The sequence below is a fragment of the Meriones unguiculatus genome, chromosome 4 (genome assembly GCF_030254825.1).
Source record: "Meriones unguiculatus strain TT.TT164.6M chromosome 4, Bangor_MerUng_6.1, whole genome shotgun sequence".
NCBI classification, from domain to species: Eukaryota; Metazoa; Chordata; class Mammalia; order Rodentia; family Muridae; genus Meriones; species Meriones unguiculatus.
The window spans coordinates 112,165,828-112,236,007 of record NC_083352.1 but is presented as its reverse complement, the minus strand read 5'-3'; the positions used below and the strand labels follow the sequence as shown (position 1 = coordinate 112,236,007).

Genomic DNA, 70,180 nt, shown 5'->3' with positions numbered 1-70,180 from the left:
CAACCTCCGGCCTCCACACACACACACATGAGTATATCTGCACACGCCACACACCCCCAACACACACACACACATACACACACACACGCACAAGATTGTCACTGAAGTCACTAAAAAGGAAACCCAGCACCCTCCCTCTATAAATAGTGGGAAGACTACAGAAATAAATCCCCAGTGCAATACTTATCCGCCCAATACTGCTACTGATGGAGACTCTGAGCCCAGCCATGACTCAGGCTCTCACTAAGCAGCCCAGTGGCCTTGGACTCCACAGCCCTGCCCCCACCCCCCCCACCCCTACCCCCACATCAGCCTCCCAGCTGCTGGAGGGACAGGCGTACACCCTATGGCCACCGCCATCATTCTCATAAGGGACTTGGCCCACGCTGGAGAGGCTCACACAGGCTAGCTCCATGCCTGAGGCTCCCTCGTCCTTTCACCTTGACCTCTCAAGCCCCAAACCTTCCCGACACCCAAGTGCAGGAGGGCCTGTAATCGGCCCAAGACTCTCTTGCCCTGCAAGCCACAGTAATCATGTCATCTCCCCACCCCAGCGAGCCACCCAGAAAACTATGAGGCCCTCACAGGTTGAGAACCCAGTGATCTCATTTGTAGGAAACAGAGCAGTGGCCATGCCAGAAATGACGATCGGTGCTTACTGGTACTCACAGCCTGCCAGGCCCCGGGCAAACGCCTAGGGTCACTGCACCCTCCACACCCTCTGTGTGATGGATGTTGCTTACCCTTTGGCAAATGTGAAGACAGAGGAGCCAAGTGGTAAGGCCCCCACCTAGGCCACAGCCGGAGATGGTCGAGGCAGGTCTGAGCAGGCAGCCTGAGCTGTGGGCAGCTGGAGTGCCATTGCGCTCTGTCCAGCCCCACCTTCCGCAGCTTGCCTTGTCCCAAGCAGACTAGCCTCTCTCCCACTACCTGGGCACTGGTCCTCTGATCTGAGGACATTCCCTTCCTCAGAACCCTTGAGCCTGAGGGTTCCAAGAGGGAGGGAGAGTGGGTCTGACTTAGATTAGGGTGGTGACATAATCAGTTTTTCCAGACTTAGTTCCTCACCACACATTTCCTTTCCACCCTCCATCTATCCAGTCACCCACCCATCCCGCTATCCATCCATCTATGCACCCTGTCTTATTAGGGTTTCTATGGCTATGAAGAGACACCATGACCATGGCAGCTCTTACAAAGGACAACATTTAATTGGGGCTGGCTTATAGGTCAGTGCTTTAGTCCACTATCATCATGGTGGGAAGCACGGCATCATGCACACAGGTGTGGTGCTGGAGACAGAGCTGGGAGTTCTACATCTTGATCCACAGGCAGCAGGAGTGAATGTGACACTAGGGCTAGCTCGAGCCTCTGGGACCTCCAAGCCCACCTCCACTCCCACCCTCACCATGTTCCATTTTGGAACAGTAGTGTGTGTCTCCTGCCACTGTATTTTAGAAGTATGCGATCTGCTTTTTTATTTTATAGTGGAGTACAATTAAGAGTCTGCAGAAATCTCAGAAGAGACTTTGGACTCTTAAACAGAGTCGAGACTATTACAGACTACAGTCTCTTTTGAAGTTGGACTAAGCGCCTTTTGCATCATGTTACGGCTACAGCCTATGGGGTTAGGGAGTGGAATGTGGTGGTATGATCAGGAATGGTCCCCATAGACTCGTGTGTTTGAATTCTTGGTCCATAGGGAGAGGCACTATTAGGAGGTGTGGCCTCATTGGAGTAGGTGTGGCCTTGCTGGAGGAAGTGTGTCACTGTGGGGGCGGGCTTTGAGGTCTCCTACACTCAGGCTATGCCCAGAGTGGCACACCATCTCCTTCTGCTGTTTGTGGACCAAGATGTAGAACTCTCAGCTCCTCCAGCCCCACGTCTGTGGGCACGCTGCCATGTTTCCCACCATGGCGATAATGGACCGAACCTCTGAAACTGTGAGCCAGCCCCAAATACATGTTTTTCTTCATAAGAGTTGCCATGGTCATGGTGTCTCTTCACAGCAATATCACCCAAACTGCAATACCTATTCTCTATAGATCCATCATTCCCTACTTTTACCTTGTCATCATTTATTCATTTATATTCCCACCCGTCCACCATTCATTCATGAATCTCACCTTCTATATCCATCTGCTCGTCCACTCATCCATTCCTCACACACATCCTTCTGTCCACCTATCCCTCTATCAGGTCATTTGCCCACATTCAGCCAATAGACATTTATTGCAAGCCTTGCCCATGTCCAGGGTGCTTAGCAGGCCTTAGGAGCAACGGGGTGGGGTGAGAGGGACAGTTAAACAGTCTTTTTGCTGTGTTTTGTTTCAAGACAGGGTTTGTCTGTATTACAGTCCTGGCTGAAATGGAACTCGTTTTGTAGACCAGGCTGGCCTAGAACTCAGTGATCTGCCTGCCTCTGCCTCTGCCTCCTCAGTACTAGAATTAAAGAACTGTGCCACCACCACCTGGCAACTAAACAGTCTTAATGACACCTAGTTTGGCTGATCATTGTCTCTGGCGTGGTTGTGCATGAGACCCCAAAGAAGTTCCTATCACCTGGGGCAACAAGGCGCTCCCCATCGGGTGACTGTTTCTGCTTGGTGGGGTTCTCATTATGAGACGCTCCAGCTGTCGGCCTCCGCATTCCTGGACTCGGACATAACCACGCATTTAAAACAAGACTGGAGACCCCACCCGTCTCTCTTGGTCTGGAGCAGGGAACAAAGCCTGGCACTTGGGTGCCTGGGAGCTGCCCAGCTTTGCCCCTTCAGCCTCGGGGATGAGGTCAGCTACAGTGTTCTCTAGATAGACACTCCACAGTGTCTCACAGCTCTTCAGCGAGGTGCCTGAGCCAAGAGACAACTGATAGGAGAGGCCCGGCTTGTTTCCTTGAGGCCCAGGTGGGCAGCTTCCGGAACCTTCGGGGCTGCTGCTTACCCACTCTGGGAAGAACTTCTGGGAAGGCAGGGCTGGCTTCGAGGTGGGAAGATTAGGACACAGGAACATCATTCCACCAGGGCTGGGTGGGCTGAGGAGGGGCTGGGCCTGAGGTGGGACTGGGCTGGGGAGGGGCTAGCATAGGGCTTAAATGCAGACCTCAACCCTGGCTGAATGGCCCTGACCACCACGTGCCCTCTCTGAGCCTCTGTTAGTCACCTGTGAAGTGACCAATCAGGCTTGTCACTTGATCTCATGTGAAATTAACATTCAAGGGAGTAAGACATAGTGGTACACACCTGTAATCCCAGTATTTGGAAAGCTGAGATAGGAGGATCATTTTGAGTTCAAAGCCAGCCTGGATAACATATAAAACCCTATCAAAAAAAGGGGAGGGGGGGAAGGCCGGGCACAGTGGCACACATCTGTGATCCCAGCACTCAGAGAGGCAGAGGCAGGTAGATCTCTATGAGTTCAAGGCCAGCCTGGTCTACAAAGGAGTCCAGGACAGCCTCTAAGGCTACACCGAGAAACCCAGAAAAACAAAACAAAACAGATGAGGAAGGGATGTGCCAGGTGTGCAGGCCTTTAATCTCCGCAGACACAGGTAAGATCTCTGGGAGTTCCGGGCCAGTCTGGTCTACACAGCAAGTTCCAGGAGAGCCAGGGCTACGTGATGAGACTCTCTCAAAAACAAAAACAAAATAATAGTAACAAGATGAGAGAGATAAAGGGAGGAAGAAAAGAGAAGCAAGACTCAGACAAGACAGCTTGTTGGGTGGGGCCTTGATGATTTGATCAAGCCCCAGAACCTGTATAACGGAAGGAGAAAACCAACTCTCGAATGCTGCGCTCTGAGTGATAGCCTCGTGTGCACCGTGGCGTGACTGTCCACACACAGAGGTTGCAGTCCAGGAAATAAAAGAGGAAGAAAGGAACCCAGAGCTGGAGGGACCTCAGAGCCTGGAGCTGAAAACTTAGCCCGCAAGGGCCCCGGGCAAGGGCCAGCAATGACCACAGAAGCTGGGTGGGGACTTGGCAAGTGGCTCCCTCTGCCAAGGCCAGATCTTCCAGTTGCTTGGGAGAAGCAGGGACCGTTGAGCTTCCAGGAGTTTTCTCAGGTTTTAAGCGTTGACAGCTAATTTAAAACATGTAGACACATCTGCGAGTGGGGCGTGGCTATCGCTGTTTGAAGCCCCTGATTAACCTAAGCAGTCAGGGCAGAGGGGAGATAGAGGCCCAGAGACGGTGAGCCACCAGCCCCGGGCCATGGGGCACAGGAAGGGAGGAGACAGGATGACTTTTCTTCTTGGGCCACAGACAGCAGCCCAGGCTTAGCTATCCTCTGACCCTCAGGAAGGCAGCTCAGCTTCACGCCCCACCCTTCACCTCCAGGCCTGGCTGCTGTTGTCCTGACCAGGGTGCTGCAGCCTCCTCTCTGCCCAGCCTTATCAGAAACAGAGGATTGTGGGTATTCACAAGACTTCTTGGAATAGGTTTAAATAAATAGAAAGTCTTTATTAGCCAGCGAGTGTTTGGCATCCCAGAGTAGGCTCGAACCTTTCTCAGGGTGAGTTATTAAGCACAAACCCATGTCCTGGGTTGACATACTTCAATTAGCAAGAACAGTTAGCCAGAAGCAGAACTACAGATGCCAAAAATCGAGGTTAGTACATTTAGAGGACTTCCCCATAGCCATGGGATTTGATGGATCAGGCCTTTGTTTTTAGTTTTGGCAGGTAGAGCTGTCTGTGCTGAGTTTTACAGCCTAAATGGTACTTCCATCATGGAGTCAGTTGTGCTAAGGTCTCAGGGCCTGCTAAGGTCCGGAGCCTTGTTACACTGAGATCAAGAGAATGTCTCCAAGAAGAAACCACCCTAGGAGGCAGAAGCCAAGAAGTGGTGGTAAAGAGGGCTTACTTCTCCCATGCCAGGGTGACCTGGAACCACTTTGGCAGGCTTGAGCAGAGCCGAAGGAGTGGGCAATCAAAGTCCTGAACCATGGGGTCAGGGAAACAATACAGTCGGTAAAATACATGCCACTCAAGCATGAGGACCTGAGTTCAAGTCCCTTCACCACACAAAAACCAGCATGTGCCTATACTCTCAGCACTGGAAGTTGGAGATAGGAGGGTCCCTGGGGCTTCCCAGCCTGACAATCTAGCCAGACAGCAAGCTGCAGGCTCACAAAGAGATTCCATCTCAGTGGGGGAGGGAGAAGGGTTGGCAAATGAAGTCTATCTGGCATCACATGCCCCTCCCTGGCTGCTCTTACACTCCCTTTGCCCTCTCTGCCCAGGCTTCAAAGCTGTCTGCACTTGGGATGCACCAGACTCCTACCTCAGGACCTTTGAACTTGCTGTTCGTCCTGGCTGGTTTACATCCCTCATTAAACACATGACTCATATTCTCACCTCTTTAAAGCCTCTGCTTTCACGTCACCTGCCAGCCAGGCCCTGTGGCACCATCATCCACCAGCGCATTCCCTTCTGTCTTAGCTAGGGTTTCTATTGCTAATGAAGAGACACCATGACCACAGCAACTCTTACAATGAAAAATATTTCACTGGGGCTGGCTTGCCGTTCAGAGGCTTAGTCCGTTATTGTCATAGTGGGAAGCATGGTGCCCGCAGGCAGACATGGTGCTGGAGAGATAGTTGAGAGTTCTACGGATGGATCAGCAGGCAGCAAGAAGAGACAATGAGACGCTGGTCTGGTTTGAGCATCTGAAACCTCAAAGCCTGCCCATGGTGACACCTTCCTCTAATAAGACCACATGAAAGTGTCATTCCCTATGAGCCTGTCATTTTTATCCAAATCAACACACCTTCCCATTGCTTGCCCTAATCCATCCACGAACCTGGTAGCAGAAAGTAAGACAGAATTATGTTCTTACAGTTCTAGAGGTCAGAAGAGCAATTTGGCTCTCCGGAGGCTAAAACCAAGCTGAGGGCAGGACAGAGTCCCCCTGGAGCCGTCTGTCTCCCTGCCTTTCCCAGCTTCTAGAAGCTGCTGAACCTTGGCCAACAGTTCCCCCTTCAGTCTTCCGAGCCACCTTGTGTCTATCCAGTCCTGTATTGTATCCTTTGAATCCTGTCTGCACCCCGTCATGACACTGGAACCCGCTGGATGGGGAGGAAAATACCACAGCCTGAGGCCAGCCGCTTATCCACCCAAATTTCACCTGTAACTTTTGTCTTCTTTTCCATAACCAGCCACAGCCACAGCCCCATGAAGACACCCTGGGGCGTGTGCCATCGTCCTGCAACCACACGGTGGGTGGGTGGCTTTGTGGCCGAGCCCACGGGTGACAAAGAATGTGGTGGCTGAGGAGGGAGAGGCAGGGAAATGACTCAGACAGACCAGGCATCTTCTTATCAGAGCGATGAAGAAACAGTGGCTCGAAGGGACCGCCACGCCAAGGGCAGGGACCAATGCTGACAGGGCTGGGAGCCTCAGGGAGGGTAAGAGGGTGGACAGCCTTGGATGGGTGGTGAGGCTTTGAGCAGGCCAGGCAGGGCAGTGGGTAGCCCCCAGCTGAGCCCCCCGGGGCAGAACAAGATTAGTTATGGCAGCCAGCATGGGGCTGCTCCCCCTGCCCTGTGTGTCTTCCCAGCTTCAGCATCACAGAAGACAGGCTCCAGCCCAGGTTTCCTCATGGCTGAAAAATGTTCTGGCTCAAAGGATTTGAACATCAGGCCTCAGAAAGGAAACAGAACGGAAGGGCTGGCTCTTCAGCCTCGGGCCAGACTCCGGCCCACAGAGTTCAGGGAACAGGAGGACTCCAAACACTTGAGCTCACTGTAGCAACCAGATAGAAACTGGGACTGGGTACCAAGGATAAAGGAGAAAACAAAATGAGATGTGAAGAAACAGGCCAGCTAGACGGCACAGCAGTGAAGAAGCTTGCTGCCAAGCCTGATGACTTGAGTTTGACTCCTGGCACTCAGGGTAGAAGGAGAGGACCCGTTCTTCAGGTTCCCCTGGATGTTCTGGTCTTGCTTATGTAGACCAGGCTGGCTGGGAACTCTCAGAGATCCACCTGCCTCTGCCTCCTGAGCACTGGGATTATTGAAATTTAAGGGGTATGCCTCCATACCAAGCTAGATTTTTCTTAAAACTAACGAAACAAAACAAAAACCCCACACTTTTTAAAAAAACATTCCTGATCCACCAACATGTGAGATGACCTTAAAAAATTCTTACATTTTATTTATTCATTTAGTGTGTGCACACATGTGCATGCCTGCAGATCACAGAATGCTTGTGGAGATCCAAAAACAAAAAAACAACCTTTGAAGAGTCCATTCTTTCTTTCTGCCATGTCAGCCCTCAGCCTTGGTGACAACTGCCTTTACCTGCTGAGCTGTCTCACCAGCCCTCTTATAACTTTAATTTGTTTTTAATTAAGAGTCTTCCAAGGGCCTGGGCATGTGGCTCACGCTAAAGTGAAGATGGGCAGATGAGCGTGCAGGACCTTGAGCTCCAACCCCAGAACAGAAGACCCCACCTCACGATCAAAAAGACACGGTGGTGGATGAGCCCTGGGAAATTTCCCTTCCACTCACTCACATGGAACCTGGGTGGGTGTCCCAGAGCCCCAAGGCATCGAGGCAGGAAAGCCTCCCAGCAGGAACTCTCCTCTGCACCCTGGCCATTTGCTCAGCCTCTGGACTCCACAATGATCCTATGTAGCTCCCCATCACTTTATCCCACAAAAATCTGTCAAGTGGGTGCAGGGGCTGTGATGGGTTGTGGGGTGTAATGGCAGCTTGCTTGTTCTGGGGGGAATGACCCCTCAGCTTCCCCATGTCTCCCTTTCCCCTCTTTAATCCCAGCACTGGGGAGGCAGAGGCAGGCAGATCTCTGAGTCTGAGGCCAGCCTGGTCTACAGAATGAGTTCTAGGGCAGCTGGGGCTACAAAGAGAGACCCTGTCTCAGAAAACAAAACAAAACAAAACCCAAAAGCCCCCTTCTCTGCTGCTGCTTTCCAACCATATAAACATTGATGCACTAGGTCAAGCCACAATTTTGGGGCGCTCTCTCTGGAACGGCTGACCCAAGTCCTCTTCGGGATGATTCTGAGTCCAGGTGGTAGGGAGTTGATTGGGTGGGTCGTCGCCTTTTGAGGCCACAGACACGGTTCGGGACCTGTATATCCATGTCCTGAACACACTCGGTGGAGGACACTTCATTCTCCTGCCACAGAAACCATCCCTCGGCTTCAGGAAATTCCAGAGCTGGCCCTGTGCCTTGTCCTACTGGCAGTGGATGGCAGACGGGCCTGTAATTTCAGCCCTTCCTCGTCCCTAAAATTACTGCCCATGGGAAATGGGGTTTCAAGCCCTGCCCAGGAAAGAGTTGGTGGGACAGGGAATGGTTTGCCATACAAAGCAAACAGAAATAGAAAAGAAAGAAAGAAAGAAAGAAAGAAAGGAAGGAAGGAAGGAAGGAAGGAAGGAAGGAAGGAAGAAAGCCTCCTCACAGACATTCAGGCTCTGGAGGCCTGGCTGAGCACCAGCTGTGGATCCTGCCCCGAGAGGTCTCTGTCTGGGCCTGTGCACGCCTTCAATCCCAGCACTTTGTGAGTTCGAGGCCATCCTGGTCATACAGAATGAATTACAGGACAGCGAAGGCTATGTAGAGAGACCCGGTCTCAAATATAGATAGATAGATAGATAGATAGATAGATGGATGGATGGATGGATGGATGGATGGATGGATGGATAGATAGATAGATAGATAGATAGATAGATAGATAGATAGATAGATGGAGAGGTCTCTGTCTTGGAAGAACAGAGGGGAAAAAAGAGATGCAGGGCGCTACCCCAGGATTCCCCATCCCACCCAGAGCCGCACAAGGATCTGGTGGACACCAGGCCTGGAGGCCACAGACAAACCAAGAAGACGTAGCCTGTGGCCACCTGAGGCCAGAGGGAGTTTCTGGGTCACAGCAGGCAGGGAGCCATCGTCTGGGTGTTGTTTTATCTGGACTCCTTGCAGCTGCTCTAAGCCTGCTTAGGACATAGCTTATCACTGGGTGGTGCCCTGGGCTCCCCTGGGCCATCCTCTGGCTGGGCTCTGTCATGGCACTGCCCAGCTGCTAGGCCTGCAGAAACGTTCTCCAATTCTCAGGGCATTCATTTTCATCCTTGCGCCTTGAAGATGGTCGTCTAGGGTCACGATTAAGCTCTGCGGCGCCCTCTCTTGGTCACAGTTGGAACATCTCTTCCTTAGAGAGCCAGGCACACTCACCTTCCCTGCCGGATGGATGCAGCACCAATGTTTAAGACAGTCGCACTCTGGGGCCTGCCTCCAGGTCCCTGCCACGCAGTGGTGGGACAATGCTGACTCTGGCTAGTGTCCAGTCGTGTTTACCACCTTTGACTAGCAGGGAGGGCCGTGGGTCATCTTTTACAGTGAAGGCTACTGGGAGCAATATTTGTGGGGAGAAGTGAGAGCTCTGTGAAAAAAGAGGTCCCTCCCCAGGCCAGGTGACCCTGGGGTGGGACAAGGAGAATGTCACTGGAGGTAGGGAGATGCTCCCTGTGGGCTGCAGATCCCTGCTGCCATGGAGGAACCCCAGGCTCCAATCGCCCCCTGCTGGCCACCATGCAGAATGCCAGTCTGTGACGGGGCCCCTCTGAGAGCTTGGCAGCACCCCTCAGCACTTAATGAGCGCCTACTGTGTTCACAGGAGGAGCAACCAGGCTGAACACAGCTCTCCCCTGCAGGGATTAGAGGCAGAGAAGGAGAAGGCATGATGATGGAAGTAAGATACTGCCCTTATTGAGCACCTACTGTTTGTCCTGACAGTCAGAACCACAGTCCCTACGCTGGGTCAACCGTGTGTGACATGTATGAAAGTGCCCTTGGAGGCAAGAAGAAGGCATTGGATTCCCTGGAACTTCTGAGCTCAGGTGGGTGCTGGGAATCAAATCCAGGTCCTCTGAAACGGCAGTAAGATCTCTTCACCACCTCTCCAGCGGCAATGGGGACTACACTTATATCGAGCTCAGAGAGGTCACCTGTAGGGGGTGGGGTGTAAGAGAGGGTTCTGCCCCCTCACACTGAGGCACGGAGACTGCACATTCATCCACCCACCTACAGGACAAACCTTTGCAGGGCTCCTGCAAGGTGGCAGGCACTGTTCTGGGTGCTGCCTGAGGAGACACCGTGGTGACACCAGGGACAGCAGTGTCCCCCGGGAAACGCTCACAAGGAGGAGATGTGTGAGGGCAGGAGACGTGAGGGAGTGTGCATTGCATGGTGATCCTGCTGCATAGCAAGGCAGAGACCAGGGTGAGGCGTGGCACACCCGGCGATCCCAGCACATGAGGCAGAGGCAGGAGAGCCAAGTGCTCAAAGCCAGCCTCGGCTACACAGGGAATTAGAGGCGTCCCAGGGTGCTGAGATGCATCTGAGACAGAACGGGGGGGGAGGCTGGGGAGATGGCTCAGGCAGCAAAGCACCTAGCACCTAAGCCCAGAGGCCTGAGCTCCATTCCCGGTGCATGTAAAAGACGGAACACCCCAAGAGGCTCCCAGGAGCGCGCTGGCCATCCAGGCTAACCTAACCCGAGCTCTAGGGCCCCGGTGAGAAGCTTTGTCTCAAAACAAGGTTAAGTTGGTGAGATAGCTCAGCACTTAAAAGTGCTCGCTGTGTTGGCCTGCCGATCAGCGTGTGACCCCAGAAGCCATGTGAAAAGGCAGGACATGTTGTTGGGTCCCAGGGCGCCTACAGTGGAGAGCTGGGAGGCAGAGACAGAAGGATAACGCAGAAGCCTGTGGGCCAGCTGGCGTGGAGCTGAAGAAGCATGCAGCAGGCCTGAGTCAACAGACCACGCTGCTAGTCTAACACCCTGCCGGGAATGGCAGAGCCCATGAACTCTCAAACGCTGACAGCTGCCTTCTGGGGCCCTTTGGGCTGCAGCAATGCCTACTGCAGCCACCAGGTGGCGCCATCCCCAAATGCAGGACTGGCCTCAGCCCAGCCTGGGCAAACTTGTCAGTGTTTGAAGGCTCAAGGAGGGGGGAAGGGTGGGCTCTGCCATTCGAGGGAGGATATTTGAGCAGCCGTGGTCTGTTCATTCAGGCCCGTGGGGTGTCTCTTTCCTCATACCGTAACTGTATCCTGACATTGCTGAGAAAAAAAAATGATGCCTCAGAAGAGCCGGGTGCCGGGGTACACAACTTTAATTGCAGAGCCCTGTAAGTTCAAGGCCATCCTGATCTACATAGCAAGTTCCAGGCCAAACAGAGCCACATGCAGAGAGCCTATTTATTGTCTTTAAATGTTCTCATAGAGGCGAGTGGCTGCCAGGTGCATGCCCCGCTTCATTTGTTCATTCATTTGTTCATTCAGCCCAAGCCTGGACTGGGGTCTGCAGGACTGAGCAGCAGGTGCATCACTGCCCCCGTGGGGTTCTCATACAGAGGACTCACCACAAGCAAGTGTCTCAGGCAGACAGAGCAGGCCCCAGATGCCCGCAGCAGCCATTCAGCAAGGCTTCACTTGAGAGTCCAATGGGCATGTGCCAGCTTCCATTTTGCCCATATCTTACCCTGCACTGGGCACACTGGGGGTTCGCTGCCCTGCCTGTAGAAGCTCCACCCCATCACCTTTCCTAGCTCTGAGCCAGATGCTCCAGCCTCCTTGCAGCCCCTGGTATGTGCTGGCACAGGGCCTGCCTCAGGACCTTCGCTCTTACTGTTCCACTAGACACTTCCCCAAAAGATCCGATTCCTATCCTGAAATGACCTCTCCCCAACACCTGACCGTTCCCCCAAGTGTGTTTCACCTGTGTGGTAATTCCTTCTCACCATCCTGCCTCTGGCACCTCCCCTACTGAGTTAGCTGCTCAGAGATCCTGGGGGAAACTGAGGACAGGTCATTCTTGGCAGAGGGAATGGCAAATGCAAGAGTCCCGCCTAGCTGGGCTGCTGTGAGGAGACTGGTTCACAGGCTACACACAACTATAGGTCGAAAGCCTTGAGTAGTCAGCAAGCCGAACAATCTGACCACAGAAGCCTGCGACAAGCAGCTGGAGAGCCCGAGGGACACCAGCCGGCAGCAGCCCCCTGCCTCAGGGGTGGCTGGTGGGTAAGAGAAAAGGTGAGGACTCTCAGAGCATCAAGGTTCCCCAGAGCTGAAGAGAGCCACCAGGGTCATGGTCGCCCGGACACCAAAGGCAGCTGGGAGGCGGTGGGAGCCACATCACGCTGGCTGAATAGTCTGAGCTACGCCATGTATTGAGCTCAGCGGCACCCCCCAACATGATGTGAGAATGGACTAGTCCTTCCTGGGGGAACGGTGCCCCGGCCTGAGGGCTCATCTGCAGAGGCCAGGTGTGGTATTCGCTGTGATGGTCGGCTCTGGCGGACTGCTGTAGCGTCACTGTGATGGCCAGCCACGGTAGCCATGTGGTGGTCAGCTGCAGTGTCAGCTGGAGTGGCCACTTAGTCAGCTGACGTGGTCACTATTGTGATCAGCTGTCGTGGTCACTATGGATGTAAAGCGGATGGTCATTGTGACGGTCAGTCACACGCTCACTGTGGTGGTCATTTGTAATGTCACTGGGGCGGTGAGCATCAGTGACTAGGGACATCCATGGCCACCACCGTGACCACTTAAAATTGACCGCCAGTGACCATTATAAATGACCACCACAGTGGACACAACTGGACACCTCAAAAAAAAAAAAAAAGAGAGAGAGAGAGAATCTGCTTTGACTCCCATAGGTCTATAGAATAAACAGCGAATGGCCTCTGGAGGACATTCAATACTTTCTGAACTGTCCCCACACCAGCTACTCACCCCCGGAAGATAAGTCATTCACACACACAGAAGGGGCCATAGGCAGTGAGATGGCCACGTGGGTGTCCGTTTGCTTTTCATTGTCTATCACTGATCAAAAGCAGACGGAAGGAAAAGGTCTATTTCACTTCGCATCTCACAGTCCGTCCTCATGTGAGGGCAGGAGCTTAAGCAGGAAGCTGGAGGCAGAAACTCAGGTAGAGGCCATGGAGCACACTGAGAACGGCTTGTTCCTAAGGCTCGCTCAGTCAGCTGGCTTCTACAGGCCAGGACTGCCTGCTCACAGTGGGCTGGGCCCTCCCACACCAACCGTTAAGCAAGAAAATGAGGCAGAGATGTGGTGGTGCACGCCTTTAATCCCAACACCCAGAAGGCAGGGGAAGGTGGATCTCTGTGAGTTCTGAGTTCAAGGCCAGCCTGGTCTACAAAGCAAGTTACAGGATGGCCAGGGCTACACAGAAAAAGCCTGTCTCAAAAAAAAAAAAAAAAAAAAAAAAAAAATCAAAAGACAAAAAGAAAATGCCACGCAGGCTAATCTGTCAGAGGCATTTTCTCAATCAAGTTTCCTCACTGGAGAGATGGCTCAGTAGTTAAGAGCACTGTCTGCTCTTCCAAAGGACCCGGGTTCAATTCCCAGTGCCCACATGGCAGCTCACAACTGTCTGTAATGCCAATTCCAAGGGATCTGACACCTTCACACTAACGCACATAAAATAAAAAAGTTTTCTCCATTCAAGTAACTATAGCTTGTGTCAGCTTGACATAAAAATTAACCGACGTAGTGGGTAAAAACACCAAGCCTGATGACGTGAAGAAGAGAACCAGCTCACATAAGGTCAGGTAGCCAGCCACTGGCCTCCCAGCATTATCATGACTTGCTTTATCTTCACCTGTCGGCATTTGACCCCTGCTCAGCCACAGTGATGACTGACTGCTGTGTGTGTGTGTGTGTGTGTTTAGGGAATACTGAAGGTGAGTGGATGAGTGAGTAGGTGAGAAATTCTTGTCTGTGAACTGAAGGACAGGCACATCTCTGATGAAGGCAGGAATGCAGGTCAGGGAGAGTGCCTGGCACTCCTGTCACATTTGTCATTGTCACTGCTCAGATGAGGGTGCAGTGGTGACAGGGAAGCCAGAAGCCCCCCTGCCCCTCCCCACACACCCCAGCCAGTGGGGTGTGTTTGCCACAGAGTGGTCTGAGTGAATCTTTTTTTTTTTTTTTTTTATGTTATGCATCAACAGCAATTTATTTATTTTTTTTAATTATTTTTTTTTTTTTATTTTATGTGCATTCAGTGTGAAGGTGTCAGATCCCTTGGAATTGGCATTACAGACAGTTGTGAACTGCCATGTGGGTGCTGGGAATTGAACCCGGGTCCTTTGGAAGAGCAGACAATACTCTTAACCACTGAGCCATCTCTCCAGCCCCCCTGAGTGAATCTTAGGGCCATACCAGGCATCAGTTTGTGGGAGGTTTGGACCTCTGTCTTGGTGCTGGGCTGTCATTCTGATCTCTACATCCTGGGCCTGCTGCAGTTGGAGAACTTTGTGAGCGGTGAGCTGTTTTTGTTCAGTTGGTTGGTTTTGTTTTGAGACAGGGTTTCTCTGTGTATCCCTAGCTGTCCTGAACTTGCTTTGTAGATTAGGTTGGCCTCGAACTCACAAAGATCTGCCTGCCTCTGCCTCCAAATACTAAGATCAAAGGCATAAGCCACCAGAGCCCCAGCCCAAATGTTTTCAAATAAGCATTTTAAAAGATATTACTTGCCTTACAGCTTGGACACGGTACCTCACACGGTCAGCTTCGGGAAGGATTTGTTTTCCCAATCTTCGGGTATAGTCAGGAAGAGAGAAAGGAACAGTGGACCCAGCCTGTTGCAGGATATTTGATCCCATTGTGCACTCCAAAACTGAACTGTAAAACCCTGTTTCTTGTTTGGTGTGGTTGAGCCCTATCACATACCTTTAATCCAAGAGCTTTCTATACACCAGATTTAATAGCTAAACCCTAGATCAAGAGGTGGAGCAAGAAACTAGATGACAGGGATTAAAGAGTGGGAGGGACTTTGAGTTGAGGGTATTTAAGACAGCATGGAGAGGTTGAAAGGGCTTTATAGCTTAAGCTCTGGCTTTTCACCTAGGCTTCAGCTCTTCAGCTCCCTGGCTTTTGGGGATTTTTTTAAATTTTTTTTTTATTTCTTAGGGGTTTTTTTGGCCTTTTCCTCCTGGGCTGTCAGCTGAGCGAGTGAGCCTTTTGGGTTTTTTTCCATCAGGACCTGAGCTGAGAAGGAAGGTCAGCTGATTACTTTCTCTGCCTCTCTGAGCTAGCAGGTTTTCACCCCAGCATCTGGCTCTTGAGTCATTATTGGTAAAATAGAGTGGCTGGGATTCTCATTTTTTATTCATAAAAGCACCAGCCTAATAGACAGAGCAGCTCACAGGCAGGCAGGGTCTTCCCTCCCTCAACTAACCCAACCTAGAAGCTCACTCACAACATGCTTTCCATGGTGATCCTGCCACGTCAAGAGCTGATAGAAAGCCTCACATGAAGAACTTGGGAGTCTCCTGATGACTTACTCCTAACTGTATGAGAGTATCCGGTGCAACTGGCTTGAAGACTCAGTGCACCTGTGGCTGTCATTTTCCTGCTAAGCCGCCCTGCACTGCTTTGCCTGTGAGAACCTATTTCCCGTCTGTAGGGCATGCTAAGGGAACAGTAAGTCTCTATAGAAAGGACCATTTAGTCAAAGGTAGGGAACACAGGCTTGTCTAGAGGCCAGCCCAAAACTCACAGTCTTACTGAGGCTGTATGTTTACCCAAGGTGGCTTGGGAGTTACTAAAGTTATAACAAGCAAGAGGAACAAAGGCTCCTACCACACAGAGCCTGAGCTTCACAATGACACCAGGTCCTGAGACTGCTGGCTCCCTCATGCCCTGACCCCTGACCTCTGCAGGACGAACCAGTGAGATCTTCCAATGACCTCTAGAACTATAAGCCAGCCAATTAAATTATTTAAGAGTTTCTTAAGAGTTGTCATGGAAGCCGGGTGTGGTGGAGGCAGAAGCAGGCACATCTCTGAATTCGAGGCCAGCCTGTTCTACAAAGCGAGTTCAGGGCAGCCAGAGCTACACAGAGAAACCCCGTCTCAAAAAACAAAACAACAACAAAAAGAGTTGTCATGGTCACGGTGTCTCTTCACAGCAATAAAAATGGACAGAACGCTAGTAGGGACAGTTCATTCATTTATCTCCCACATCATTCGACATCTCCTGTCAGGCCCCGCTCTTAGACAGCAGTAAGGATCAGTGACCCTTCCCCGAGGAGCTACCGCAGATGGGAGAACACACATCAGTAAGCCTGACAACAAACAAAACAGCAACTATCATCGGCACAGCACTGGCACAAAGACAGGAGGAGGAGCTTTGGTTTGGTTTGGTTTGATTTTTTTGAGATGGTCTCACCATGTAGCTATGAGGATCAGAAACTGGAGGAAGGAGAGTGTCAATGGAGCCCACGCAGAATCCCGGAATCAGACTCTAGAGACCAGGCTTAAAGGTGCAGATCTAACTTTATTGTGCATAAGCCTTTATATGACTGAAGGGTTAATCAGACAACCCCATGCCTGCCTCAAGCACCAGTAACAATCAGTCAGGTTGGTGTGACTATAAGGAAATGCGGGAGATGGGGGGACAAGGTCACCGCCCTAGCCTCAGATCATTCTGAGACTTCACTAGCGTGCTAGGAGTCCCTAGTAGATCAACGCTGTGTGCAGTGGATCAGGACCTTTTGGGGAGTCTGGTTCTCTGTGGGCCTCCAAAAGGTTTACCTCAACATTCCCCACCTGTAGCCCCAACTGGCCTGGAACTGGAAGTGTAAACCAGGCTGGCTGTGAACTCATACCGAGATCCTCCTTCCTCTGCCTCGTGAGTGCTATGTTACCACTACACCCAGCCCAGGATGAGTTATTGACTGGCAATCCAGGAGGAGACAAAGGCTCCTCCCTCACTGTGACACCCCAATCGAAAACAACAAATGCCGTTTGTGTGTGAATGGAAAAAAACAAAAACAAAAAACAAGAGAATATTATTGCTCCCAGATATGGAGGAGAAGGTTTATTGTAAATAAAAGGGAGAGGGTAGCCAGAGACAGAGACATCTGAAAGAGTTCAGAGAACTTGGCAGGGCCAGGCCATATGAGGAGGAGGGGGATGGGGAGAGCCAGGAGACCAGATCAAGAGGCCAAAGGGCAAAAAGGGTCACATAGCCAAAATGGCTGGGTTATTTAAGAATCAGAGAAGCTGGGGAAGAGAAAGCCCAGTCCAGCCCCTGGCTGGATTAGTTTAAGGTAGAGAGACCAGGAGGACCCAGTATCAGGTAGGGACTGAAGGATGCTGGGAGAACCTGAGTATGCTTTGATATGTTAGTAGGCATCTTAGCAGTCTGTTTGGGTTTGAGACCTATTAGAGAAGCAGAATGGAGAGGAGAGAGACAGAGCGTTCACACAGGGTTCTCAGGAGAGGTGACACTCAGCCCTACAGAAGGCAGCTGTAAAATTACAAGGTAATGGGCCAATCATGGGGCTTTTACAAATCATAAGTTTATTCCCCATACGCACAATATGTAGGGAAACTATTAAGGGGGGATCCACAACCCCCGCCCCCAAACATATACTCATTTAGTGCTTTTAGAATAAGCCACTTCTAGGCTCTGCCTGGAAAAGCTTTTAAGAGCCCACAACAAAAAGCAGCACGCCCAGGGCAATGCGCTGCAGCTCACTTTCTGACCTCGGGGCATTCTTGGCTTCCATTTCCCTAAAGCAATTGGCTCCCAAGTCATTTCAAGTCCAGTGACATTTGTGGCTGGCACTCAAGGGCCGAGGCTGCAGAAGGCCCGATAGTGCAGCTCCACCCTCGGCCCCACTCTCAGGCCCACAGGAGACTGGGGTCTAAGTGGGAAATTGAGATGATACACTTCTCCAGAGAAGGGAGGGGTGTGGACAACTCCACAGCATGCTCTGCACAAATAAGACACCCATCCCCCCACAACGTATTTCTCATTGTAAGACATTCCCAGGTGGAAGCCAGTCTGCCAGAAGCGGTGGGAATGGAGCCTGTCACAGGATGTCACGTCTATCAGGAAGATGAATCTCCTCCCACTGGTGCTGAGTCCTTCCCTGCTGTATCCAGCTGGCTCATCAGGGCCAGCTCTCCTCATCTTCCTGCCACCTTCCTTGGAGCACAGTACCTGGCCGTTTTCCACAACTGCACTCTCAATGACCGACCTTCCCTCTCCTGTGCCCCTGCGGCCACACCTTGCCAGGGTTACACCACAGATCTACACTTCCTGTTGACAGCCAGTGAGCCCCGACCAGATCCAGGCACCTTGTTCTCTAGGACAACCCCTGCCCCGTGACTCCTCTCGGTACTCCCGGCCCACCACTCTACTCCTACACCCTCACTCAACCGAGGAACTAACTGATCCACCAGACCTGGATGGCTCCTTCCCTGATGCCCTCACCAGGGCATACAGCTGCCCACCAGCTGTTTTTGCTTGGTGATCTCCAACCAGAAAGTGCCAAGTGGGGAAGCTGTCGGCTCCCGAGAACTTCACTCTCCAGCCCTGGGCAAGCCCTGGCTTTCTACCCTCGCCTCCTGCCTCATCACACCTGTACCACCCTGACATCTTTGTTTCTCTCCAAATCCTCAGCTGGTGACATCCCCAGAAGCTGTGGAATCCCACCAAATACAACCCTGCCTGCCAAATCCCCTGACTCTGTCATGCTCAGAATGTGCCGTGTCCTTCCCTGTGCCACAGGTCCTGCCCAGTTGCTGTTGTTGCTGTGGACATGCCCTTTATCTCACCCAGCTCTCTAACTCCACCTCACAAGGCTTCCATCTCGACCCAGAAATTATCAGCCAGCAAGCAGCCTTCTTTCCCAGAAAACGCTAGACTGAGTGGCTTTCCAGCACACACACAGCTTGCTAGAGGTCTCTTATTTTACCTATCTTGTTTCCTGGTGTTGGCGCTCAGGGCTGTGTCCTCTACAGCAAAGAATAGAAACTACTGGGGGATGGGGTAAGGGTGGGGAAGGCTGTAGAGATAGATAGCTCAGCAGTTAAGAGCACTGACTTTTCTTGCAAAGGACCAGGGTTCAATTCCCACCACCCACAGGTGGCTCATGACCACCTACAACTCCAGTTCCAGGTGAGCCAAAACTTTCTTCTGGTCTCTGTGGGCATCAAGCAGAACAAGTTTGTGGCCAGCCTGGGCTACAAAAGCAAGACAAAAACACACACACACACCGAGGATGGTAAACCCTCAATTCTAACTATCTGTGATTACAATCTGTGAGCAGAATGAGGCAGAACGCAGCCCAGGACTACCCACAGATAATGTTCTAGAAGCAATCCAATTAATTGAATTCCCTCCAATTCACTGGTGTCCCCTGTGTGTGGTATTCTAAAGAGGACGGAACCTCCCTGAAAGTCAATTAGACAAAGAGAGACAACAAAGTTTGGTTATTGAATATGTATTTTTTTACTGAAAAAATCATTCATAAATTAACATACAAAAATGTACAAACACATGAGTGAATAATGTAATGACAAAGGACTATTTCTGTGAAAAGTGTTTTTTTTTTTAAAACATCTTTAGATTTCAGTGCAAAAATGTACCCCTGGCACCTTTTAAAACAAAGAGCAAGCTCAAAACAAACGAAAGTAATGATGGAGTAAGCTGGCTGCGTTCAATGCCTTGTCAGTGGCGTGGGCACAGTCAGTGCATGCGCCGCTGCTCCTCTCCTGTCCTCTGAGAAGGGGAAGTGCTGACAAGAGTCCCTGTTTTAGCAAAAATGAAAGTTTTACAAATGTCCCTTCGCCCAAAGAAACCCTGTATGAAGAGGGACCTTCCACACACAGGGCAGCCAAGGGCAGGTCGGCTTAAGGGTCACTGTCCGTAGCATTGAAAATTTCAGCTGCCAAAATGCACCAAGGTCACACTTGCTTCTCACTGTCATTTCTTTGCGCATTCCCAGACCTCGTGTGGCCTGGTGGTATGGTTTGACTGTGACGCTTCCCACTCAGTGTGTGACTTGGTGGACAATGATTGACAGTGCCCACTAATGGTCCACACTAAAAACAAACTTGGACATGATTGCAAAAGAATATAAGCGACCCTACTTTGAGCATAAAAAGACCTTTTCTTTTGTCCCCAAATCGGCATTTCCTTTCTTAAATCAAGTATCAGCCTTTGGCTCAAAACAGTTACCCTGTGGCAAGTGTGAGAACACAGGGCTTCGAGCAGGACACATGCCACATGTACCATCACCCTCCCTGGAAGCCCTCCAAAGGACGCCATGGCTCTACCATGAAAGCAGCTCCTGGCCTTCGGTGTGGAAACAGAATGAGGGAGCGAGGGCTGGGCCCACAGCTCAGTGACAGAGCACTTGCTTAGCTGAAGCCATGGATTTCACTCCCAGCACTGTAAAACTGACAAGAGAAGGGCAGAAGGTGGAGACCAGGACGGACACAATCTTTATTGCTGTGTGTACCGTAAGACAAAGGCAAGTCAATGCAGCCATGCAGCTCCTTGCCCAGTGCAAACAGATGCCGTGGCTCACCAGCGCTCTCAAGGGCAGGCACCTGCTCTCTCATACGAGCGGGAAGCACTATGCAATGCCATCTGTTCCCTAGATACCACTCTATTCTACAAAAAGAACAAAAACGAGGAAAAAAACAACACAAGGCCTGGCCAATCACTCCCACAGTCTGTGGGGATCATCTGTCCTCAGAACCAACTGTGTGATGCAAAACCCCAGCCCCACGTATCTACACACCCACACCCACCCATGTAAACCATGAACATCGAGGGCGCTGAAGGCAAAAGCAGAAGTTGGAGGCCGGAAGAAAGCACTCCTCACCACACACAGATCCCTGCATTAGGGACAGAGGGCTGCTGCAGGGGCAGACAGGAAGCAGGGGCAATCTGCTGGGCTTCCTGTCAAAGCTCTGGTGAGATGTCTCCTGGACCCCAGCTGACACACCCCAGTGCCACCTGCTCCCTGGCTGAGCCTTTCCCAATCAACTGCTTCTTCCCAGAAACCAAAAAGGGAAACAGAAATCACAGAAGCCATCTGGTCATACAGGCACAGCTCTGAGAAACTGTGGCCAAGTTCCAAAGAAAAAAGGGGCAAGTCACCCAGCAGCCACTCTGTGTGTGAGACACTGAAGTACAAAAAAAGTCCAGAGAGTTGTAGCACGCTACACAGCACAGGCTGGCCTGGGGCTTGCTGTGTAGCTCACACTGGCCTCGAACCTTCTGTTCCCCAGCCCCTGCCACTCTGGAGTGGCAAGCCTGAGCCCTGCCTCTTCCAGCCCCACACATCCCAGCTCTGAGGGGTCTGCGAGAGGAGAGAACTGTACCCTAACAGCGGTTCTGCCAGCTCCTCCGCTGCTGAAAACCCTATAGAGGGAGGAGGGGAGAGGATGTGGGGCTGTAGTGACAGGAGGTTCTTTGTTATGCCCTGCATCCACTTCCTTCCCAGCTGACAGGGATTTGGGAGATGACACTCAATTGCGTGGGAACTGAGTCATGTTTTCCACCCAAGGTGATCTAATATATGAAGCCCTCACTTTGAAGTGGAGCCAGCTATAAAATTAAACTTTAAAAAGGCATTTTACATGGCTTATTTACAATTACACTTCTTCAAGAAGTGACTGTTACGTGTCTATCACCCCAGGTCCCTCCCCTCTACCCTCAATACCCCCCCCCAAAAAAACCCTGAACTAAACTAAATGAAAACCAAAGAGAACACCAGAGATGCAGAGAACCGTGTGGCGGTCCATCTGCTTCAAGCCATGGTGGCCTCTGGGCTCGGCCATCCATTTATCCAAGGGGCACCTAGCTTGGCCCTGGAATTCTAGAGGTTGCAGCTGAGACAGGACCTGGGTTGGGACGGAAGAGAGCAGCAGGGCAGACATCTGTCTTGTAGAATAGAAGCCAGTGCTGTTGACAGGTGTCCCCAAGCCTCCTGTCCCCGTTGGGCCTACAGCGAAGGCCTTTGTGCGTGTGCTCTGTGACAGTTTTCTGGAACCCTATGGTCCTGCGCTCCACTCTCTTTCTGTTCTCCTCCTGTGTTGACCCCCAGGATGGCGCGTCACAGCCCTTCCGAGGGGGCGGTGGGTAGGCGAATGCGGCTCCTCCCTGCATTTCAGTACTCAGTCACCTGAGCCAGCTCGGGTGTCAAGTTGACAGTTATGTTTTTATACAAGGCGTCATATGTGATATTTGCACAGTAGTTCAGGTTGTTGAGGCCATCCAGCCCTTGCCGCTCCTTTGACTTCCTCAGCAGAGCGTACCTGGGAAGCGGAAGATGGAGAGGGACTTGGAGCCAGCATCTCAGCTTCACACGGCCAGGGCAGCTGCCTGTGCCATCCTTACAGGAGCTATCTAATGCCTCTAAGGCCCAAGAAAATGGAGGCTCCAGAGACTAGCCCAGAGACAAACAGGAGAGGACAAAAAGGAGCCAGGCCTAGAGCCCTGCCACTCCCTTAGGGTTAGCAGAAGGTGAGCTGTGGAAGAGACCCAGGTATCTGAATCTCACCAATGGTCACCCAAAATGCCTACCCTTGGTTAATCAGAACAGATTCACACCTATGCCATACAGCCACACAGCTGGGGCAGCGGGGTGGTACAGCCAGTGGTCCCAGCACTTAGGGGTCAAGGGCAGGAAGATGGGGAGCCACAGGCCAGGCTGGCTAAACAGACATGCCGCCCAAGATGACAAAAGCAACAGAATAGGCTGAGGAAGCTGAGGGAGGAGAGTAGTGAAAGCTGCTGAGAAAAGTTGTATAAGAAACCAGTAAATAGTACCAACCTTCCAAGAAATTGGACCTCCCCTCGATGGTGGTGAGGAATGGACTTGTATTTCCCTGTGTCCCCTTCCGGCCGGCTCACAGAATAGCCTGCATTTTGTACCCTGTCCAAAACCAAAGGGACAGCAGTAAGATAGTGTAGACCCAGAGATTAGTAAAATTCCAAGATGCCTTATTGCAACAATGTCCAAGCATCTTCTCACTCATCTAACTGATCTGATATTTACTTTAACCAGGTAACATTTCTTGTGTGTACGTGTGTGTGCGAGTGTACGTGTGCATATGCAAGCACACATGCTGTGAAAATCAGAAGACAACCTTGCATGGCATTCCTCAGGCACCATGTACCTTTTCTTTTTTGAGACAAGGTCCCTCACTGGCCTAGAGCTCACCCCATAGGCAAGACTGTGGCTGAACAGCCCAGAAGATCTGCAGTCTCCACTTCCCACTGCTGCTAAGACCAGCAACCTCTTTTATCTATCTATCTATCTATCTATCTATCTATCTATCTATCTATCTATCTATCTATCTATCTATCTATGAGACAGTTTCACTGTGTACCTCTTCTTACTCCCCATATAGACCTGTCTGACCTGGAACTCACAGAGATCCTCCTGCCTCTGTCTTCTGAGGACTGGGATTGAAACTGTATGCTACTGGTAGCTTCATGAGAAATGCATGCCACAGGTTTCAGCATTTGAACACTTAGTCCCCAGCTGGCAGGGCTGTGTTCGGAGGCTTAAAAGGTGTGGCCTTGGAATTCTCCCAGCAGCCCTCGCGCTTCCTCTTCCTGAAAGCCAGAGGTGATCCGTGAAGATGGTTCGCTACTCTCTAGACCCTGAAAATCCTACAAAATCATGCAAATCCAGAGGTTCAAATCTTCATGTTCACTTTAAGAACACCCGGGAAACTGCCCAGGCCACCAAGCGTATGCATATTGGAAAAGCCACCAAGTGTCTGAAAGATGTCATTTTAAAGAAGCAATATGTGCCCTTCTGGTGACATAATGCAGGAGTCAGGGGGTGTACCCAGGCCAAACTGTGGGGCTGGACTCAGGGTTGGTGGCCAAAAGTCAGGGCTGAATTTTTGCTGCACATGCTTAAAAATGCAAAGAGTAATGCTGAACGTAAGGGTCTAGGTGTAGATGCTCTAGTCATTGAACATATCCAGGGGAACAAGGCACCTAAGATGTGCCATGGAACTTAGAGAGCTCATGGCCGGATTAACCCATACCTGAGCTCCCCCTGCCATACTGAAATGATCCTCACTGAAAAGGAAAAAACTGCTCCAAAGCCGGAAGAGGAGGCTGCACAGAAGAAAAAAAAAAATCTCAGAAGAAACTGAAGAAACAAGAGCTGATGGCACGGGAATAATAAATTCAGTATAAAATAAATGCAGATAAAAGTAAAAAAAAAAAAGGGGGGGGGTGGCCTTGCTGGAAGAAGCCAGTCCCTGGAAGTGGGCTGTGGGAATTTAAAGCCATCTCCAGTTTTCTCTCTCCACTGCATGCTTGAGGCTGAGGCTCTCAGCAGCCTGCTCCCATGCCTTGATGAACTCTAATCCTCTCAATTCTTTCTTTTCCTAAATTGCCTTGGTCTTACTTAGTCTTAGTGATTTATCACAGCAACAGAAAAGTAACTAATATAATCACCACTCTCAGCCTTTTCTAAAAAAAAAAAAACAAAAAACAATGTTTCAGAGGTCAAACTTTAACAACTGAGCTATCTCCCAGCCCTTTCTGTTCTTAAGTGCGGGTGTGTGTAGTCAGGACTGGTGCATGCTTAAAAAGCGTTCCATCCCTGAAGTACAGCCCAGCACCTGTCACAATGTGTTTCTCGACTGTGTAGTCATATTAGGCATTTAGTTAATCTGGAGAAATACTTGCACATGTGAACAAAGGATGGCATACCCCCACAAATGCCCACCAGCAGAAGATTAACTAGCATTTCTGCCTGAGGCAAGATCACATAATTGCTATTGAAAATGATGGCCTAGGGGCTGGGAGATAGCTCAGTTGGTAAAGTGTCAAACATGCAAACATGAGGACTGGAATTTGGATCTTCAAGAACCCATGTAAAAGCTGGGCACAGCGCTGGGTGGCTATAACCTCAGCACTGTGCAAGGGAACAGAGGGGCCGACAGCTGATCCCTGGAGTTCAGTGCTAGCTAGCTTCGCAGAAGCAATGAGCACCAGCTTCGGTGAAAGACCTTCACTCAAGATGACCCCCAACACTGCAGGGACACATCTGTGAGGTCACCAGGCAGTCAGTCCACCCTCCTTTCGGAGGTTCCACCAACATCAGCACTTAGCGCACAGAGAGCCACAGGGAACATGGGAAAACATTGCTGTAACACGGCTTCAGGGCCCTAACACATTGCATTCTGACCAAATTCATTTCTAAGGCCTTTTCTAAGCACTAGTGCAAACAAGATGATCTGCTAAGTCAACACTGGCATGCTCGAGAACACTGAAGGCCAAACATGGCAGCAGGAAGCTATGTAAGTTTCAGATAGTCCACACAACACATGATGTGTCTCTAACAAATCACCCTCCCTCCCCCGGCAGTGACGCTTACCCTGAGACTGAGGCCACTGCCACTGACAGGTCTGAGACACTGACACAGACATCTAATGTGATTCACTCACCACGTTTTAAAGACAAACTGAAATGGCAATGATGATGTTTTGGGGTGCACAGGCTGGGACAATTTATTTTTATTCTCATATGAATTTTACAATAAGCATACTTCTTCTCTCCCCTGTTCTATGAAGGAAGAGTCTTGTGGGTAGCCTAGGCTGGCTTTGAATTCAAAGAACTCTCTTCTCCACAGCCTCCCAAGCACTGAAATTATAGGTCTGAGGAAACATCACACCCAGCTGTTATCATCTTTCTTTCTAACATTTAAGTATTGAAAACTTTTTTTTTTTTTTTTACTTTATGTATATGAGTATTTTGCCTGCTTGTATATACATGCACTTTCTGCATGCCTGGTGCTCTTGCAGGTGAGAAGAGGGTACGGGATCCCTTGGAACTGGAGTTAAAACAGACAGTTGTGAGCTGCCATGTGGATGCTGAGAAGAGAACCCAAGTCCTCAGCAAGAGCAGCAAGTGTTCTAAGCCACTAAGCCATCTCTCTGGCCTCAAATTTATTTAAATTTTTAATTGTGTGTATGTGGTGTGTACGTCTGTGTGTGATATGTGCACGTGAGTGATGCCTACAGCGGGCACTGGATCCTCCAGAGCTAGAGTTACAGACAGCTGGGAGCTGCCCACTATCTGCCCTGGGAACCAAACTTAGGTGTTCTGGGAAAGTAATATGTGCTCTTAACTGCTGAGTCATCTCTCCAAGCCCCATATTATTACTTAAAAAATTGTTAAGCTGTTATTTAAGTTTATTTTCACATGTCAAAGGAGATAATGAAAATAGTTGCCTTAGTGGGATACAGAAATGTTTTTTAGTTTGAGTTAGAAGGGTTTTTCTCTTGTTTAATATTTGTTATATTTTTGAAACTCCAATATTTATCTGACTTCCAATATTCATCTCCATCGTGAAAGAAAATAAGACGCTGCTCCTTAAGCGCAGCTGTGGAAGGTTATGGAGGTGCTGGCTTCTCAACAAGGGACAAAACCTGGGCAGAAGCGTGCAAAAGTGGAGCAGGGTGCTCGGGCAGGGAACATCCCATTAGCCTTATACTGACAGCGGGCTAAAGGGCTATTTTGCATAGTTCCGATGTGGCTGTGAAGATACGAAGTGTCACACTATAGCTCCTCTCTCTAAGACAAGGTGGCGGGTGGGGTGGGTGAGGGTGGGGTGTGTACCTGTTCCACAGGTCGTCATCTTCTCCGCCCCAGCCCCAGAATGCATTAGGAAAGCCATTGATTTTCCGAAACTGTTCTACAGTCAGGCCGCTTACTCCACCAAAAAACTCTGTGTAGGGAAGCCTGAAAAGACAACCAGCTGGATTAAAAGATCTAGAGTTGAATTTCCTGATGAATTTGTCTTTGTTTTCCTGCAATGCTGGGAACAGAATTTAGAGGCTCACACAGCCAGGCAAGAGAACTGAGCACCACCCCAGGCTCCTATCAGGTTTGCAACAACCTTATTGCGCAGTGAATGACAGCACAGAATTCACTCAGTGTGTACTCACTGGGTTGTGCAACCATGACCACAATCAGTGTTCAGTTACTCCACCACCACCACCGGCCACCACCACCCAACCACTTCACACCCCCACAGTCACACTGCTAACGCACTTTCCGCAGACAGCAAGATGGTGACACTTGGCCCCATGCCTGCTCACTGCTCAACTCCTGTACTGCACTCTGCAGGCCACCCATCAGCAGACAAAACGGGTTACAGAACTGCACGTGGTCTCTGTGACTGGCCTTAAGGAGCAGGAGGCACTCACAGATACATGTACTTGTCCAGTTTGGTAGCGAAGTGCCTGGGCATCTGTCCGCAGCCATAGTAGTTTCGGTCACTCTCAGGTATGTGATCTACATCATGAAAGATCAGGCAGTCCCAGTCCAAGTCCTTCATAGCTTCTTGAAAGCCAACGTTGAAAAGCATGGCTCGGTTAAAGGGCTGGGTACCGACCTGAAAGAACAAAGGGTTCCTTAAGAAAAGACCTTCCTCCCTTCACTGCATACCACAGGGGCGCCTAGGAGCCAAATGGAAAGACTCCTGGGCCCACAGAATCTGGGCAGCACTGCTCAGTTAACAGCTGTCCAGGGAGTCCACTAAACTCTGTCTTGTTTCTTCAGAGAGCACCAACTCATGCTGCAGCTGAAGACAGAGGCCATAGCCACGGGATATCAGGGGACAGGCCAGGCATAGCAAGTCTCAGGTCTACGTTACTCATCACCATCCCTACCAGGTCACCAATCTCCTTTGTACACTTAACTAGTGTACACGTATGTAGTGAAAGAGGGTGTGCTCATCTGCTCACCTCAGCTTGTCTATTCTGAAGGCCCCACTGCAACAGTCACTCTAGGGACAGAATGAGGAATTCTGTAGCAGGTGGAGACTAGCTTACACTTGTTATGGCCTAGCTGAACTACCACAGAACACACACTCAAGACAGACACAAAGGAATGTGCTCGTTGGTCTTTGTCAACTTGACACAAACCTAGACATAATTAGGAAGAGGGACTCTTAGTGGAGAAAATACTTCCTTAAGACTGGCCCATAGGCAAGTCTGAAGAGCATTTTCTTGATTAATGATTGATGTGGAAGGGCCAAGCTCATTGGGAAAGTGCCACCCTGGGCTCTTCACACTGAAGTCAGTATCATTTGCATCATTCCAGACTGAGGGCTCAGAAGAGGGAGAGAGGAACTAAGGACCACTTACTTGCTCGACCACATAGAAGGCGAACTGCAGGCGCTGGCGCTGAAGCATGGGGAGCAGGTGTCGCAGGAGGACTGGGAGGTGCTCATGGCGGTTTCGGAAGGGGATAAGGATGGCCACCTGCAGTGGATCACAGGAAAGGGAGATAGCAGTTAGCTGCTGGCCTGACCTACCCAGTCAATTCTCTGCCCTGCTACACAGAAGGGTAGGCGTGGATGAGCAACAGCTGGGGAGTGCTGAGAAGCCCCTTCTCTTGTTCTTGACATCCTCTAACACTGAGCTGTGCAGGCAAAGCCAGCCTGGAACTAACTGGATCCTGTCTGGACTGCAGCTCTAGGAGGCATATATACCCATGGTGACGCAGCAAAAAGGTCCCTCCAGAAGGGTGCAAACACAAGTGAGCAAAGTTTGCCAATGCATACAAAGCTCTGCTCCACACCGTGCATCTGTGGACACCTGCTGCCACCGCACCAAGCTTATTCCCTGGCTGATGTCATGGCCCTCCCCCCACAGGGCCAGCAGCACACAAGCCCTTTATTAAACACCTGCTCAAGGCAGGCGCCTTAAGCTGCTGCCTCCTCTCCTGATACAGTCAGCCTATAGAGGCCTAAGTGTCCAGCTGGATAACTGCACTACAGTCCACTTATCTTCTAATAGCCGGGAGACCGGGCAGGAAGCACTGCTCTGCAGGGACACAGCCCACAAATGCATCAACCTACCGGCCCTCCCTCCTACAAATGACCCTGCCTGGGAACAAAGGGGTTCAGTGCCCCTAGACACCATCAGGGTGCTGCCAATCTCTATGGCTACAGGAGTCCTTGGGGAAGCCAGTTCTCGAAAATGAGAGGCGGGGTGCAAGTTCCCTGTCGTCACAGCTCTCAAACCCGGGAAATCCCAGATGGGCTCCCAGCACCTGGGGTCTGACTCATAACCCACCTTCCACCGAGGCACACAGTCCGAAGGCTTCCAGTGGCCTCCAAGCTTGATGGCTGGATCTCTGGAGAAAAGCTCGTGAATATCGTCCATTCTGATCTCACTCATGTTTATGTCTATCGGGCCCTCTGAACAGAGAGGGAGGAGAAACAATTAGAGTTTCCCAGCTGCTTTCCAGCTCTCCACCCTGTACTGTAGTGTTATTGCCAACAGGCAAAGAAGTATACCAAAGATACAACATCTTAGAGACCTGCTTCTGCCAAAGTGGAGAAAGAAATGAAAATTTTGAAACTGAAGTGAGGTAACTCTTTTTTAAGACCCCTCCTTGCTATAGGGAGCTCCAATTTCACTTCTCAATAAACTGCATGCCCTTCAGAAAGCCTCTGAAGTGGCAGCTGAACTTCAACAGGAGAAGAGGAACAGAAGAGTGTTTAGGCCTGCCAGCTTACTCAGAAGCAAGGCCAGCTGTCTGTCTCACCTTATCCACCAGTAAGTAGGGATTCTGGCTAAAGGTACCCAAACTCAGAATACTCATCTCTGACAATGCCCCAAAATTGAAACTATGACAATAAGTGCTACAGAAGCCAGGCATTGATTCTAGCACTTGGGAGGCAGAGGCAAGAGGATCTTTGTGAGTTCAAGGCCAGTCTGGTCTACATAGTGAGTTCTAAGACAGCTAGGAGTACTATTGCTGGGATTAAAGGCATGGTCACCACACATGGCTTAAATTTTTTTAAACCAGCATTTTGTTAAGAAAAATAACTTCCAGCAACTAGCCAGTAAGGGGTGAGCAGAGGGGGAAGGGAACAAGTGAGAATACAGTATGACAGAGAAGAAAGAAAGGTGGGCAGAGGTCTTCTGCATCAACCCTGTTATAACCAAAACTAATGGCCAGATCTTTCTCCAGGACATACCCTATAAGGGTCATGACAAAGGGCAGAACACAGCACCACCAAGAATGTGGGTCACCAGCAGCAGGTGGGGCTGAAGAGGTGGGGCACAAGGAATTCCTACAGCCTCAACTCCAGGGCTAGGAACAGTTTTGTTATCCACAGAGGCAGGCAGGCAGGCGGGCAGGCCAACTGGTCACACTCTCCCTTCCACATTAACCAGACAGCTGTGCTGAGGCAGCAGAGCCAAGCTGGATCTACTTACTCATGGAAGGGAGCCTCTCCGGGCAAGGGTGGTTGGCAAAGTAGGTGAAATCTTCAGGAAGAAACGTCGTGGTTGGAGGAAAGGCTTCACTGTGGTTCAAGTCCAGAGGATAATCTAGGAGGGAAGAGAAAGGCAGCGCAGGTGGGCACTGGTGTGCTGACTCCTCCAGCCCCTCAGAAGTGCTCTGTAGCTTGTGGGGGCAGGTGGTTCAGGGCTGAAGCTGAAAATATGAAGCCATTTACAGGAAGGAAGTAGAGAGGACTGCCATAACGGCTTCCTTCCCACTTAAATTGGCGCTGTGGGCTTCTGTTTACGTTTACCCAGTTTACAGCCAGTGGGAATCAGATGAAGTATAAGCAGTACAGACCCCACCGTCTCTTACTCTACCAGCACTTCCGACCTCTGAACAGCTTGCCATTGGCACCCGTTCACAGCCAAGCTGCTTACCCTGCTGACCTGCTTCTGGTCACCACCTCCAAGGACTCACTCTAGATGAGGTAGGCCAGCGTCATGCCTTTCTTTTCCTGTCCTAAGTTTCCAATTACTTGCCATAACTGGACTTTAGGGCAATGTTCAGTGTAAATGGGAAGATGCCATGAACATTAGTCATAGCTGAGGAGTGTGGAAGGTGATGCTATTGGAGCCATCCTCATCTTCTGCTACCTTGGTTTTACATGGAATTGTTCCTGATTAGCATCGTGCCCTCCCTATGTACTGCCTCCCAGAGAAGGGTGGCCCTCCCCCGCCCCCCAACCTTTCACCAGTGCCTCAGGATAGCCTTTATCCCATATGCAGGACTGAGCCTAATTTTTTTTTCCTTTTACTACTCTTTTTTAAAAATTTATCTATTTTATATTAATTACAGTTTATTCACTTTGTATCCCAACTGTAGTCCCCTCCCTCATCCCCTCCCAATCCCACTTTCCCTCCCTCTTCTCCACACATGCCCCTCCCCGAGTCCACTGATAGGGAGGTCCTCCTCCCCTTCCATCTGATCCTAGTCTATCAGGTCTCATCAGGAATGGCTGCATTGTCTTCCTCTGTGGCCTGGTAAGGCTGCTCCCCACCCCCCTCAGGGGGAGGTAATTAAAGAACAGGACACTGATGAACCTAATTTTTGAAAGTTCTAGTTTCTTCTCACTCACTATGGAGCAGGAACTCCCATAGCCTCCTAAAGGGGAAGGGGGCTGGAGAGATTGCTCAGTGGTTAGAGCACTCTGTTCTTGCAGAGGACTCAAATTCCGTTCCCAACATCCACAGCCCATAATCATCTGTAACTTGGGTCTTGGGGAGCAAAAGTACTCTTCTAGCATCTGTGGATGTTCAGTTTCAAACTCTGGACAAGCACCTAAGGTACCTATTTAGCATATCAAAGCAAACCTGGCCTCCAGGTTCTCCCAGCATCCCTCAGTCCCTACATGTTACAGAATATGGCTGGCAAAACCACCCACTTCACTGAAGTCTCCAGCCAGGGCCTGGGCTGCCCTTCCTCCAGAGGTTCTTCCTAGATAACTCAGACATTTGCTACTCTCCTTTTGTATCTTTGGCCTCCTGGCTGCTTGTACTTGGTTCTCCTCTCCCCTCTCCCCACATGTCTCTGGGTCATGACTACTCTGGCCTCTCCCAGATGTATCTGCCTCTGGCTATGCTCTCCCACATTCCTATAATAAACTTTCTCCTCCATCATACCTAAGAGCAGTAATGTCCTTTCCTTTCCTTTCTATTTCTTTTTTCATCCAGATGAAAAAAGGCACAAACATGGCACACAGACACACATGCAAGCAAAACATTCAAATATACAAAATAAATATTAAAAAAGACAGGTGGAGGAACCTGACAGTGGTGGCACACACCTTTAATTCCAGGACTTTAATTCCAACATGGGAATCTCTGAGTTCAAGGCCAGCCTGGTCTACAGAGTGAGCTCCAGGACAGTGAGGACTACATAGAAAAACCCTTTCTGGAAAAGCCAAAAGGAAGGGGGGCAGGGTAGAAAGTATATGATTTTGAAACCTAGTGTATCTGATGGTATCTGTTCTCTCTCCCTTGGTTCATGGTGGGTGAGCTACAGCACTGTAGGTAACTTCCCATTTACAACTGTCCACTGCCCTCTAGACTGTGGTGCTGAAGGTGGCCTGTGCTGTTCAAACATCTGGTCTCTGCAGGTGGCCAGTAATTACTTTTTGAAAGTAGAAGAGCTTGCCCTGTGTTCAGGAATTGCCAATGGCTTTGCCTTGCTGGGAATCTATTTCTGACCGTGGTGGCCATTCCATGGGCCTTTCAAGGCTGGAAAATCAATGCTCTCTGTTTCTGGCATGTTCAGGGTAAAGTATCACCTGGGTGGCTAGTGTTCCCTTCTCTGTTCCGTGTTTACTTATCTATTCAGTAGTAGGGGTTGCTAAGCATTAGAGTGGGAAGTCAGACAGCTATTAGGGTGTGGACATGAGGTCACATGGGAGGGTGTTCTGGCTAGGTACTGTGGTTCAAAGGCCCACTGTCTTGTTAGTTTCAGGTCTTTCACTGATCTGGTCAGATTCCCCAGAGAAACCTATTCTACCCCTTTGCCGTAACAGCAGTCCTGAATTAAGCACCCTGACACAGAGCACAAAAGGGCACCTACCCCAAAGAAACTGCTTTACAGTGTATGCTTCTCAGGGCTCCAGTTCCTTGTCAGCCTGGGAACAAGGCTCTAGGTATCAGGCTGCTGAGCAAGTTTTGGCTGTCATAGGTCTTGGATGCTCACTTTATTCCTTTCTGATCTTTTGAGAAAGAGTCTCAAGCATACAAGGCTGGTCCTCAATCTTGCTATGAGACCCAGGATGACCTGGAACTCTTGTTCCCCAGCTTGCCTTTATTCTGATTCCCAAGGTTAAGGACACTGGCCATTCCTGAGCTTTGAGGGACTCTGGGGACACTGAGGCTCCCTGCTGTAGCATTACCGATTTTCAGTCCTTTATCGTTGCTTCCCAACCTAGTACCCCCACCCCGTGGTCTTCTTTTACTCAAGGCTTCACACCATCAAACACACCCAGATGCGTGCACACCCTGTTCCCATCACTTGAGTAGGATTTAAGAGTGTGTTACAGAGGCTTCTTTCAAGGGGACTGTTTTCGCCACACAGGAAAAGGCCCTGACATCTTCCTCCCGTAAGGTTCAGCAGCAGCTCCAAGCAGAAGACTCTCTCCAGGAAAGGGCAGGGCCTACAGAGCAGTGGTGGCTGCACAATTATTTTACACCTCACTGTTCTGGACAGTCCCTTTTCCCAACCCTCTAGATTCACACAGGTGTTACAAACACTAAAGCTGGCTCTCACCCATTCTGTGGCTAGAGCTGGGAATTTTTCAACTCAGGCCACTGCTGTTGTTTTTGAGAGGGTTTCCAAGAGCCAAATGGCTAATACTTCCAGGCCTTTTATCCAGGAGCACTGGACCTATCTTGGGAGTGGGGGTAAGAAACAGATGCTTTCCTTTGTTTTGTGATTTTTTTTTTTAATGACAAGATTATACTTTAAAAAAAAATTTTTAAGGGGACTGGAGAGATGGCTCAGCAGTTAAGAGCGTTAGCTGTTCTTCCAAAGGACCTAGGTTCAATTCCAGCACCCACATGGCAGCTTACAACTGTGTGTAATTCCAATTCCAGGGGATCTGACATCCTCACACAGGTGCACATGCAGGCAGACACCAATATACATAAAATAAAAAATTATTTTAAAAACTTTAAAGTTTTAAATTTATTTATCATATATACACGATATATGGGTGCTCTATCTGTAGGTCACCTGCAGGCCAGAAGAAAGCATCAGATCCAGTATAGATGGTTGGGAGCCTCCATGTGGTTGCTGGGAATTGAACTCAGGACCTCTAGAAGAGCAGACAGTGCTCTTAACCACTGAGCCATCTCTGCAGTCCAAAACATTTAAAATTTTGGACTTATTTATCTTATATATATGGATGTTTTGCCAGCATTTGTGTCTGGGTACCACATATGTCCACATGAACTCATGTTCTGCCAGATGCCTGCAGAAGTCAGTAGAGACAGAGAGACAGAGAAACAGAGAGAATTGCCTTCTAGTCACCTTAACACATCCTGAACAGAGGAGCGATGATGACTCCTGGACCAGCCCTGCTTGCCTCTCTTGGGAGTAGCAGTCCTTGCCTCTTCACTAGCTTACCTGAATCATTCAGGCTGCTGTTCCTCTTGGCATAGGCGCTGCGGACCACCTGCTCATACACCTGGGCACCAATGGTCCTCACATTGTCCCGAAGCAGGATCCCCTGAGCCTGCACCATGAAGAGGTAGGTATTCACTGTGGAAAGAGGGTGGAAGAGAGTGGACTAAGAAACATGGGCAAAAGCGTCTACCATACAACTTTTGGGCTTTCCTTCCTTTTTGAACCTTTAAAACCTCTCTCAGCATTGAAAACTTCCACAGTCTCATCCCTATTTTCCACCCTGAATTCAGGAGTCTCACAGTTCCTGGGTGGCCAGTAGGGCTCTGGGGCTGAGAAATGCATAAACTGCAGTTGTGTCCCACCTGGTCTGCAAACATTCACAGTGGCTTCTAGCACGGTGACAATCAGAAAGACCTTTACAGACTAACAAAAACACTTTTTTTTTTAAAGAATCATTTTCTTTTTAAAATTTCTTCATTAATGTATAGGAGTGCTCTATCTGCATGTACACCTGCACACCAGAAGAGGGCACCAGATTGCTGTATAGATGGTCGTGAGTCACCATGTGGTTGCTGGGAATTGAACTCAGGACCTCTGGAAGAACAGTGTTCTTAACCTCTGAGCCATCTCTCCAGACCTGAAAAGACTTTCAAAGGTCTCTGCTCTCAGCACATCCACTATACTTGATCATCACTCAGAATGAAGCTGCAGGCCATTCTGCTCCCCCAGAGATGGAAATGTCTGTATCTGGGCACTTTTGCAGAATGGTGGACTGCGACACCCTGCCCACAGCCAAGGCAGTAAGGCAAGCACAGGCCGTGTGCTCTTCAGGTAACCAGAGGAGACTAACTGCTCATGAGCAAACGAGTAATGAGTGAGCCTGCCACCATCAGCTGGTGCAGCTGCTCCTTCAGGCTTTACAGGAAGCAGTCACACCCCAGGTCACACACTCTTCCCTGGCCAGCCGCTATGCATGACTCAGTCCGTGGCTTATTTACAAGGGTGGCCCATTCCAAGTCATCCCTGTTAGTGTCTGAGGTGGAATCTTTCAACACTTGGCGAGCCTCCAACGTGGCCTCAGGCTGCAGTACAAGCTTACTGTCTTGGTATTCCTCTGTGCTAAGCACACATAGCCTTGAGCTGCCAATTCTGGCTCAACAAGCTCTATCTAGGTGACATGCATTGATATTATCACTGCATCCCATACATAATGTGCACTAAAAGCCGACCTGATAAGGCCAATTCACTCCTTTCAGCCAGAGTCCTATGCTACACTGGCAGTAGGAATGAATGGATGGGACAAAGCAGGACAGCTCAGTGTGGAGACCCCAGGCACTCAGCACAAGACTAGTCCATATTGAGAACCCCTTCAGAGCCACAGTAGCCAATAGAGCTCTGTGCTGGGAGACACACTCACCCGTACCCTCCAAGAACAGAACACACACAGGGCTTACTCTCCTGTGGCTAGAGAACTTCAGAATCTTTTTTTTTTTTAAGATGTAGCTCTGAGAAGCTTGTGTTCAAGACTGATATCTCATTTCTAGTTCCACCTTTCGGTGCAGTGAAGGGTCATGGCAGGAGGGCAGCCCACAGCTCATCCACTAAACGTAAGACTTAAACTTCCTATGGGATCTCTCACTTGCTTCTGTGGCATTGTTCTATGTTCACATAACCTGGTCTTTATTTCCAACAGACTATTAGACCAGCTGTCAGAAATCACCTTAAAAACAAGCTGCTCTTTCAGTGGGTGAGGGTAGATGTTCACGTATGCTCATGTGTGTGAAAGCTAGAGGACCACCTTGGGCGTTATCCTCAAGAATGCCATCCACCACCTCCATTGAAACAGTGCTTCTCTCTGGCCTGAAGCTCAGCAATTAAGCAAGACTGGCTCACCAGGGACTCCCAAGTCTCTACTGCCTGACGCTGGATTATAAACACGAGGCCCCGTGCCTGGCATTCTCACACGGGTGCTATGGATGGAACTCAGGCTCTTTGGAAGCACTTTACCAACTGAGCTATCTCTCTGGCCCCAGACAAAGGTCTACGGAAAGCGCAGAGTTCTTGGATCCTGCAGACAAGCCCCCACCCCCTTGTGTTGCAAAGGCACTGCTAGCAGAGGGGCTCCACCGTCGCAGCCATCTCACTCTTTCTTGCTCAACTCTCTCCCCAAGAGGGTTCAGAAAGCCAGTTTCCTGCAACTGCTTCCAGGCACTTAAACTAGAGCAGTCAGGGTTGGACCTAAAAGTTGTATCAAGCTCACAGGCGACACCAATGCTACTAAACTAAGGGTACACCTGGAGACACACTGCTACAGGGTGCACATTTACTATGCGTTAATGCTGTGTCTCTCTTAACCTCCCGAAGGATTCAAAGAAGTGAGAAATCCATCTGCACTGCAGTGACCTCCGGCTGCCTTCAGCAGACATCTGAGAGGTAGGATAAACCACTGTGCCCTGGTTCTACCACTAAGAGGCTCTGTTTGGTCTGGATTTGATGGGGATAAGAAGTATACCTGTGGAAGCCAGAGATCAGCATCATGTCTTCATCTACCATCTCTCTACCTTACTTTTAAAGATAAGGTCTCTAACTGAACCTGGTGTTCACCAATTGTGTAGGCTGGCCAGTCAGTAAGCTCTGGGAGATCAAGCCCCCTGTCTCTGCTGGCTCAGTGCTGGGATTACAGGTCACACTAGACACAGCTAGCCTTTATGTAGGTGCTGAACTCAGGCGCTCACACTTGCACATAGAGCACTTTACCCAGTGAGCCATCTCCCCAGCCCTGCTTTGGTTCCTTTGAGACAGGTTCCCCCTATAAAACCCAGACTGACCTTAAACTGGCTGTATATTTCAGGTTGGCATTGAACTCACAAGCCTCCAGCCTCAAGTGCTAGGATTACAGGTGTATACTACCCTCTCCAGCTGTAATTGTTTTCTTTTCCTTTTTTGTTTTTATTTATTTTTCTCTTATAACTAACACCCTGCTCTGTTGTGCTCTCACAAAGGAACCATGTGGCTTGAATAAAATGGTTACTAGACAGAGCTAGACTAGACCATCAATGTTCCTGTCTTGAACAAAACTAGATGGATCTTTCTAGACTTAGCCATACACATCTGCTTCACTGGGGCTGCTGTTGACCCACAATGGTCAAGAAACCTTCAAACCTAGGTGAACACAGAGTTCTGGAGGAAGCCAATCCCAGCCTTCCCTTTCTGTCCCAGCTCTGTTTCTGCTGCTATGATAAAAGCAGCCTGGCAAAAAGACAACCTAGGGCAGAAAGGCTTTGCTCTGCTCACAACTACAACTTGTGGTCCATCACTTCGAGGAGGTCAAGGTGTGAAGCAGCCACAATAGAGAAGTGAATGTTTGCATGTTTTTTGTTTCTTAGTGCCCAGCTTGATCTGGACTCTTACAGTTCAGGGTCCACTTTTAGGCCTGGCTTTGGGGTCAAGATGACTCATGGGACAAAGGTTCTTTCGGTTAATCTTAACCATCTGAATTCGATGCTTGGGATTCAGGTTGTAGGAGAGACCTGACTCTTGAAAACTGCCTTACCCTCATAAGTAAAGAAATTTAATTAAATTTTAAATTGAGCAGGGCATGGTGGCACACGCCTTTAGCAGCACTTGGGAGGCAGAGGCAGGTAGATCTCTGTGAGTTCAAGGCCAGCCTGGACTACAAAGAGAGTTCCAGACAGCTGATACACATAGAAACCCTGTCTTTGAGAGAGAGAGAGAGAGAGAGAGAGAGAGAAGCTGGGTGGTGGTGGCGAATACCTTTAATCCCAGCACTCCAGAGGCAGAGGCAGGCAAATCTCTGTGAGTTCAAAGCCAGCCTGGTCTAAAGGGCGAGTTTCAGGACAGTCATGGCTACACAGAGAAATCTTTTCTTGAAAAACGAAACAAAAAAAAAAATTAAATTGGTTTGTAATCTGTTTTATTAATAGAATGTGAATACAGTCCCCTGAATGAGTCTTGTCATTTGACTAAGAAATTCTCACATACACATGCTCACTAAAGCCTTTCTGTTTAACCACAGGAACATGCTCAACCCTGAAAAATAAAAGAACAAGAAGGCAAATATTGCCAAACAAAAGAAATAGTCACAGATTCAGACCCAGCCAGCCTGGGAGCAGAACCACCTAACAAACACTGTCCAGAAAGAACGATTTCCAAGAACACAAGCAATCTGTAAGACACTGCCACCTGCAAACAAAATTCAACTTTGGGCTGGGTCCAAAATGTTCCTCAGTGATGATCAACACTATTTCCTACTCAACTTTTCCCCACTTGCATGTACGTTCCTTCTACAGTGTCTCAGCCTCCACCCCAGTGTAATAAGGACAGACCCAGCTGTCCACGCTGACAGAGAGGTGCAGGTGTGGGCAGCAAGCTGCTCATCTGCTAAAAACTGCCAACTGGAGCCCCCTTCAGACGGCTTCACAACAGAGAGCCGAAGGTCCCTTCTAGTCCCCAAACTAGCACCTGGCCCTGACATGTCATCAGCAACATCAACAGTTTGTTTGTGGTATGTCTAATAATAAGCCTACTATCCCTTGGCTAGAGTCACTAGATATCTGCTGTATTGGTAAATAGCAGGCACAGTGTGTTATTAATTCTTACTAAGCTTGCTGGAGGCAAAATCCACTTAATCTTATTAGAGAAGCTGCTAAGCGCCCTTCTGTTACATACACAAGTAGCCAGCAGCAACAGACTGTATAGGACCTCACAAATGTCCCAGCCTTCTGTTACAGGCACAAGTGACCAATAGTCACAGAGATAAACTATATACAGGAATTTAGGAGCATTCCTAGAAAGTCATTACTAAACTTAGCCACATGAGCTAGTATCCAAGCAGACACACAACCTCCGGTCTAAACAAACACTCACTCAGAATTTCACCTTTATGAGGTAGATGCCATCTTGACCATTTTCCCATATGAGTAAATACTTTTTGTTTCAAATTACCTCTAGAGTATTGGTCATGAGGTTAGTGAAGTCAAAAATCTTGAAAGTACAAAACCCACGTGTAAATGAGCTTTACTTTGACGCAGACAGTACTTTCCAGAACCACGGTCCTGATCAACACTGGCTGAACTGCAGTTAAGAGCCAATTTTAGCTCGACATCCAGCTGCAAAGTGCTCAGTGGCGTCAGCAAGTGCCTCCGCATAGACTTTAGACTTCTCTTGTGGAAGCAGGAGGCCCCTGCGCAGGAATGGGGGTGGGGATGGTTGAGACAGCACAGAGCAGGCACCAGTTCAGAAATGCTGCCGCAGTATGCAGGCTGCTAAATCGACACTTAGCACAAATCAGCCTTGCTGATGAAACTGTAATTATGACCCAGCCCCATGTCTAGATTGAGGAATCTCTTATAACCATGACACAGATTAAGAAAAGTAAGTTTTTCCATGCAGCCATGGCTTACCCGGAGTGCTTCTAGGCACAGAGATGGCATCTCCTCTCTCCTCCTGGGTTAATCAACCTACAGTTTTCTCTTGAACACACACTAGTAAGACAATGATTCAGAAAACTCTCTCACAAAACAACTAGATTGGAAGTAAAATAATGGGACGTACCGAACCCAAGACAAAAAGAGAGATAGAGAGCAAATATGCTTAGGAGTGTTTGTTCTAAACCTTTGTTTGTGTGCCAACCAGTCAGTCAGTGTGCCTAGAGAGCTAAAGCCCTGAGGTAGCAAAGCCCAGTATAGTCAGGAGCTGTCTGTGCTCTTCTCAGGGAATGAACACCGCTCTGAAAACCATGACACTGAAAAAAGGGTCCAGGACTAGATTTCAAGTCAGCCAAGCAATAGGAAACACTCAAAACAAGTAAATCCCCCTACCCAAACACCAAGGTTCCATGCAAAGCCAAGCTGGGGACTTGTTCCCGTAAAGCTGCACTTGGAAGGCTGAGGCAGGAAGAGGCCAGCCTGGTTTACACAGTAGTTTCTATCCAACCTTGACAAAAAAGTGAGAGTCTGCCTGTAAATAAATAAACTGCAGTAGCACAGGCCTGTAATGCCTGCATGTGGGAGGCAGAATCAGGAAGGTGGTCCCCAGTTTGAGACTAGCCTCGTCTGCACAGCAAGAAGGCTCAGTCTTGGTCTGTGTGGTGGGTAAATGGTAAATGCCAAATCTGACAATCTGTTCTTGATCTTCAAGACCTACGCTGTGAAAAGTTCCAGGGTGGTGTTTCTGCCACACAGGAAAACACAGAGGACCAAAGTACACTTGTCAAGACAGTGGTATGACTCCAGTGGGCTGGAGTACCTGCAAAGCACTGACTTTTACGACTGACATCTGCTAAGTTTCTGAATAGCTGAATCCCACCCTAACCACCAGAAATCAGCTCTCACTCGCGATCTCTGAGGGAAGAATGAACTGACTGAGTCTGCTTCTACAGGGCTTCCTGGGGAGTCAAGATACAACAGTCCTGCATCTTGTTGCATTAGTGCGTTTCCTAATGCGTGTGCATGCGTGCATGCGTGCATGCATGCGTGCGTGCGTGCGTGCTTGTGTGTATGTGTGTGTGACTCCCCTGCCCTACTCAGATCACTGATATGCAGGCTGTTGCCTTTGAGTCACAGAAGGAGGAACAGAGGTCTGCCTAAGTCATCTGACCCTATGAAGCCAGATTTCACAACAGGGCTTCGTCTCTGGAGTCCAGGTCTCAATAGTGCCCATTTCATTCTCTGATGTAATCTTTTTACTGTCAGGGTCACGTGTAGAACGGATTCCCAGTATTCTTCAGTGTGAGGCATCAATACAATGTGCCAGGAGGCATTCTGAGCACCTTTAGAGATTTATAAGTTTTAAAAATGTGGTACTTGAATGACAGTCACTGACTTACACATTTCAAATCTACTCACCGCACATGCTAGGGGACAGTAAAGGCAGAGGTTATGACCCTATCATAAGAATAAGGAATAAGACTTGTAGCCAGGCTTGGTGACGTATGCCTATAATTCCAGCACTCTGGGAGGCAGAGGCAAGCAGATCTCTGTGAGTTCAAGGCCAGCCTGGTCTACAAAGTGACTCTAGGACATCCAAGGCTAACAGAGAAACCCTATCTCGAAAAAACAAAAGGAATAAGGCTCTGTCTCAGAGGAAAGAGGGGAAAAATCTCATACACACATAGGTATTTGCATACAATTTTTTTTAAAAGATACAAAAAGTAAGTGTGGTGGCTCATGCTTTTAAGCTTACCAGAGACCTGGGTCAAGAAGACTGGGAATTCAAGGTCTGCGGTTAGCCTGGGCTGCACAGGAACCTGGTTTGGTTTTTGTTTCTTTGTCTTTTTGTTTTTTAAAAGCCAGTCCTGATGGTGCACACCTTTAATCCTGGCCCCCAGAAGGCAGAGGAAGGCTAGCCAAGGCTACACAGTGACACCCCCTTATCAAAGACAGGTAAACAAATCAAGAAAGAGAGTGGTTTTTAAAAAGGAAAAGTAAAAAGCTACATTTCTTTTATTTAAAATGCAAGGAGAATTTCTGGCTGCAGAACCTGCACGCACGCATCATCACATCCTTTAAATGCTTTGCAGCAACAGAAAGTGTTTAAGGAAACTGGGGATGGAATCACACAAAGGGCAAAGGCTTTTACTTCAGGCTGACTCTTGGGAGAAACTGCCTTGCTCTACAAAACCTTCCAATCCTAGAGACAAAAGCTACTCAGTCCATCATAGGTTGTTTCCAGTCAGTGTCTTTCCAAGCATTTTTTAAAAAGTGGCGAAATCGATGGCCGTTCAGTGTCTTGCAAGCAATCCTAGAGACCTGCAGTCTTTGTAAAGCCTGGCTTACGAAACGGCACTGATTAGAGGTGAACGTACCTAAACACAGCTCACTGGGCAGCTCGGCTGTCAGGTAAGTCAGCTCCCACTCTCACCGTCGTCGTTTGTGAGAACACAAGTTCTCTGCATATAGGTAGGAACATAAATTCTAATTACAACCAAGAAATTTTAACTCTGAAAAGCATGATACTGATCAACCCTCACAAATCCCTAAACCGGGCACATGCCCCACAGAGAGTTCAGCGAAGATGCTCAAATCACATGCCCAAAGGGAACCCTGGGCCAAAAGAAACTGCATACAAGCCTTCAAACACTGTTAGCACCGCACACATGCTGGCCAGCACCCACTGTGGCCTGGACTGACTGGTGCATCAGAAAAGTTACTGTGGTCAGCAAAGCCACCTGCAAGGCTCTGTGTGCCTGGTCCCTCATCCCCAGCCTCCCTCTCTCCAACTGAAGCCTTGGTGTATCCCGGGTTGCTGCTGCTGCCTCTCATGAGTTCTTACCTTTCCTAATGCCCCTCCATCCCACGACTAGAACTGCCCACTCCTACCTTCGATCTTTCCAGCTGACATGCCTACCATGACCCTGCCTGCTTCATGAAGAGGCATCTTGCCCTGAGTGAGCTGTAGACTGCCATACAGCACACTGTTACGGCCACTTGCTGCTGCCATACTTGAACGACCTCAGCTTTACAAAGACCAACAAGGGATACACTCTCAAGTCTTCCTTGTCTTGAAGCCTAGAAGAGCTTCCCACAACCAAAACTATCTATAGAACTTGGTACTGACAAGAGGTGCCAGCATCTCTCTTCTGAGAGCTGCATTTACATGACACAAATGGCAGACAGGGCAGGAGCAAGAATCTTCCTTCTGGCTTTGTGTGCTGCATAAACTCGTCTACAACCTTGGCACTTGGGATGTACAGGTGGGAGGACCAGAAAGTCAAAGCTACATGCCAAGTTGGAGGCTAGCCTGGACAAAATGAAACCCTGTCTCAAAAGAAAAGCAAAACACCCTTTAAAATTTTGTTTATTTATTAATTTACTTATTTGCTTGCTTGCTTATGTATGTATGTATGTATGTATGTATGTATGTATACAGCACTCTGCCTGCATGTATGCATACATACCAGAAGAGGGCACCAGATCTCAGTACAGTCATGAGCCACCACTTGGTTGCTGGGAATTGAATTCAGGAGCTTTGGAAGAACAGATAGCATTCTTAACTGCTGAGCCATCTCTCCAGCCCCAAAACTTCTCCCTAAAGGGACAGAAAGATCTGGGCTGAGGAGGTGACACAGTAGCCCAGTAGATTCACCCTGAACAAACAGCTGCACAGGGCTGGTGGGATGGCTCAGTGAGTAGGGCTGCTGTCAAGCCTGTCACCTACATGGCCCCCATCCATGTACCATGGTATTCACACATCCACACATTTGCATGGACATACAAACAAAATAACATATTAATTTAAAAATTAAAAAGCAACTGCTACACAAATGAGAAGAGTAGAAGGAAGTTCATGGTTAAAGATAGGCTCTGTGCCATGCTGTTTTCTGTTACACCGGCGTACTTGGAAAGCAAAGGAAAGATAAGGAAATCAATCAATCAATCAATCAATCAATCAATCAATCAGTGTGTGTGTGTGTGTGTATGTGTGTATGTGTCTATCTGTCTGTGTCTAGATTGCCTGGAACTCTCTATTTAGACCAGGCTGGCCTCAAACTCACAGAGCTCTGCCTGGCTTTGTCTCGAGCGTAGGGATTCAAGGCATGCACCACCACTATTGGCTATTAAGAGTTGTTTCTTGTTTTTTAATTATCTATTTTCTTTTTTTGCTGCAATAAAACATTTCCCCAACCCTATGGGAAAGCTGCTGTACGACAAAGGGGTGCTCTATCAAACATTTTCTGCTCTCTGGCATACAGCCCAGATTAAATGTATTATTTTTCTCAGGCAATACATCTGTTACCCAGGCTGGCCATAAACTTGCAGCTTCTTGCCTCAGCCTCCCAGGAAGGTTCCTCTTTGATGTAGCTTCTGCGCTGACCCTCTTTCAGAAGGCCATCTCTCCTTGCATCTATAATCGTATTACTGTTAGCCTGGAAGATCCTAACAGATTAATGGGGTTATCCATTCTTTGAGAATTCCAGTTTCTAAGAGGGTATCATCCCACTTTATATTAACGTCCAACCTGCCAAATCAGACTAGACAAAGATGCAGAGAAAGTACTAGAAACTGCCCAGCCTGAGGCATACCCAGAAGGCTTTCCAGAGCAGCTTGAGACTGGAGGCTTCCGTCCAGTCCAGAGACCAGGCTGCAGCAAGCAGGCACCTGCACCCCCAGACAGCAGTGCAGAGCATGCAGAAGACAGAGGCCACACAAGATGGAGGCTGCACTCCTCTACTCTGCTGTGTTGTTCTTTTCCTTGACCCAGAAATGTTCAGCCATTAACTTTCCCCTTTGGCCTTGTGATGTATATGCACAGTAAGCCAGTTCTGATGAACCAAATCCACACAAGCAGAGGAGCCACTAGGACAGAAGAACGAATGACAAAACTGAGAGTAGCTGAATGTAATATTGCTCACTTTTAATCCCAGTACTCGGGAGGCAGATCTCTGTGAGTTCCAGGCCAGCCAGGGCTGCACAGTGAGATCCTGTCTCAAAACAAAGTTGTAGGAGAAGTTCAACTTTGGATGTATCTAAATTGCCAACTATACCTAAGTTAAAATACATTAAAACTAAGAATCCTTTTCTCTTTTTTTTCTCTGAGACAGAGTTTCTCAGTGTAGCCCTAGCTGTCCTGGAGCTCACTCTGTAGACCAGGCTGGCTTTGAATTCACAGAGATCCGCCTGCCTCTGCCTCCCCAGTGCTAGTGCTGGGATTAAAGGCATGTACCACCACGTCTAGGGAAACTAAGAATCCTATAAATGAATCAAGGGCCATGATTCAGGGATATAAACCTGAGTTGGCTATGTATGAAGTTAGAGCATTCAGTGACTATCTCATGTCCCCCAAGCCATTATTTGGGTTACATGATCAAAAATACCATTTATTGGGCTGGAAAGATGACTCAAGGGTTCAGAGCATGTATTACTCTTCCAGAAGGACCCAAGCTCAAACTGCAGCAATCATTTCAGGTGGCTCTCAAATATCTGAACTCTAGCTCCGGAGAACCCAACACCCCTGACCTCCAGGGGTACCTACACACATGTGGCGTACACACACATATACGCAAATCTTAGGTCCAAACTCCTCATGTTTGGCATGATGTAAAAGAGAGCCCATGAAGCCAGTAGGCACTGTGTGCAAGACCATCCCTGGCTTTGTACCAAGACTTTTAAGGCCAGCCCCGGAAACCTTTGCCGATGGGCAGTGGTGGTACATGCCTTTAATCCCGGCACTCAGGAGGCAGAGGCAGGTAGGTGGATCTCGATGAGGTCCAGGCAAGCCTGGTCTACAGAGCTAAGGATAACCAAGACTACACAGAGAAACCCTGTCTTGAAAAACAAACAAAAAGAAGAAGAAAACCCACAGGTACTACCATACACACACCTGAGAAGGGAGGAGAGCCTTGATCAATCTGTTCTTGCCACCCCAACAACTGTCACAACAGTCTGCCGAGCAGCTCTGTGGGGCCTGCCATGATTTAAGACAATGCCCCTGCTACATCCTGGACTGAACAACCCAAACCAAGTTTTCAGAAAGCAACATTTCACCACAGCAAGGTATTCGCTCTGGAAGCAAGGAGAGGGACAGGAAGGACAGACAACCAAAGTCCTACTTGTATACCTAAACACAAGTTACTCATTCTCAAGTTAGTTCTACTGTTAGTATTACAGTTACTCTTATCCAAGGAATCACATTCAACAAGAATGAATGAATGAATGAATGAATGAATGAATGATCAAGTTAGCAGTTGAAACCCAGCCCACACTGACACCCTGCTGGCAACCATATAGCTCTGAAATGCAGCAAAAATTAAATTACAGTGGCTGTAATAGATTTGGCACTTTACTCTTAAATATTAACAAGCCTGCCAGGGGGAGTATGTTTATCAAGGGATGGAGCTCAGCAGCAGCCCTGCTCACCCGGAGGCCAATTAGCGTTTCCCATCTTGCCTGACAACAGCCTCTCCGGGTGCTCAAAGCCTCTTGGGATTCTGGATTTGCAGCTCAGGCCTGTGCCAGGAGCCTCTGTGGCTCAGCAGATCAGAGCACCATGGGCAGGGCATGCAGGGCTAGCCCAGCAAACCTACCTTGCTTGGTTTCTTTTGCTGTCTGAAGAGTAAACTGTGACATGGTAAAGTGAGTATGGTGGTCACACTGCTAATCCCATCCGGAGGCAGGAAGATTAGGAGCTCCAGGTCAGTCTCGAGGCCAGTCTAGGCTACAGGAAACTGTACCAAATCACTAAAGAGGCTGGGAAGATGGCTCAGCAGGTAAAGGAACTTCACCAAGCCTAATAATTTGAGTTAGATCCCCAGAACCCACACAGTAGGAGATAATCAACTTCCTACGAGATGTCCTCTGGCCTCCACAAGCACATCACGGCATACATGTGCACGTATAAATGTGTAAAAAAAAAAAAAAAAAAAACTCCCCCAAAACTAAAATAATAGAGACAAGGGGCTAGGGAAGCATGAGAACCTTAACCTCTGTGCCTAGAGCACCCGTAACCTAGAGCTGGGAGGCAAAACAGCAGATCCCCAGAGTTTAACAGACAGCCAACTTAGCCTACTTGGGAAACTCCTGGCCAGTTAGAGACCCTGTCTCAAAAAAATAAAACAAGGTGGATGGCAACTGAGGAACCTGACACTGACCTCTGACCTTAACACATACATGCACACACACATACACAACACACGGTTACTTGATGTTTAGTTTCTCTTCTTGCCTTGCCTTTCCCTCCTGACTCATCTTTAAGGTCAAACAAAAGTCAGATCTGGAGAGCTGGCTCAGCAGTTAAGAGCACTTACTACTCTTCCAGAGGTCTGGGGCTTGGTTACCAGCACCCACAAGGTGGCTTACAACCATCTGTAACTCTACTTCCAGAGGATCTAACATCCTCTTCTAGTTTTGGGGTACTAGATCCCCACACAATACACAGACATACATGCACGCAAAATACCCATACAGAAGAAAGGAAGGAGGCAAGCCAGCTAACCCAACATTCAGAATCAGCAGGCCCGCATGGACGTCTTAGTCAGTTCACTGTCCAGAGTTTGCAGCTGCGGGCGTCAGTCTACCATCTGGAAGATCACTGAAGGTTGGGTAGAGTAGGAGCTGTGTCATCCTGAGGCTATCCGAGTCAATCCTGAATCAAACACCTACAGGCCCTGAGAGCCTTAGAGTTGACATCTAGTATGCTCTAACTCAAACCCAGCCCCATACATACGCTGTGTAATTCTGGAGCCCTCCCACAGAATGGCTCTGTGTCTACTGAAGAGCAAATGGCGAGTCCTTTAGGGATTATAACACAATAGGTGTGCCAGTGTATACACGCCTATCCACTGATGCAGGAGGACTACACACAAGACCAGCCTGGGCTACACAGTAGAACCCTGTCTCAACAAAAACAACTATAACATCCTACCCGAAACACTCCTCTAAGCAGGCTTTCCAGATGCGGCTTGCTAATTTGCATTAGAACAAACACACTCAAGAAAATAATTTGCCCAGCAAGACACCAACGCTCCCTGTGGGGATGAGAATGTGCCTGCATTTTGGCCCAATAAATGATGCTGGGAGCAGCAACACAGCAGAGATGACCAGAATGATCTCTTGGACAGAAGCCTAAGCCCAGCTCCATTTCTGGTGTGTGTGTGTTTGTGTGTTTGGGGGTGGAGGGCATTCAGAAGTGAGACAAGGTCTCATTATGCAGTCTCAGCTGTCCTGGAACTCACTCTGTAGACCAGGCTGGCCTCAAACTCAGAGATCTGTCTCAAAACAAAACAACAACAGCAAAAGCCAGACACAGACATGATGGCTCACACCTGTAATCTCAGCATTCTAGTAGCTAAGGCAGGAGGGCTGCTATTGTGGGTTCAGCCTGGGCTACAGACACCATGCAGCCTGAAGTGTCAACAGTGCCAAGACCAGCTAGACAAGGGTAGGAAGCTTGCCTCACATACCTGTGAAATTGAGTTCAATCTCTGGGTCCAAGGCTCAAGAGAATGGACTCCTGAAAGCTGTCCTCCAATTCTTACTGTATAAGCATGAGGACCTAAGTTCAATTCCCTTCTGGGAGGTAGATACCTATAGTCCCAGCCACAGGGAGGCGGAGATCTGCTTGCCTCTCATAAGGACAGAGTGAAAGTGTATGTAATTTTACAAAACAAACTGGGAACCCAGGCGAGTCATATTCACAGCATAGCTTTTTAGAAAAGTCAGAAAATAAAAGCTACCAGCTCAGGAAGCAAATGCAGGTTACCATCTAGACCCACTTTTCAGACCTATCAGACAGCTGTGGATTTTTTTTTTTTTTTAAGCTTTTTGAGATGGAGTTTCATATAGCCCTGGCTGGTCTTGAACTTCCAATGTAGTAAAAAGTAACCCTGAACTCTTGATCCTCCTGCTTCAGACTCCGGAGAGTAAATTAGTGTGTGTCCGTGACCTGAGAGCTGGGATTATAGGCGCGTGTCACCAGGCTTAGTTTGTAAAGCCTTAGGTTTTTTTGGAAATACAAAAAAAAAAAAAAAAAAAAAAAAAAAAGCTTCAAGCCAAAGCATGCATGGAAAATGATTAATTTGTACAGTGCTGAGGATTTTCCTCTTCTCTGATACCCAGTTACTGATGTAGTCTCCTCTGACTCAGCACCCAGAAGGCTCTACAGGGCCAAAGGACCATCAAAAGAGCCATGAATTATTAATAACATTTTTGGCATCAAAGCACAATTTGGAAACCCAGAAAATGTCTGTGAAATAAGACTAAAGTGGCAACGGGCTGAATCCATTCAGATGGCATCACAGCATTCAGGAATGTCCATCATTTCTTCTCGTTTCTCCCCTCCCTTCTTGCCCCTCTCTTCTCTGAGTCATGGTCTCACTAGGTTGCCTGGACCAGTTCAAATCCATTCTTCCAGTTCTTAGTTTTAACCCTAATTCTGATTTCTCTGTCATCCCTCCTTGAACTCCAGTGATATTTATTTACATTCTCTGTGCTGACTCACTGGGCCAGTGGCAGGTAACTGGCTCCGGCATTACATTGAGCTGGGGACAAAAGCTAGAAAGAGACACCACAGTTCCTTCCTGGAATATGTACCCATCACCTCAAGACCCCAAAGACTGACAAGGTCTCACCGACACATTAACTTACTCTCCTGTCATCTGTCAGTCCAGAAAGAGAGGAGCATGGTGCACATGGCACACAGTCAAGAAACTCAAAACTCTAGTCTACTCTGGTAGTAACAGGAAGTTAGGACTGGTAACCTCTGTCACCAGCAATTCTCAAATGGGTGTGGCGTGGTATCTCAGGGAACATCTGGCAATAACTGGAGTTGTCACAGCTATAGAAAAGAGTGCTACTGGTCCCCAGGGCATAGCGGCCAGGGAGGCCTATCAAATGTCATGTAATTCCTAAGATAGACACTATTCAGCCTGGAGTATCAGCTGTGCCGACACCCAAGGACCCTGTTTTGAATGCAGCGTTTAACTTCTCCATGTTAACCACACCTTTTAAATTAGGCCAGTCCAGAGCTACAAGATAAGGCCCTGTTTCAAAAAAAAAAAAAAAAAAAAAGAAAGAAAGAAAGAAAGAAAGAAAAAGAAAAGGAAAGGAAAGAAAAAAGTAGCAGGGGGTCTTGTCTCACAAACCTGTGAAGCTGAGTTTAATCCCTGGGTCCAAGGTTGAAGAAGGGAACAGACTCCTAAAAGCTATCCTCTTGTCTTCAGGAAAAGAAATACTTTTTTTTTTTTTTTAACAGAGCAACTACCCCGAAGCTTCTTTTCTGCAGGAAGATGGGTGTGGAGAATGTGTGAGGACTCTGAAGCAGCCCCTATGACTCTGTCCTAGCTGTGGGAGGCTCTCTCCAGACCCTCCTCACTGGCTCTCAAGACCTGCGGAAAGCAACTTCTGCTTCAGTGATGACTGAGGACCTGCTTCAGTGACAGACCAGAGACCCCTCAGAGAGCAAGGAAAACCAGGGAAAAACTGCAGACTTCGGAGAACTGCCAAGGCCAACACAATTCCAGGATATGGAGTTCTGAAAGAGAATCCCAGGTGAAACAACACACTGCAGCTGCTCTACCCCTTGGGGCTTTGTCCAATTCCAGGTACCAGGAAGAAGGGTAGAGAAGTGCCACACAGGCTGGCAGAGGACCAGAACCACAAATGACAGCAAAGAATCTTGCAGACTTTGTGACAGCATCTCAGGTCTGAAGACACAGAGAAGACACAGGAGGCTCAGAAGAAGCACTTAATGGGCATGCCCTGAGTATCAGAGGAAGGGCCAAGAAAGGACCCACTTGGGTCCTCTGCTGGCACTTGTAGGGCCACCCAGAAGGGTGCCAGCAAACCACAACAGAAGGAACTTTACAAAACCTCACCCTGGGGTCAGCTTAGCTGCTGTCAGTCAGCTTTCCATTCTTATAACAAAATACTTTAGACGATTAGTTGATAAAAATGAAAAATAGTTAATCTATAAAAGAAGTTAAGGCAGGAGAGTAGAATGTTCTAGACTAGCCTGGACTATGTAGCAAGACCCTGCCTCAAACAAACAAGGCCTTTGAGATGAATTGGCTGGTAAAGACCCTTGCTGTCAAGGCTGACAACCCGAGTTCAATCCCTGGAACACATGTGATGAAAGTGGTCCCACCTGACCAATTGTCCTCTGAGCTCTACACTTGTAGCATGGCATGTCTGTGCCCATACACACAAGCTAATTAAAATTTAATGTTAAAAAAGTGACACAAGGCAGACACACGCCTGTAATCCCAGCACTAGGGAGACTGAGGCAGACGAATCTCTGTGAGTTCAAGGACAACCTGGTCTACAGAACAAGCTCCAGGACTACATAGAGAAATCCTGTCTCAACTCCCTGCACCACCCCCACCACCCCAAAAAAGAGAAAGAGTGACCTTAGGGATATAACTCAATTAGTAGATGCCTGATTAGCATGCTTATAAGGCCTTGTGTTTGAGCTACAGGACTGAATAAACTGGGTTTAGTGGTGGTACAGGGGAGGCGGAAGCAGGAGGACCAGGATCAAAGGTCATCCTCCTGGCTGGAGTAATGGCTCAGTACTTAGGAGAAGTTGCTGCTCTTATACAGGATCTAAATTCAGTTCCCATCACCCATATCTGGATTCTCAAAACCACCTGTGACTTCAGCACCAAGGAATCTAATACCCTCTCCTGGCCTCTGTGGGTACCCACGCACACATGACATTAACTTGGATACACATACATATAACAAAATAAACAGCTATGCTTGGCTACATACTGAGATTGAGGCCAGTCTGGAATATATGAGATCCTGTCATAAAAACTAATGATTTTTTTAGATAGAATTCAAACTGAAATCATTAGTTGATGGATTTACTTTAATAGTGGATTATATAGGGGAAAAAAAAGGATGAATTATCAAACTAGAGGATAAATACACAGAAAATATGCAGACTGAAGTTTGGAGAAAAATGGGAAAACCAACCTTGGCAAACCTGCTTTTCCTTCCCTCTTGACACACACAAGAGATGAGCCTGCTCCTTGGTTCTCAGTACAGTGTATCAGAGAAATAGCCTTGTGACTTGGCCTGTTAGACAGTTTCTTACCTAGCTCCCCACGCTGCCCTCAGAGCCCCAAAGCTAACCTGACCATGGCCTTGACCAGGTTCACACAGCTTCCCCTCCACCTGCAAGACTAAGGCACTAACTACTAACACTGGAACCAATACTCAGCAGGGTTGAAAGAATCTGTAGTTTTCTCTAAAGGGCCGGATGGAATCCTTGGGTGGAAGGCATGGAAAACACTGTCTGCTGTGACAGTCGCTGCAATCAATTCACTTTACGTAAATCAGCAGAATGGACCTGTAGACTTAGACTCTTATGTAACAGACTGCAGATGAGAGCTGGAAAGAATCCAAATGATTTGCAGTCCCAGCAAGAGTTCCTTGAAACTTGGACAATTTATTGTTCACTCTTGAGACAACCTACAGATGGGAAATGAGTCATTCTGATAAAAGCAATGGTCACAGAGAGGAGATATTACCATGCTTTCATGTACATGGAGAAGCAGAAGCTGACTACTAAGGTCCCGTAGAGATGGGATCCTGGTCTCCAGGTTTGGAATGGAGAGCTAGATAGGACGGCTGATAAACCAGAGAGGAACCATCTATGCTTTATAACAGCATAATCATACATGGGACAAAAGCTTAATTACAGTTCTGGAAAATTACACACACAGATTGTGTGACAACTACGTGTGCAACAATGGCAGACAACAGTTAATTGACCATCTAAAAATACAGACAATTCTCACTGTTTCCAATACAATTATTACGTGATGGAGGAAACGACAGGCCAATTATATGCCATCCACACAGTGTATATACAAATTTTAAATAAAAATAAATCTTAAAAAATTTGTATACCATAATAAAAGTCAAAAAGATCAAAATATTATGTGTGTTATTTCAGGGTTAGAGTTCATGCCTTGTTTTTCAGACTATTGTTTTTTTTTATTTTAAAATATCTTTATTTACATTTACTAATTTATTTGTTGTACACAGGGGCGACACCTATGTATCACAGTGAGTGTGTGAAAATCAAAGGACAACTTTTGGAGTAATTTTTCTGCAGACTGTGTGGGTGGGCCCCAGGACCAAACTCAGGTTCTTAAGACTGTGGGCAAGAACCTTTGAGCCATCATGATCGCTCCTGAAAAAAATTGTTTTTCAATCCAAAATAACTATTGACTCCCGAAGGGAAGGGGGAAGCTGCAGTCACTAGCTGACCTGAAGTAACCTCCATATGAATGACTTCAGCACCTTCCTCTTTACAGATGCATTTATGTCCTTCCTACCCAATTTAGCTCTACACAACCAGGCGCTCTCAGCAACAAATGCCTGGGCACTACACCTGCTCCATGAGCTGGACAGTGGCTAGCCTGTTTAAACTGGACCCTACAGTTGCACTTTCTGTCTTCAGTGTGTTCTCACCTGCCAAGCTTTTCTTATGTCACTGAAGTCTGAATTACAGAGAACAGGTATGTGCAGTGTGTTGTCCCTATTCATACAAAAGCCCTCTGCCTCACTCTCACACAGAAAACAACCCACAACCATCACCATCAGCCAACTGATAGCGATGATGGCATCTTTCTGTGACTGCACTGGGACTCAGTGTACTACTGCTTGGAAAGGCAGGCAAATTCCACTCTCCACCCCCCACCCCAACACAAAGTGGGCCCAGTACTCTTGAATGAGCTCTCTACTTCAGAACACTGAGACTTCAGATCTGCAGGACGTACTTTCTGTATCTGAACCCACCCAGAGACCATGTCTAAAATCCTAACTGCCCACCAGCAAAATCTAAGTGGCCAAGGCAGCGAGTACTTACTGGAAATACTGACCACTGCAGGACCTCACTAAGCACTTCACTGTTAGGAAAAGCTACTACTCTCCTCATGAGGAAACAGCAGAGATTGAGTATGACCAAAGTTACAAAGCCAACCAATTGCACAGTTGGGACGGGAAAACAGAGGGTAGCTGACTCCCAGGTTCGAGCAGAGGTGACTGGGTTTCTTTTTGTCTCTCCCACGACACAACATAGTTGTGTAGCTTGCTAAGGATCCTATGGCCTGGAAGTTGCAGGACTAGAACTCTTTTTACATTCCTGCCATCAGGAGCCTGGGAAGTGAGTGAGAACAGTTCTACTATTCTGAGGCTTAGATTAGACATCATTAGAAGACCACCTAAAAGCCTGGCTCTAATGCCAGTCAGTGGTGGTAGCGTATGCCTTTAATTCCAGCACATGGGAGGTAGATGAAAGTGGATCTCTGAGCCAGGAGTACACAGAGAAATCCTTCTCCAAAAAACCAAAAACCAGAAAACAAACAAACAAACAAAACAACAACAACAAAACCAAACCCTGGCTCTGGGTATAGCTCTGAAGGTGAACTGCCTATGTTTGCCAGGCCCAGCATGAGCATAAGCAAATGCCTGGTTGGCTGGCGGTGATGCCAGGCCTAAGCTCTTGCAGCACGAGTAGGTGCTTACACTTAGAGGACATTGTGAACGGGGGGGGGGGGGGGGGGGGCAGTGCCAGGGTGAGGCAGTGCAGGCCTACAACTTTGCATGAAGGCATCGATTTACATAGGAGGAGCCCCAACCCCTGGACAGCTACCTCCACTTGGACTGCCAAAAAAGGAGTTCCTGAAGGGGACAAGGACACAAAAGCAATCAATCCTTGCCCTGGAAAACACCTCAGAACCACATGATGGCTGGCTGGTCACAAGGCCCTCCAGCTACCAGGGCTCTTAAACAGCAAGCCAGGGAAATGTGCTGGAAGACTCCTTTCAGCCATTTCCTGACAAGTTAGGAAGTTCTGCTCATCTTACTTCAAAGCCCTTTTCTCTTCACAGGAAATGGGCTTGGACAGACAGCATAGGCCCTATCTGGGCTCCGCCTAATGCAGTTAGGGCTTATTAGAGGGCACAGCAAGCCAGTGCCAGTGCTCCCACACACTGCGGCATTCGCTTTTGTTTTTCCAGAGTTTAGACTTCTTTCTAAATCAAAAGGTTCAAACCCAGTGACTGGAGCACTGCACTGGTTTAACATCTGGTTCAGAGTCATCAACGGAGACTGGAGAGTGGGGCATGAGTGAGGGGCAGATGAGGAACAACCTAGGAGATTCTGTGGCAGCTCTTCCCCCCATGCAAGTTAGTGTGGGGGAGTCTGATGGGAAATTCTCTAAGCTCTGGGATCCTGGGCTACTAGGTTTCAGGCACATGCATCTCCTGGGCTGACAAATGCAGACGCTCAAGGAGGGCCTCACACAGCAAGTAGGCACCAGGAAGGTAGACTGACAAGGCAGCTGAGAAGCCGCAATGCAGCCTACAGACAAGTAAGGAGAGGACTCACTGAAATGACATGGGCTAAATGGTTTACTTTGTTACCTTGAGGTAACTGAAAATGAACAGTGCACAGGAAGCAATCAAAAATATCCAGAACACTGGGAAGACACTGAAAACAGACTGTAAGAATCTAAAGTATGGTCACGGTGGCACATGCCCTCACTCACACACTCTGGTGGCTGAGGCAAAAGGAGCATTTGAGCTCAGGAACTGGAGATGTCCTGGGGAAATACAGAGGAGAAAACGCACACCTATAATCCCAGCCGTTGGGAGGTAGAGGCAGATAAACTGTTAAACTTTTATATAAAATTAACCCAAGTGCCACACCATTCAGTGGAATCTGAAATTCTCCTTAACTTTACCAACAGTATTTAGCAATGAAGTGAAGTAGATTTGACACCAAAGGGTCACCAAAGTATTTTACATACCAATAAAGACAACATGCTTTCTTTATGGTTTTCATATTCCTTCCCAGAAATAATCTTATATTCAGACTCTGTGTTTATAATTACAACAGAGAAACAACATCCCAGAAAAAACTACAGCAAAGAGACTGTTTGGAGGGCTGAGGAAAGAGGATGCAGAGCTCAAGCCTCCACTACAGAAGGGAGGGGCTGTGAGCCTGTCAGTATTCTACAGAAACCCAGCACTGACAAAATTGCTGCCATCTTCACCTCTCAGCCTTATCAAGTTCCTGTGTTCATAGAAGAAAGCAGAAATTAACACGGTGACAGAGATGATTACGAAAAAATTAGTGTCATTTCCCTTTATCACTCTAAAAGTTGACTTAATGGTTTAAAAATATTGTTCCAACAGAACAAGAATGGTAACGTATTAAAACCTAATCAAACATGATTCACTCCAGAACGTTCCATGCCCGGTAACACAGCTTACATCGACAGTCTGCTGGGGAGCGTCACAATTCAATGAAAAGTCTGTTTCCAACATACAATTCCTACCTGAAGCATCAGTTACTGCTTTAGTTAGCACTAATAAATTAACAGGGCTAATAACGCTGAAATTAGATCTGTGTTTACCTAGTGGCTCCCGGGCCATGATGATCTTGATCACAAACCACAAGGGCCAGAGCCAGAGCCAGGTTAGCAGGTGCTTCTGCAGGCCTTTTCCTCTGCAAGCACAGACTTGGCTCTGCCCAAGGCTGGTGTAAATTAAGCACAGCAGAAATTAGCAACAGCTTCTCAGAGAAAAGGCCAAGGGTGTGCCAGCACACAGGTGCTGTACTAAAAGCAGCACCTCCGGAGCACAGGTCCCTCCGCTCTCCAGAAGCTCTAAATTGCAAGGGTTCAAGTGAAGGCCGGGGCACCGGGAATTTCGCTGAGATCAAGTGCTTCAGGCCCTGCATGCACCATTCACTACAGATTCTACTCTATAGGCAGGAAGCTTCCCGCTCACTCACCCAGCTCGCTTCCCTTTGAGCATGGTAGCTAGGGCAGAGAGACAGGAAGGGGACACTTTCTGAACTGGTACTGGACTTCAAGCATCTACACACGATATCTCACTTTTTCCACTGTCCTTGTGAGCATAACCACTGTCTGTCATTCTTTTTCACAGACAGACACTGAGTTGGCAGGCCACCTCAAGGAATAAAGCCCAGGCATTCAAAGCTTCAAAAGTTACAGACTAGCAGACTCCTGGCTTGCATTCTGCTTTCTGCTGAGGCTCTTCTAGCCCTTCCACTTTGGTTCATGGCTAAGTCCCTAGTCACATCCTGGAAGTCCACTATGCAGTTCACCTTACCGAAGCTTTGAAGTTTGCTATAATAAATGAATTGTTAAAGAAACAAAACAGCTTGACCCCCAAAGTAGTACTTCACCTACTAATCTTCCCCAATGCCAAGTGAACCTCAACCATATCCAGAGAGCCTAAGTCCTACAAGTCTTAAGATTCCTAATACTTTAAACTGAGTGAAAAGACGCCAGACTCACCAAGCCAACAGCAAAATAAACCCCAAACCAACATTTGCCTTCCTCCCATCTCCCACTTCCCACATGCTCACACTGGTAGCCCAGGCCAGAACCTTGGAAGGAGGGGATCCAGTAGCCCCAGCAGATAACAATATGATGGCCCCAGCGTTGCTGCGATGGAATGGAGTTCCTCCTACCTTGTGCTCATTAATTCGGAACCTGGGAGAGTAGATTTAATGAGGGGGAGGCCTATCACATGGGCTTGCACTTTCATAAAGGGCTTGGTTCTTCACTCTCCTTCAAAGAGCACAACGTTAACAACTCCAGATCGTAGGCAAAAATTGCCTCTTGAAGCAACCTTTGGGCTGGGCATAGTAAGGTACATCTGTAATTACAGTCCTCTAGAAGCTGAGGCAGGAGGATTGCCATGAGTTGCAGACCAACTTTAAGCACAGTGAACCTTAACTGAAAACAAACTCAGAGGGAAGACAGGCAGCATGTACAAAGACAAAGCCTGAAAATACTGAAACATGGGAACCTAAGTATTCCTCTAATTACAACTAGAAATGATGCCCACAGCAGCTGGTACTCTAAGTCAGGGCAGCAATTTCCTTATGTTTATCAATTACTTTACCTTAAAGACTCGAGGTTAAGGATAAAACAAAGCAATAATGCATTTACCTGTGATATGCAGATTCACAGCTTTCACAGACTATACATGCTCTGTGCTTTACGGTGATTTGAAAGCATGGTTAAAAGCCATCTTGGATCTGAAATTGGGGATGGAGGGAGCTCCCACTTGTCAACAGCCCACAGATCTGTCCCTCAAATAGCCAGCAAGCATCTGAGTTAGGTGGGCATGATGAATCTGAAACTGTGCTACAACTGATACTTTTGATCATAGTCAGCATTTTTATAAATCCATAATGTTCTTATCTGAAGCCTGAGTTCCTTGCCTTGAAGGTTTACTAGTAGAGAGAGCATCAATACTCTACCAATAGGGAACACTCAGCATCTCAGACCTGGCCACCTTCATTCCTTCTCACTCACTAACAAGTCCTTCTTGAGCATCTGGTGGTGTGGGAACCAGGGCTACAACAGTGACCCATGAACTTGAGGCTGAATGAGAGGCCTGGGCCAGCACACGGTGAAAACAGTCCTGAGCTGTCTGTCCTGGAAATGTGCTAGAGGGACAGGAAACAAGTTCATGATGTAAGACAAATGCTTTCTGAGCACCTACTAAGTACCACACTGATATGGTCTCACTATGTAGCTCCAGACAGACCTTGAACTCTAAACCCTCCTGTCTCTGTCTCCCAAGTTCTGGGATACAGGAGTGTGCTGCCATGACCTCTGTATTTACAGACTTCAGGAGCTGGAGGATGGCTCAATGTGTAAGAGTGTGAACTGATTCTCCAGAGAACCTGAGTTCAACTCCCTGCACCCAAGTAGAGTGGCTCAGAACTGCTGCTAATGCCAGCTCCTGGGGATATGACTTCCTCTTCTGACCTCTACACACACAGTCAGATACACATACACTTACAAAATTAAAACAAACAAAGCCTTGATGCTAGAAAGGTGACTACGGGTTAAAACCACTTACTGTTTGGAAGATAGGTGAACACAGACAATTAAACCTATACCTACCAAATTTCACTCTATTTGTTTAACTCGGACCTGTACTGTCTCTCACGGAAAAATGTGGTAAAAAAATGTTAAAATGTTGGCTTACATTTTAGCCCTACTTTACAAAATAATCAATAACTAGGAAACATGGACAATATGGCTTGCCCTATTCATCAGAAGTGGTCACAGGATGCTTCCAACACTTAAAACACTGGACGGAACACTTTTGAAGAACACACCCACAAAACAAACAAACAACAACAAAATATTTTAAAACGGATGAATGCCAGGTAGTGGTGGCCAATGACTTTAATCCCAGGAGACTCAGGTAGAATCTCTGAGTTTAAAGCCAGCCTGGTCTACAGAAGTACCAGCACTGACAGTCAGATGAAGGCAGATTGGGGGGTGGGGGGTGCTCCATGCCTAGTTGTTTTTTGAAATAGGATCTTACTCTGTAGCCCAGTTTTTTGTTGTTGTTGTTTTGTTCTTTTTTTTTTTTTTTAAGATTTATTTATTACGTATAGAATGTTGTCTGCATGTATACCTGAACACCAGATCTTACCATAGATGGTTGTGAGCCACCATGTGGTTGCTGGGAATTGAACTCAGGACCTCTAGATGAGCAGCCAGTGCTCTTAACCTCCGAGCCATCTCTCCAGCTCCGTTTTGTTCTTTTTTTAAAACTCCAGCCTTGACCTGGAAGCAATTCTGTCTCAGCCTTGAGTGCTGACTTAACAGGTGTAAGCCACCATGCACAGGTAGGGATTTAAGCCCTAGCATTGAAAATAAATGAAATTATTTGTTTTAATATTTGCTTATTTATTTATGCATATGAGTGCTCTGTTTGCATGCACACCTACATGCCAGAAGATCACATTATAAATGATTGTGAGCCACCATCCCTCTGCAAGAGCAGACAGTGCTCTTAATCACTGAGCCATCTCTCCAGCCCCATAAATTATTTATTTTTTGTGCCTCCAAACACTATTAGGAAAACGACAATGACAAGCCACTGAGTAAAGGAAAATATATAAAAGTCTTATGTCTGATATAAAATCCTGTTTATACTCACAGGATTATACAAGTGACCAACCAACACAGAAACACAAAAGATGCTGAGTACCAACAGCGAAATGTAAACTGAAACCAGGATGAGATGCCTTTTCACTCCTACCACATGCCCAGGCTGGCTCTGAACCCACTCTGTGCCCTTGACCTTGAACTTCTGATACTTCTGCCTCCCTAGTGTTCCACCACACCTAGCAATTTTTTTCTTTAAAAAAAAAAAAAAAAAAAAAAAAAAAAAAAGATGGTCTTGGCAAAGGGTTTTAATCCCAGCACAAGGGAGGCAGAAGCAGGAAGATTTTTGTGAGCTCCAGGCCACCTAAGTGTGTATACACACACACATATATGCATACATACACACATATATATCAAATTCCAGGCCAGCCAGACCATGCTTCAAGAAAAGATGGGGCTGGAGATGTGGTCAGTTGGTAAAGTGCTGCCCACCCATGCATAAAGTCCTGGGTTCAATCCCTAGCACCACATAAAACCAGGCATGAGAACCTGAGCCTATCATACAGCACTTAAGAGGCAAGAGAAAACGGTTACCATGGGGTCACCTGCGGTCTCACTGAAAGCCCTGGCTGACCTAGAACTCACTACGTAGAACAAACTGGCCTCAGCCTCACAGAGCTCAACCTGCCTCTTGTCTAGTGAGTGCTTGAATTACAGGCATGCACCATCACACGGGGACACTAAGCAATGTGTTTCTTCCCTCATTAAGCAGCGAAGCATACCCAGTGTTTGCTGCCAATCTGGACACAGGGAAATTACAACCCAGAAAACGTCCCTATCATTAATCTGAGGATATGGAGAAAAACAAATATTTATTTTAAAAAGCAAATGCTTTTACATAAAATTCACAGAGGACAGATGTGGTGGCTCCTGCCACCAAAGCACTCAGGAGGTAGAGGCCAGAAGATCAGGAGTTCAATGGCAGCCTCCACTACCCAAACTTGGAGGCTGGCCTTGGAGTCAAAAAGAAACAAAAGCAGTATACTGTGAATTGTGAAGTTATCCTGTGTCTGTCTGTGGCTCAGGAGTGGAGCGATGGCTACCCACTGAGGCCCTGGATTTGATGGAGGGGTGCCTGTCATTTCTAGTCTGTCTGGTTTGACTTCCTCAGACAGAAACATTTAGTAGGTCAAGTAGAAAAAGGTGTAGAAGTCCCCTAAAGAAAAAAACACAAAACCAAAACCCTGATCCAGAAACTGAAGAGACAGCTCCATGGTTAAGAGCACTTACTGTTTCATCTGACTAGGACTGGAGGTGGGTTCCCAGCTGCCATAACAGGTGACTCACAAATGCCTGTAACTTGAGCTCCAAAGGATCTGACCTCCCTGAGCACTCTTTCACATACAACATGCATACATATAAATAAATCTCTTAAATTTTTTTTTTCATCCACATACTTTAGTTCAGAATTTCCCCAGGGCTGTAGATGTAATGGGATGGTGGAACCTATGTGCAAAATTAGAAATTTCCAGAACTGGGAAACAAGCTGGACTTCCTTTTTTTCTTTTCAATATTTGAGACAGGGTTTCTGTGTAGCCTTGGCTGTCCTGGAACTTGCTCTGTAGACCAAGTTGGCTTCAAGCTCAAGAGACTGGTCTGCCTCAAGTGCTGGGATTAAGGTGTGCACTGCCACCACTATCTGGCCTAGAATTCCTTAAATCAACACCTCTGTCATTTTTCTGAATGCTAACAGACATTTAGCTACACAATTACGGCAACAGTGTAATACTATTTTCTGACCATCACCAATGGTCCACTGATCCAAAATCTAAACTGAGCACAAATACTTTAGGCTCCAAGCATAAAAGACATAAACACAGAATTTCTTAGTGTGATGTGGCTCTTTGGTGAGATGGAGTCTTTTGCTTGGTGGGCTTAATTCAGGAAGCTAGAACACAGCTTTCAAGTTTGTTGTCTCATATCCGAGAACAAGGAAACCGGAACTCAGAATGAGCAGAATGAATGACAGTTTTATTAAGGAAATATGTGAAAGAATTCCCGAGAATGGGAAGGGCTCCAAGGGAGAATACTGTCCAGCTGCTCTGCCCAGTGGGCTTTCATAGCTTTTATGGCAGGAATTAGATGGAGACTGAGGTTATCTTTACTGAGATTAGTCATTCTTGACTAGTGTGTCAAATGCCCAGACAGGAGGGAGTCCACAGGTCCCAAGCAATGCCCATTCAAGGGAGGGGTCACCTGTGTTCCATGACCAGGTAGTTCATGTCCTAACTAACCTTGTCCTTACTGCCTAAGCGAAGCTAGTTCCTGTATGAAGTGGCTCACGCCTGTAATCCCTGCAGAGACAGGAGGATCTTGAGTTCAAGGACAGCCTGATCAACCTCGGGAGACCCCATCTAAAAACCAGACCACAGGGATAGGGACGTAGTTCATTGGTACAGTACTTGTCTAGCATGCAGAAAGCTCTGGGCCAGACATGGTGGCACATACCTGTTAAGGACCAGACAGGAGGGTTGGGAGTTCATGGTCATAATCCCCTACACAACAAGCATGAGGCCAGCTTGAACTACATGAAATTGTCTCCAAAAAAAAAAAAAAAAATTTTAAGCACAACATCTAGGCTCAGCATGGTGACAAATACCTTTAGTCTAAGCACTCAGGAGGAAGAAGTAAATATCTTGAGTTCAAGGCTTGCCTGGTCTACACAAACAAACAAATATATAGCAGAGCTCTCACAATCAGCAATTTTATAAGGGGAAAATACATTTTCTCTTTTCTTATCTTTCCAAGTTTTCACTTACTAGACACAGAATTAAACACTAGGTTTATATGTCTATAAATTAGTGTTTGGAACACCTGGAGGGTGAAAAAATAATAATCCTCCATACTGATATTTATTACAACATTTTTTTTCTTAAAAATAACAAGGAATTTTGCCCAGTAGCATAGAGAGATTAATTTACAGTCCAATTCTGCACTTGCTTTCTTACCACTCCACACCCACAGCCGTGGCTACGTAACTAGGCCACTCCCTACCTCAAAGGGCTATTCCTAATTGATGCAGGTAACTAAGCACCTGGGAACAATGTCCAGGCTCCTTCCACAGGCAGTATCTGTGTTACCAGTCAGGAACAATACCCCAGGGCAACCAATGGCTTACTCAAGCTAACAAAGGGAAAGGGGGAAAGAGGGGAACCCGAGAAGGGCCAGCTCTGAATAATTTAAGGTGCCACCCTTGTTTGGGGAAACTGAATTCGTGGGAGGATCCCATTTGAATGTTCCTCACACAAAGGCACCATATAAAAAGCCCTGGGTCAAAAGGCAACACTCTTTTCACTTCACGTCCACTGTGCTGGGACTGGAAGCCAAGTGCAAAGGGCCCTGTCTGCTGCTGAGACATTGGGTGAGGGGCTGGGAAAAAAGCTCATCCCTGCATATTAAAATTTAAAAGATCACCCCAGGGCAAAGGATGAGAACAAGACAGGCACCATCTTGTGGATGCCCAGACCATCCTTTGCAGTTCTTTTCTCTCTGACACAGAAGACACTCTGTCACAGTGCTTTTCAAGACAGAAGTCAGTGTGGATTCCAAGTCTTGGATTCTGCACCAACGTCCTCAAGCAACAACACAGTGCAATGCCTGAGAACCAGACACAAATCCTCGCCCAAGTTTGCAGCAGAAGTCTTCCAAAAAGTGCAGCAGGGCAACCAGACATTCAAAAGTAGGAGTTCTTGGTGCTAAGGTAAAGCTCTCTGGTTGACAGCTTGTCTAGACTATGTGAGACCCTGGGCTCTCTCCCCAGCACCACAGAAAAAGGCAAAGGGCATGTAACCTCAGCAGTGAAAATTACTCTATTCTATAGTCCAGCTTTCTCAGTGTGGCCGGTGCCCAATCCCAGTGAACTTTAGAGCAGCAGCCATCTGTGTCAGAGCAGCAACAAACATGAGTGCTTCAGGCCCCGCTTTATGCCAAGCTCTTTACACCCACATCCCAATTTAATTTTCACAAGCATACAGAGACAGGTAAGGAAAGGGGAAACAAAGTGCCCTCTAAGTCAGGGCTGACTAGAACAGAGGTACAGCTGCCATCTCAACTAAGGCTCAGTCCTGCAGAGCTGGGTCTGAGCAGGTCCCACCTGTCTCCTGCTAGTGCCCTTACTCAAAAGTCCCTTACTCTCCTGCACCAGGGCCCCTACATGTCCTAGGGATCTAGCGCCACAACCCCACCCACACTGACAGTATTATTCAGCTGTCAATCAGCTCTCTGGTCACCCCCAAGATGTTCAAACTCTCTTGTACATATCCATCCCTCCATCAGAACAGAAGCACAAAGCCTTGCCCTAGAAGGGACCACAGGGGTAGACACACTCTGCCCTCCCACTTCCAGACGACCCCACTTCTCAAAGTGCCTAGGAGGGGTGCCACAAAACAAACCTGCTGACTGAATGAGCCTCTCTCTCTCTACCTATCTATGCTGGGTCTACTAGTGACACCCTGACTTAACCTTCAGGAAACACTGTCTTTCATTTCTATGTGATTCTTGCGACTAATCTTGCCATCATCCCTATGCCATGTGTGCCCCTGGGACAGCACAATTTTTTAATTTAAGGTTTTTATTTATTACGTATAGTGTTCTGCCTGCATGTACACCTGCATGCCAGAAGAGGGCTGCAGCTCTCATTATAGATGGTTGTGAGCCACCATGTGCTCTTAAGCTCTGAGCCATCTCTCCAGACCCTGACATAACTCTGGGCAAGTGAATGGCTCAGTCTGGCTAATATGCCATCTTTAAAATGAAAGCTGTAGTCAGAACAAGACTGACGTGAATGCCAACTTACTAAGCCATTTTCTTAATTCCCTTTGTCTCAGTGATCTACAAAAAACAAAATAAGGTCAAACACAGGTCCTGGGACCTGAGGAGTGACTATGACTTCCCTGAAAGCTCTTGATGGGATGACTGCAGGCCTCCTCCTCTCTGTCCACACCCACCCTGCTGGCCTCTGATTAGCCCTTATCTACCCAGCTTCACCTCTACTCCCGCTATTCCTGACAGACCAGGGCAGCTCTCCGTTCCTCACTTGTTTTCTTTCAATGGCTGTTCGTCCCTCCCCTTTAACAGTCACAAAAGCCCAGCTTGGGGACCAGGTGAGTCAGTAGTATCCTGGCCACTGTGGCTTTGGGTTGTCATTCTCCCAAAGAATGCTAGAAGAGCATGGCAAGAGAGCCCCTCCTTCTTGGCTGTCATGATCCTCAGCTCTCTGACCTGACCAGTCTAGGATGAGAGGCAGACGCACCTGTTCTCATTGCCAAAGACCAGCTCAACTGCAGATCTAAGAGCTTCTTTCCCAGACACAGGAACTCTGCAGAGAGGAGGGAAAGCACGGCTCAAGGCCTGACAGCAGGGGCACTGTCTTTCTGCAGGTCAGCGTGCCTGCCCCACGGTTCCTCCAAGGAAGGGTGCTATTTAAACACATCTGTCCAAACTTGGAAGGTGAAGGAAGAAGGATCAGAAGTTCAGTTCATCCTTGACCACATGGAGGGTCTGAGGCCAGCCTGGGCTACATGAGAGCCTGACTCAAGACAACAAGGACATCTGTGAGCCTTAGGTAGAAAGGAGCACTGAGGGGGAAGCTAAGCAGGAGGTGTTTAATTTTTCACAGCAATTAGATCCCCCCATCTGTATTTCCTCCCGAAAACTCCATGTGTTAAGTGTACGGTAGGAACAACAAAAGGCTTTTCCCGCCCTAACAGACTGAAGGAAATCTGAACATTTCCTCTGTTCATTCGGAAAAAAAAAAACAAAAAACAAAAAACAAAAACTCCACTTATGTAAAACATGTAATTTCTCTATACTCTTCACTCCAGTATTTCTTTAGAATGTCAGTCAACAAACTACCAGCATTCCATATACTAAATCATTCATTAGCTTTATTGAGGTATAATTTTTCTTAACACACAGGCCTTTAATTCCATATACTCCAGTCAGAGCTCCTTGCACCACATAGGATCAAACTCAGGTCAGGAGCTCTCTTCACTACACCATCTCAGCAGGCCTCAATTCACACACAGACGCCCAAGGAGGGAAACCAAATGACTTCCTCAAAGTTATTTGGTCAAATCAGGAGGGATTTCAACAACTGCTTCTTTCTTGTCTTTCAAACACTAGCCACAAATCAAACTTTCCTCAGGACTAAGCAGACCAAAACGGGAAAACCATTCCCCACTTCCTTTCTTCAGCAGTCAAATAGGCAGAGAAAAATTGGTTGAAACGGCAAAAACAGAACTTCAAATAGTAAAATTTCAGTCAAGTGCTCACTGTTCGCCTTAACCACATGCAGCACCCCTCTCAAAGAGTTCCTGTTGTAAGATCCACAGAGGTCAGCAGCCTCTACACATCTTGGCAAATGAAAGGACCATAAAGTTATTAAGATGTTTTCTGATCAGCAATTTATACCTGCACCTATTACCAGCTCAAGTACACTCTCCTTTAAAAGACCTGGTCAGGCTATAAGCACTCTGAGCTCTGAAATTCCTCTAGTCAGAGGGTCATAAATAAGATCAAAGTTTTCTCCAGAAAAGAAGAGGGCATGTCAACACTGCAGGTAAAAGTGATAAGAAACATTCCTCAGGCTGTGGAGAAGGCCTTCACAGACAGGACAGCTCACCTCAGAGTACCTCCTTGCCTTCCTCTTCTTTTTCAATGCTCAGTCCCCCAAAATGGGGATTGAAGCCTGGGCCTCACACATGCTAGATGAGAACTCTCATGCTCAATTATAGCCCTGAGCATTTGTAATGCATTCTTTTTATTTATGTGTGGCTGCATATCTCTGTGTGTACGCATGTGCTACACGTAGGAAGGAACCTATGACCAGAAGAAGGCTTAGAGCAACGGTTCTCAACCTTCCCAATGCCTCGACCCTTTAATGCAGTTCCTCGTGACATCCAACCATAAAATTATTTAGTTGCTACTTCATAACTATAATTTTGCTATCCTTATGAATTGTAACAAAAAGATTTGATATACAGGAAATCTTATATGCAACTCTTAAAAAAAAAAAAAGGTCTCAAATCACAGGTTGAGAACTATTGCCCTAGGGCATGTTACAGGAAGTTGTGAGCCTCCCAATGTGGGTGCTGTGAGTTGAAATCAGGTCCTCTGCAAGAGCAGCAAGTGCTGTAACTGCCTGGGATATACTGCTTGGGATATACGTCTCTCAGCCCCGGAACACATGATCATAAGGACTGGACCACAGGGTGGGAGGGACACCTGGGAGGAAATTCAGGGCCACCAGTTTCCACTGTACCAGAAACAGACCTGTCACTATTTGGAAATGTACAGAATGAACTAAGGTGTCTCAAAACAATAAAAATGAATAAAAATAAAATTTTTGCAAGTGTATGGGTGTTTTGCCTACATGACTGTCTGTGCGCCATACACAGGCATACCTCATGCAGAGGCCAGAAGAGAGCGATGGATCTCCCAGAATCAGAGTTACAGATGACTGTGAGCGGCCTCGCATCTGTGGGAATTGAATGCAGGTCCTCTGGAGCAACAAGTGCTGTTAATGGCTGGGCCATCTCTCCAACCTTCTATTATTATTACTATTATTTTAAGGTTTTTTTTGTGACAGGTCTAAGTTTTAGGACAGTCCTAGCTGTCCTGGGACTCACTATGTAGACCAGGCTGGCCTCAAACTCACTGAGATTCTCTTGCTTCTACCTCCCAAGTGCTGGGATTAGAGGCCTGTGCCACAATGCACAGCTTTAGCTCATTTTTATAACCATATCAAATAAGGTTTTTATATCCGAAGGCACATAACCCCCCACATTTTCTAGACTGCCTCAACCTTTGGGAAAGATTTACCAAAACACAATCGAAAGCCAGACATTTGAAACAGAAGTTCATTAACAAGAAAGGCATGGAAGACGCTGGTGAGATGGCTGAGGAAAGAACATTTGCTGCTCTTGGGGTACCAGGTTTGGTTCCTAGCACCAACACAGTAGCTCATAACTATCTGCAAATCCAGCTCCAGAGGATCTCAGGTCTTCTGGTCTTCAGAAGCACTGCATGCATATGGCCCACGCACATGCATGCATGCGCCACATCCATACACATAAACTAGAAATCTTTTTTTAAAAGGGAAGATAAATGATCAGCCAAACAGCTAAACGTAACCGTGGTTATGTGAACCATTAAGATTCCTCCTTCTCACTGCTCCTCTCCAACCCCCTTTCCTTGTTTACAGTGCTGGGAATCAACCCCAAAACTTACACAAAGTTAGCTGCCACTCCACCACCCAGCCCCAGCCCCAGCCAACAGACTTTGAATCGCAACAGATCTGCTCTCTCAAGTTACCGGTAGTGTTGAGCCTTGCACTGACACAGGATTTGGGATTCTAACTGTGATGATGGTGGCACTGACCTAAAATCTACCCTTGAGAAATCTGAAGTAACTTTCATTTCTGTTGCAGAGTCTGGCCTCTGTCCTTTCTCTTCAAAACGGATGATCACCATGGAGATACAGTGATACACAAACCCAGACCAGAAACACCTGTCACTTTCACAAAACGGACAAAGAGAAAGAGAGAAAGAAAGAGAGAGAGAGACTGACTGTCTGGAAGATGCCTCTAGGTTTAAACCCATCACTTCACACCCATTTTATGAGAATCTAATATCCTACTCGCTAATGAGCTCTCTTCTCAATTAATTCCACTAATTAGTTATCTATTCTTGTTCAGACAGAATTCCTGCCCTTTTACTTAGCAAGCCTAACAAGCCACAATAATTACACATCCCTAGTGAAATGCCACTCACCAAGTCAGTTAGGACAATCTCATGTTGGCTTTTCCGTCTTCCCAGATCTGGCTGACAGTATGAAACACCAACTTTTAACCATCAAGTGAAGCAAGCTTAAACAAAAAATAATCAGGGAACAAGCTCCCACTCCCTCTGGAAATTTCTCTGCCCGTTGAGAGTTGCCAGGTCAACCGGGAACAGCAGCATTTACAACTACGATTTCAAAGGCACTTTTCCACAGCGGCGCCCATCCCAGCCATCCAGAATTCTCCCACTCGGCCCCACCCCCAACAGCATCTTCTCATTTTTTACCGTGGGCTGAAGTTTTCTCTAGCACTCCAAAGACCACACTAAGGCAGGCAAGCCGCATTCCTTAAGCCTCTTCCCTTCTGTCCCCCAAACTACCTGTAACAGCAGGTTTTTGTTGTTGTTGTTTTTTTTTGTTTTTGTTTATTTATTTCGAAGATTCTGGGCGTCCGCTAGCTATAGCAATAAATGCTTAAAGGGGCATTTGTGGCCCTTCATCCTGTAAGGGCTGGGATTCGTGGCCCCATTTTACAGAGGAGAGAAGCTGAGGGCCCAAGGTCATCCAGGACATCTGACCTCAGTGTCCTCTGCCTTTAACCCTCACGCTGCCTTTGCCTTCTCACTGGCGTCCAGTCTGTTCCGGATAGGGCTCGTCTTCTCTCCAGGCGGTCTCCCCCTCTAAGAGGCCGGCGGTGGAGAAGAGCTGCTACCCGTTCTGTTTCTGGTCGGAGCGCCCCCTCCCTTTCACCTGGCAGCGTTTCCCCAAGGCCCCTGTCACGGTACCTCCTCCAGGGCCAATTCAAACTTCCCATCCGTCCCCAGAGCAGGTCTGGTCCGCTATAAGCAGCCGCCGGCGAGCAGCGGGCGCGGGGGAAGGGGAGGGGGAGGGGAGGGGGCGCGCAGCCCGCAGCCCCGCCGGGTCTTGGCAGCCAACGCGCGACCGCGGGGGGCGCGGGCGGCTGCGTCAGGGAGGAGGCCGCGCGTGCGGGCGGGCTGCGGGGCGGCGCGGCAGGAAACGGCGAGTCACGGAGCGCGGGGCCGGCCGGGGCGGCGGCGCGGGCCGCGGCGGGAAGGGGCGTGGGGTGGCCGCGGGGTCGCCTTCCTACCTATGCCGGGCGCCACATAGACGAAGTAGAGCAGCGAGGACGACAGCGAGAAGAAGAAGAGCGCGGCGAGCAGCGAGCGGCGCGGCAGCCGCAGCAGCCCCCGGCGGGCGCGCATGCTGAGCCGGCGGCCGCTCGAGGGCCGACCCGGGCCCCGCTCCCGCCGCTCCGGTCCGCCGCCTGGGTCTCGGCCGCCGCCTTCCGGGCTTCGCGCGCCGCCGCCTCGCCGCTTTGAGCCGCCGGCCGCCGCGGGCCGGGCCACATGAGGCGGGAGGGGGCCGGCGGCTAGAGGAGCGCAGCGGCTGGGGCGGGGTGGAAGGGGCGGGGCCTGGTTGGAGAGGCGGGGTGAGAGGCGGGGTCTGCTGCTGGGGGCGGGGCAAAGCCTTCAGCCTGTGGAACAGATGGGGGTACCAGGCCGAGGAAGGGCGGGGCCTAAAGTGGGGCGGGAAGAGGGCGGGGCCTGATGCTGAGGCCACCGCCTCGAGCTTGAGGGCCATACCGGCGGGGACTCGGCCTGAGGTCTGATGCGGGGTAGGGGGATAAGGGCGGGGCCTGAGGAATAAGGTCGTAGCCGCG

General features: G+C 48.2%; 1 protein-coding gene and 1 pseudogene across 4 annotated transcripts; one reads left to right on the top strand and one right to left on the bottom strand.

Moving 5' to 3' along the window:
• Positions 1–19,272: 19,272 nt before the first annotated feature.
• B4galt5 (beta-1,4-galactosyltransferase 5) lies at positions 19,273–69,872 on the bottom strand. 4 transcript variants are annotated; one of them, XM_021637757.2, is made up of 9 exons: positions 69,608–69,872; positions 34,240–34,374; positions 30,069–30,182; positions 28,917–29,041; positions 27,984–28,100; positions 27,042–27,229; positions 26,452–26,574; positions 22,634–22,735; positions 19,273–22,115 (listed from the first exon to the last, which is right to left on the bottom strand). In XM_021637757.2, exons 1-9 carry the CDS (start codon positions 69,720–69,722, stop codon positions 21,968–21,970), a joined length of 1,167 nt encoding a protein of 388 aa, XP_021493432.1. In that variant the 5' UTR covers positions 69,723–69,872; the 3' UTR covers positions 19,273–21,967. The 4 variants fall into 4 exon arrangements, with proteins under 4 accessions (XP_021493432.1, XP_021493440.1, XP_060238784.1 ...); XM_021637765.2 differs by lacking the exon at positions 69,608–69,872 and adding an exon at positions 69,285–69,372; XM_060382801.1 differs by lacking the exon at positions 69,608–69,872 and adding an exon at positions 68,787–68,859.
• Positions 23,240–24,004, top strand: LOC110548997 (large ribosomal subunit protein uL22-like; annotated as a pseudogene).
• Positions 69,873–70,180: the final 308 nt, after the last annotated feature.

Coding starts and splice junctions, on each gene's coding strand:
- B4galt5 (XM_021637757.2), bottom strand. CDS start 69,722: ATGCGCGCCCGCCGGGGGCTGCTGCGGCTGCCGCGCCGCTCGCTGCTC. Junction 34,375..69,607: donor CTATGTGGCGCCCGGCATAG/GTAGGAAGGCGA, acceptor CTCTTTCCACAG/TGAATACCTACCTCTTCATG. Junction 27,230..27,983: donor CCTTCTATGTGGTCGAGCAA/GTAAGTGGTCCT, acceptor TTGTTCTTTCAG/GTCGGTACCCAGCCCTTTAA.